The following is a 72,089-nucleotide window of genomic DNA, read 5'->3' on the forward strand; positions in this document are numbered from 1 at the left end:
TCACTGTAACCTTGCTAACCCTAGCAAATAAATTCAGCATGCCCCTCAACTTGGCCACCACAGCCGGTAAATCTAGCACTGCAAACAAAGCGTGCGCCGAAAACAAAACCTCCTGACAAACAGCAGACTCACCTGGACCTACAAACAAAAAAACTTATCCAAATAATGTGCCACACCACTGTGGCCCATCCCAGCAATGATACACCAGTGAAGGAATGAACTAAAACACTCAAAAAAGGCACATGACAGGTAAGCATTTATACACATTAAACCAGTCATCCAACTTAAAACCCATACACTGAAAAGAATTGGTGTAGGGGGAGGAGACGGAAAGCCGATTCCACATCTAGCTTTGCCAGCAATGTGCCAGACCATATTCTTGCACTAAAGCCAAACCCATTCAAACATCACCATCAATCACGTCATTGATGGAGAACCCAGGAGAGTTGACACAATGTGCCTGGATCAGTGCCATAACTAGACATTTTAGTGCCCTGGGCGAGACAGGGCACCGGCGCCCCCCATCTAAGTGAGAGTGTCAATAGTCGAGTGGGTGTGGTCAACCTACAGTGGGGGCGTGGCTAGCGCTTTACAAGTTCTAAACCGCACTGAAACCCCTCCCTCCCCACAGAGCTGGATTAAGGCTTCGGGGGGCCCGGGGCACTTAAGACAGGGGGGCCCCTAAGATCTAAAATTAAGGGCAAAATTAAGGGCATAGTGACACATCCTGCATTACATCACCTACAGCCCACAGTATGACACTTACAGCTCTCCCAGAGGGCTCGCTTAGGTTGTCTGCATTAGAAAAATCATTGCTTCCACAAACTAAAATACTATACATTAAAACAATCATCAAAACACCACATTAAAATGGGTATTGACACCACACATTAAAACTAGCAATGATATCACACATTAAAAATACCATTGATAATGTACACTAAAACTAGCAATGATACCGCACGCTAAAACTAGCAATGATACCGCACTTTAAAAATAAAATTTATAATGCACATTAAAACTAGCAATTATACCGCAAATTAAAATACCATTGATAATGCATCACTGGGCATGGCCAGGCCACCCTTCTACAGACAAAAAAACTGCATTGTTGTGTACACCATTGAACGGTCACCAAAAATTGGGATTGTCCCACTAGAATCACAACATTTTACAGACTTTGCTGCTCTCTCCTACCTGTTCTTCTCACTTTCACCACCTGTGCTGCACGTTGCGGCTTGTCTGGATCCTGGAATGTTAGGGGCCCTATTTGGAAAAAAAAATGGGTACATTTAGAAAATTACAGCCACCCCCGGCGTTAAATCAGTACCACCCATGATTAATAATTAGGCCTTCCTCCAGCCCCAGCATTAAAATAATAGTATTCACATTTAATAAATAAACCTATTTCCCTCCCTACAAACAGCCCCAGCAATAAATTAATTGTATTTATATTTCAGAAATATACCTATTTCCCACAACCGTCACTGCCATTAAATAATTCATAGGCACATTTAATAAAGGGACCTCCTTCTCCCCAAACCACCCCATCTTAAATTAATTGTCCCCACTATTGTGTCTCCCCCCCCTTTTTCCTCATGCTGTGTCTCTCACCCTTTTTTCCTATACTGTGCCTTTCTCCCCCCTTTTTTTCTCATGCTGTGCCTCTCCCCCTTTTTCCCCCATAGTGTGCCTCTCCTCTCCCCCTTTTTCCTCCATAGTGTGCCTCTCTTCCCCCCCTTTTTCATCCATAATGTGCCTTTCTTCTCCCCCTTTTTCTTCCATACTGTGCCTCTTCTCCCCCTTTTTCCACCATACTGTGCCTCTTCTCCCCCTTTTTCCACCATACTGTGCCTCTTCTCCTCCTTTTTCCACCATACTGTGCCTCTTCTCCCCCTTTTTCCTCCATACTGTGCCTCTTCTCCCCCTTTTTCCTCCATACTGTGCCTCTTCTCCCCCTTTTTCCTCCATACTGTGCCTCTCTTCTCCCCCTTTTTCCTCCATAGTGTGCCTCTCTTCTCCCCCTTTTTCCTCCATAGTGCCTATTCTCCCCCTTTTTCCTCCATACTGTGCCTATTCTCCCCCTTTTTCCTCCATACTGTGCCTCTCTTCTCCCCCTTTTTCCTCCATACTGTGCCTCTCTTCTATACTTTTTTCCTCCATACTGTGCCTCTCTTCTCCCCCTTTTTCCTCCCTACTGTGCCTCTTCTCCCCCTTTTACCTCCATACTGTGCCTCTCTTCTCCCCCTTTTTCCTCCATACTGTGCCTCTCTTCTTTCCTTTTTCCTCCATACTGTGCCTCTCTTCTTTCCTTTTACCTCCATACTGTGCCTCTCTTCTCCCCCTTTTACCTCCATACTGTGCCTCTCTCTTTCCCCTTTTACCTCCATACTGTGCCTCTCTTCTTCCCCTTTTACCTCCATACTGTGCCTCTCTTCTCCCCCTTTTTCCTCCATACTGTGCCTCTCTTCTTTCCTTTTTCCTCCATAGTGCCTTTCTGCGTTTTTCCCTTTTTTTTACTTAACTTTCTGTTAGCTTCATTCTTCTCCTCTCTTCTGTCTTCTTTTTTCTTACCTGGTCCTCTCCGCGCTGCTCCTCACTGAAGGACAGGCGTGACTTGATGATGTCACGCCTGTCATTCAGTATCAACAGTGCAGAGAGGAGGGAGGAGGAGGGACGCCAGCGCCGCGGTGAGGTGAGTAGTGTATCTTTTTTTTTTTTTTTATTACCCGGCTCCCCACACCAACGAAGGGAGCCCCGCACCCCCCCCTCCCGCCGGCGCCGCCACCGCCGCCGCTGGCGCCATTAAAAAAAAAAAGAGTTAAAAAAAAATCAGTAGAAGTTATGGGGCCCTCGGAGAGAGGGGGGCACGGTGCACGTGCCCCCTCCCTTAATCCGGCTATGCCTCCCCATTCTTCACGGTCTTGCTTTGTAAGGATCTTTATGTAATAAGCCTCCATAGAATCAAAGTACAGGGTGATTCAAAAGTCGCAGTACACCCTTTTATTTCAAAAACTCTACAGGAAATTGGGAAACCTGAATACTCCAGTAAGGTATGGGTGACGTGGTCTATCTTTTACGGTATGTACCTGTTATGTGCGTATTGTTGCTAACCAATAACGATTGTCGAACCTCGAGTTGTGTTTCCAAAGCACAGAGATTTATTCGCAAATAATAGAATATATATATGCTCAAGCGAATAAATAGTAAATACAGCCGTTACTTATCGCAGGCGCTCTGGATCCAGTGCAGTCATTCAATCCTGAAGTCTGGGGACAAGATGTCTGCACTCTGGATCACAAGCTGCTGCTTATATACACAATCAAATACAGTAATACAATGAAGATGGTATAGCTTGCATCTATTGGTCCGGGTCTCAGGAATGTCCAAGGGGTCGTCAATCATTGGCTGGTTCATCCTAAGGAATCCAAAGGAGGGGGTCATCTCTGCAGGGGGTATGCTCTGCTCTTCCCGCCAGGATTCCTTAGTCTTAAGTAGTTCATAATTCCCTATCATTCATAACTTGCGTATGCACTCTGCGATTCCCTCGCAGAGTGAACCAAACAGTAGGATATGTAACAAGGTTCATTATGATACCACTCATGATGTTATTCCTTTAACCCGTTCCGTGTATTTCACTAATATGCATGTAACTCTGATATAACATATAAATACTACTATATTTCGACATAACTGACTATGTGTTGCAACTACCATTAATGTGTACTATTTTATAAGTATGCGTGTTTGTGCGAATGTATGGTAAAAGACCAATTACTGTTGCTGCCACGTGTAGTGGATGCGTACGCCCTTTCACGCCGTAGCGTGCCCTTGTACGTCGATGCGTACCGTACGCATCTTTTCAGACAAAGACAACCAAGTTTGCTAGACTTTAATTGAAATGACTTTATCCAATTTGCTGACTTCGACAGCTCCACCCTTTGATAGTGTAATAAACTATCACCCAATCGCCGTTTCAAGTTCAGGATTATACAATACTTCTTCACAGACCATGATCTCGGTATCTGGTACCACCCTTTCAGTCTCTTTCTCAGTGTTACTCCTATGAGACCGTTTTCCACACTTCAACACAGTAGGAACACATTTGACAACTAAACCAATTGCTAAGATGACGCCCAGTATAAGGAGAAGGAGCTTACCTACACTCGCAATCATTTCCTGTACCCACTCCCCCAGACCGGAGAACCATTTTGCTGGGTTCAACCATGAGAACCAACCCGCCACCTTTTCCCCGACCTCATATAACAAAGAATTATGGCTCGTTCGAAATTCCCATTTCAGCTGCAAAATTTCATCCAGCTTCCGGTCTATAACCTCTTTAGGGTCATCAGTATTATTAGTAATGTACGTGCAACATTTGACACCGAACTGGGTGGCCAGTGTCACACAGTACCCACCAGTAATAGAGGTGAGATAATTTAGTACCAGTCTATGTTGCACCAACTCCTTCTTGTACGCTTGTAGCTCCCTTCCAGTATACCTGAAAGTGTCATCATACATCTCGGTGATATTATCTATTAATTTAGCTAGGTCTTGGATATATTTAAAGTTTAATGTTCCCCGAGCGGTCCTGGTGACATCTAGAGCAACCATAACTTGGAAACCAGCAGTTTCACTAATCAATTTTGTAGCTATGGGTTCCTCACCAGGAATCATATTTCTCTTGCCACGGTGTTCATACTGTGTGTGTATGTATGGTGGTGATGTAGTCTTGTGAATATCTACCATTTCTTCATGAGTAATAGTCATGATTTCAGGAACCAGTTTAGCTAGGAAACACAAGCCCTTGGAACTCGGAGTCACCCAGGAATAAGCTTTTCTTCCACAAACAAAATACACATCCTCAGGGAGAACATAAGGAACAGTATGCCCATGAATTATATCACACAGAGTTTTGATAAAACTACCCATGCCTAGTGTCTCCATCTGCTCTAGACACGTGTCGGCATTAATGACATTTTTACATTTATCTGTAGAGACTTTTCCAATGGATACCTTCTTATGTTTGGTTATACTCCCTAATTTGTGACCTCCATCAACATTCCTGCCTAGTAGTGACCTTGTCAGTCTCCCTCTAAAATCAGTGTGGCGAGCCATTGTCTGATCTGATAGGTCAGCCTCCCAATTCTCCAGGCGCTTTGCATGAGATATGTTTAGGCACAGCAAAGATCTGCCTATGGAGTATTGTCGAAGCGTCAGACTAGGGGACCTAGTATTATTGTACCTCCCTTCTATGGGCCTCCCCCCCCTTAATTCGAGTACTTCGGATATGTTTAGAGGGAATGGCACTAGTCCTATGTTATGCTGCCCTTGAGGCACGTGAGAGCACACCCAACACTCGGTTTGGTTTAGCACCTTACCCACCAGGGAGTGATAATCCTCCAAAGGATGCCCGCCTATATTCAGAGTACTGGGGGACTGGCATCGTTGGATGCATCTCTCTTCAACTAGGGAGTCACAGAACTTGCAGATACAATATTCATCAGACAATAGCCCCTCACACTGCCTCCGAGTTCCTGAGCTAGCAGACCTTTTCATAACCCCTGGACCAAGTTTGATAATGGGCTGTTCAGAGTATCCTATTAACTTTTCTTCGACCTCCATTTCATCCGTATCACTCCCAGAACTCTCCTCCGTCCTCCATCCTCCTTCACAAAAATAGAATGTCCTAGAAAAAGTAAAAACAAGGAAAATCCTGGAACAAAAGAAAAACAAAAACCGCCACTCCATCGCTGGAAAGATAGTTCTGAGGCAACATCTCTGGTTCCGGTGTCTCAACTGCAGGCTTTAGGTCTCCCGGAACAGGCTCACAAGCCTGGTCTGAGTTTTGTCTTGCGCTTTCTCCGGATTATGGACTCTCCTGCAGTGGGTGGAATGGACCCAAGTGTCTCTCTCTGCAACCTTCAGTGATGTAGTAATGGTCAGCAGCACTTGGTACGGGCCTTCCCAACGGTCTGTTAAACAACCTGAACGTAAGAAATTGCGGATCATAACATAGTCTCCAGGTTCAACATCATGACAGTTCGTCTCTGGCATACCAGGTGACAGCATTTTTAGTTTTTGTTGTTGTTGTTTCAGCTGTCTACTCATTCTTATAAGATATTGTACAGTCACTTCATTATTACACTTTAAGTCGTCTTGTGGACTCACGATCAAATGAGGTTGTCGTCCGAACAGTATCTCAAAGGGGGACAGATTAAGAGGAGGTCTAGGAGTGGTTCGAATGCTATGGAGGACCAACGGCAAAGCCTCAGGCCATGCCAACCCAGTTTCAGCCATTATCTTACCCAGTTTGTTCTTTATAGTACCGTTTACTCTCTCCACCTTACCACTGGCTTGTGGTCGGTAAGGGGTGTGAAGTCTGCTACTGATTTCCATGAGTTTACACATATTTTGGAAGACATCACCAGTAAAATGGGTACCCCTATCACTTTCAATGATTCTAGGGATACCGAACCTACACACAAAGTCTTGTACAATTTTCTTTGCAGTCAACACAGCAGTATTAGTGGCTGCTGGATATGCTTCTACCCAACCGGAAAACACATCAATACACACTAACACATACTTTAGATTCCTGCACGGTGGTAATTGGATATAGTCAATTTGTATTACCTGAAAAGGTCCGTCTGTAGGAGGGATGTGGGATGGCTCAGTTGGAATAGTTTTCCCAACATTTTTCCTCAAACAAGTAAGACATGACATTGCTTTCTTACCAGCTTGAGAGGAAAATCCGGGAGCACACCAGTATACTCTCACCAGTTTGCACATACCTTCTTTACCCAGGTGAGTCAGGCCATGTGCTGCTTCAGCCAGGCTTGGATAGTATGTTCGGGGAGCTACAGGCTTACCTTGTCCATCCCTCCAGAGTCCTGAGGACTCTTGACCACATCCCTTCGCCTTCCAGACCGCCTTTTCCTGCAGGAAACACAAATCTTGCATTTCAATTAATTTCTGCGTGTCTAATGTCTGAAAAACCATCATAGTCTCTGTCGATACAGTCATAGGTTGCCCTGCTGCCCATTTAGCAGCTTCGTCTGCCCTGTTGTTGCCCAATGACACTGGGTCTTCTTCAAAGGTATGGGCTTTGCACTTTATGACGGCTACTGTTCTGGGTAACTGTATCGCTGTCAGAAGTCCTTTTATGTGTTGTGAGTGTGCCACTGGTGTACCTGCTGCTGTCGTAAAGTTTCTAAGACGCCAAAGGGCCCCAAAATCGTGCACTACCCCGAAGGCGTACCTAGAGTCAGTATATATATTGGCTGATTTACCCTCTGCCAATTCACACGCTCTCCTTAGTGCTACTAGTTCCGCCACCTGGGCTGAGTGAGGTGGACCAAGGGGTTCAGCTTCTACCACATCCTGGTCGTCTACAACAGCGTAACCAGTACATAGCTCTCCTGTCTCTGTCTGTCTATGGCAACTTCCGTCTGTATAAAACATAAAATCTACATTTTCTAAGGGGGTGTCACGTATGTCGGGCCTTGCAGTAAAGGTCTGATTCAGGTGTTCCATGCAATCATGCGTGTCAGTATTCTTGCCTAACTCATCATCAACCAGGGTCTCCTCACCTCCCATACTTTGTGTCTCTTGAGACACATACGGAAGGTATGTAGCTGGATTTAAGGTGCTACATCGTTTGATGGTGATGTTTGAGGGTGCCATCAGGGCTAGTTCCCACTTTGTAAATCTAGCTGAAGAAACATGCCTGGTTTGGGCTGAATTTAACAGAGCTGATACAGCATGGGGTGTATAGATGGTTGAATTATGTCCTAATACTACATCCTCGCTCTTACTTACTAGAAGGGCCGTTGCTGCTACACTTCTGAGACATGTTGGGAGTGATCTTGCCACATTGTCTAATTGTGCACTGTAGTATGCTACTGGTCTGCTAGCGTCACCATGTTTCTGTGCGAGGACACCTGCTGCACAGCCATCAGCTTCTGTACAAAATAGCCCAAAAGGCTTTTAATAATCAGGTATTCCCAATGCAGGTGCTCTAGTCAGACTATCTTTAAGATTAAAGAACGCTTGCTCTGACTCTTCTGTGTGTACAACACGTTCTGGTTTTGAGGAAGAGACTAGCTCCTGCAATGGTAATGCCAGAATAGAAAAACCTGGGATCCAGGACCTACAGTATCCACACATCCCCAAGAAAGTACGAATCTGCTTCTGGCTCTGCGGCAGGGTCATGTGTTGTATGGCCTCAATTCTGTCGGTTGTCAGGTGTCTTAGCCCCTTAGTGAGGCAGTGTCCTAAGTATTTGACCTTAGTCTGACATGGCTGTAATTTATCCTTTGCCACCTTGTGCCCTGTTTGTGAAAGATGAAGCAACAACAATTTAGTATCATGTAAACACGACATAAAAGAATCAGAGCACAACAACAAATCGTCCACATATTGAATTAGAACAGACCCATTGTGGGGTTGAAAGGATTGCAAACAGTCATGTAAGGCTTGGGAGAAAATACTGGGGCTGTCAATGAACCCCTGGGGTAGTCTGGTCCATGTGTATTGCACTCCCCTGTAGGAGAATGCAAAAAGGTATTGGCAGTCAGGGTGAAGAGGGACTGAAAAGAAAGCAGAACATAGATCAATGACAGTAAAATGACTGGCAGACGGTGGAATCTGCATGAGGATGACAGCTGGATTCGGCACTACGGGGAATTGGCTCTCAACAACTTTGTTAATTCCCCTTAAGTCCTGGACTAATCTATAGCCCCTCCCCACACTCTTCTTCACAGGGAAAATGGGACTATTTGCTGTACTGGCTGTACGAATTAAAATCCCTTGTTGTAACAGCCTCTCAATAACAGGATATACCCCTAGTTCCACCTCCGGTTTTAATGGATACTGTGGGATTTTTGGAGCTATCCTACCACTTTTTAGATTGACCATGACAGGGGCTACGTTTGCCATCAGTCCAGTGTCCTGTCCATCTCTGGTCCATAGGGAACCTGGTATTTCCAGCAACATCCCCTTTACTTGAGATGGACTTTGTTCTATAACAGGAACGTGTAACATTAACTTTTGAGGGGCTTCCAATATATCCTGTACCTCATGTGCGACCTTCTCCGGTATATCTAAGAACACACCATCAGAAGTACAGTATATGACACATCCCATTTTACATAACAAGTCTCTCCCTAGCAAGTTAGTAGGAGCCGCTGCAGCCAAGAGAAACGAATGCTTAGTATGCAGAGGCCCGATAGTAACTTCGGCGGGTTTAGTTAGAGGATAATGTAACACTTTTCCCGTTACCCCCATAGCTGGAATGGTTTTACTGGTCACCTGTAGATTGAAAGGAGAGGTTATCACAGATCGGGCCGCCCCTGTATCTACAAGAAAAGTTTGTTTCCTACCAGCTATGTCAACTATCATTGTTGGTTCTTCACTCTGACTCTCAGTTAACCTCACTGGCTGTAGACTACAGGTATGACCTGACCCCTAGCGCTGACTATTGATTTCCCGAGCAGCATTTGATGTGAGTCTTCTAGTCTATGTGAATCCCTCATTGGAGGATATCTATGTGACCCACCTCTAGGGTTGTATCTGTCCTTTTAACAATCCCTCCTAACGTGTCCTTCTTCATTACAGTTGAAACATCTGATCAATCTATGTTTCTTATTATGTGGGTTGTATGCTGGTGGTCGTGTATGCACCCTTTCTAGAGCCTGTATACTTACCGTCATTAATCTATCACTTTTCTCCTCCCTTTTTCTAAAAAGGTTTTTGTCGTGTTCCTCAGCAACTTCTCTAAGAGAATCTACCGTGCTGCCTCTCCAACCAGGGGTTGAGGTTTGTACTCTTGTTTTTAGATTTTCTCTAAGGCCATCCATCAGTACCCCTACAGCTACCTCTCTGTGATGTGGGTCCTCACTTATGTTGGATATCCCAGTAAATCGTGTTATCGCTGCTATAGCTCTAGTGAAGTAATCTGCTGCTGTTTCACTATCCTTTTGTTTAATGGTGAAAATCTTACTTCAATTTACTACTACTGGAAAATAGATGGCTAAGTGTTTGACAATTTGTTCTATATTCTTTTGGTTAATCTCATCAGTCAAGGTGTCATCTTCCTTCAACAAACAATCTTCAATGAATTTTTGTATGTTAGTATTGGGAGGAAGACACGCCCTCAACACTACACGCCAATCCTTATTGGTTGGTTCGTGGGCATTTCCTAAGTCTTTAACAAATTTCTGAGCCAACACTTAGCCAACTCTTTTCTAGGATCTGGGAATTCAGTCATAATGGAACGTAATTCTGATCTAGTCCAGGGACAATGCATTGTAACATTTCTTAAAGGAACTACACCATCCTTATCCGGTTTCCCATTGGGAACTGATTTTGTGCGGACCGGGAACGCACCCTCTGGTGCACTGACTTCAGGGGACACTACAGGATTTGCTGGTTCTAGATTTAGAACGCTTTCACTCCTAGTGATCACGCTACTCTCACCTATCTCAGCCATTTTCTCGTACTTGCGCTGAGCCTCTAGTACACTAACAGCATGGGCAATGACACTGAACACAGTGGGTTCATCTTCACTTTCAGATACACTTGATTTAAACTGGCTTAAAACAGGATACAACTTAGCAATTTTTCTATTTTCAGTTTTAACAACGGCTGTACTTACCCCTCCCGCCACATAAGGTGGTGGGGGCGCGCTTGCGCTGAGTTCGCCACGCTTCGCAACGGTTACATCCGCCTTGCGCGCGCTTTTCGTCACGCCTACTTCCGGTTTGCATTCGCTGCTCTGCCACGTGTTACCTTCCATTTGCCACAATTTTAAACAATCATTATGTTTATTCCTCACTTTCGTTGAGGTAATCAACCATACTTTATCTTTTACAGTATTTAGTACCTCTGCATTAAAACTTCCTATTGTTGGGAAAGGCCTATCACAAGCTTTGGTCATCTCGACCCACGTGTCACAATACACAGTTGCGTATGCACCATATTTCTTACACATGAGAAACCTCGCTGAACCAATAGGGCCTTCCTTAGGCAGTACACTGACCATCTCTAGCGTATGCTTAGCACCCATGTTGAACAATATACCAACTCTTTTGCTACAATCACACCTAGAGATCTCTAATGCTCGGTGAACGTATTTCCTTTAGCCGCGTTCACTCGCTTTTCTCGCACCCGGCGAGGATCCCTAATACAGAAATATCACTGTGGGCCCCAAGGGCTATCAGCTCCTCAATACCCTGGCATAACCACAAAATCTGCTGAGTTCATTATAACTGGGAGAACAAAGTCAATACAATCAACCAGCCTTTCCAATATAATTCCTCCTGGCTGCTTCACCAATTCGCACTCAAGATGCAGTTAGATCGCACTGCCTACCAATACTAATTATTAGCAAACCTTGCGATCTATTGGTAGCGCTTTGCGAAAACTCGGTTTTCGCATTCGGTATACCTGCCCTGTATACCGTCCTTCAGTTGGGCAATCCGCCTCGTCAGACAGCAACTGAGCACAATGAATAATGAACAGTGTATCTACGTTACAACATCACACACTATACACCTTTTCTGCGCAGAAAATCAAAAGTTCCCAACAATAGTAATAATGTCTCAGAGGCTTTCACAAGTAATTATACTATGCATGTATAATAACTATCAAAACGATTGTTTAACCACGTGGCAAGTCTACCGGAAGTTCGCGTACGCACAGCAGGAAATACACATACGCTAAGCAATGCAATACAGTTAAAACGCACAATGACAGAAAAAAGAAACAGTTTTCTCTTTTGTCCCTAGGTTCTAGTTAGCGTGCCCTAGATAATGCAAAACGGACATTCGGTTTCACAACACAGAGTAAAATTCAGGTTTTGAACACCATGCGTTCTTACCCGTTTATGACGCGTCTCCACCCTTTGTTGAGGAACCGAAATCCGTTGGTCTTGCGTATCATCGGCAACGAAACCTCCAAAGCTCACGAGCCCCTAAATTGTTATGTGCGTATTGTCGCTAACCAATAACGATTGTCGAACCTCGAGTTGTGTTTCCAAAGCACAGAGATTTATTCGCAAATAATAGAATATATATATGCTCAAGCGAATAAATAGTAAATACAGCCGTTACTTATCGCAGGCGCTCTGGATCCAGTGCAGTCATTCAATCCTGAAGTCTGGGGACAAGATGTCTGCACTCTGGATCACAAGCTGCTGCTTATATACACAATCAAATACAGTAATACAATGAAGATGGTATAGCTTGCATCTATTGGTCCGGGTCTCAGGAATGTCCAAGGGGTCGTCAATCATTGGCTGGTTCATCCTAAGGAATCCAAAGGAGGGGGTCATCTCTGCAGGGGGTATGCTCTGCTCTTCCCGCCAGGATTCCTTAGTCTTAAGTAGTTCATAATTCCCTATCATTCATAACTTGCGTATGCACTCTGCGATTCCCTCGCAGAGTGAACCAAACAGTAGGATATGTAACAAGGTTCATTATGATACCACTCATGATGTTATTCCTTTAACCCGTTCCGTGTATTTCACTAATATGCATGTAACTCTGATATAACATATAAATACTACTATATTTCGACATAACTGACTATGTGTTGCAAGGACATTCCGGGAGAATAGGCAACTATGCGTTAAAGAAAAGCAGCTAATGAATCTCTAGAGACTGAAGTGTCTTTTACATTTCTGTCTCCATTACTGAAGTCATGTTGTCTTACCTGTCGGTCTTTGAATAAATCTTGGTCTCCATGAAAATGGCCACCTCCATAGGCATCAATACATGGACATAGGACACAATTTCTGAACTGTGTCATCATGCCACAGATGGTGAAGCCAACCACGTCTTGTACTGGCTCAGCATCAGGGAGAATGCCAGACACTTCAGGGAGTGAGGGAGATCACCCCTATTTCAGGGAGTCTCCCTGACAGTCAGGGAGAGTTGTCAGGTATGAGTTACGGCTCTGGCCTGGATTGACAGGGGAGAACTATAAAAAGTTAGACACAAGGGGTAGGGAGGTGTGTGATGACAACATTTCTGTGGATTGGAACACAGGAGTCATCAATCACTGTCCCTCATCAGCCTCTATACTCCTTACGTTTCTGCTGTCTCCTGCAGTGCTCCAATAAACCAAATGCAAAAATATAATAAAGCATCACAATTAACAGTGCACAGTATATTGTGCTTGAAGGAACCACTCATTTTTGAAGATATTAGAATGTAAGCTCTTACAAACAATGTCATCCCAAGATTCTGTCCGCTCCTCCTTGTCTATCTTGTGTCATGTTTTATGTACATACTGTCCTCTCTACTGACCAGCTCTGCAGGGTATTGTGACACCCTACAAATAAATGTTAAGTGAATTAGAAACATACATGTAAATATTTAATGTTAGGCTTTATTGGGTTACTGAAATAATTGTATCTGCAAGTATAGTTAAGTAGTTGAAGAAGAACTACCAGAATGTAATTTACTCATACTTGCCAACTCTCCCGGAATGTCTGGGAGACTCACGCATTTCGCGTGAGTCTCACGGACTCCTGGGAGAGTGTGGCAATCTCCCGGATTCCTAGTAAAGTGAGCAGAATTAGGTCCAAAACGCTGCGAGACCGGGAATCGCGGCGTTCATTGTAAAATGATGCATTTTGCATCATTACGTCATGGGGCGGGGCCAAAATGACGCTATTTTCAGAGCCCCGTCCGCTGCACGCCCACCTTCCCCGGCAGGCTCCTGGATCATACTTGCCATAAGTTGGCAAGTATGAATTTACTTCATGTGATGTGAAAATGAGTAAATCAAGATCTTATTCTTTTTATATGAAAACTACCTCATTTTGATTATAGGTATTGCTGTGATATGCTGACCCTGATGTTTTCTATACCAATATCTCATAAATACAGAGACAGAGATGCCTGTATTGTTTATGTGCAGATCCACATATTGAGCAGAGAGAATCTTTGTAACAGAACAAAACACTAAAGTACACCTACACACAAGCAAAGGAAAAATTAAGTGTTATTTTTAATTGAGCCTTCTTCATACAGAAATCTACATATTTAACCCATTAATTCCTTTTCCTCTCATACTAGGTTAATACCTGAGTTTTTCAGTCTTCTAATAAAGCTGCAGTAGACAGAGGGGGCACTATACACCTTTTGTTGTGGCAGCCAGTCACTTCTTATTATGCCCAACTTGCTCATCCATAGTACGTTAAATGACTTATAGAGAATTTGGACCATGTAGTTTGATCACTTTAACCAGTAACAAAATAACCCCCCCACAAACAATTTTTTGTTATATTCTTCTTAGTCCACAACTAGTTATACATTGGTATATTTCAGGATTGTGTATGTTAGCACTGGCTGGCATTAAATAAGAACATCGCTCAAAAGCTTAATTATAAAAATGAATTATTATTGTTAGTCCAACAGGAAAAGTAATAAACAAAAATGATCAATTGCTCACTATTCCTATTTTTCTTCCATATATTTAATATTCTGAATTTTTCCATTTTATTTTAGAGCACATTTTATAAGAAAACAAACAAACACACAGCAGGCAGCTACACATACTTATAATTCAGTGGCAGAGAGAAAAGACTTAGGGGTATATTTAATATGCAGCGGTTCTGTAGAACCATTGATTCCCGGCGCTTTGAAGTCATTTTTTAAAATGGCTTTGTCTTTAATAAAAAGTGCCATTTTAATATATGACTTCAAAGCATAGTAAATATACCCCCAAGTAGGGTATAAATAAAAATGTTTATTTTTGCCATTACTGGCCAGTCACAGGTCATAGAAGCTGTTGCAGATCAGGTCCCATATAGAAAAGCAGTAGACTGCTGTTACATGGAGATATTCCCTTCTGGTCATCCAATTTATAAGACTCTTAAATTTCTCAGGTGGCTAATCTATATCTGTTATAAGAGCATTTTTATACTTACCGTTAAATCGATTTCTCCAAATCCATCTGGGGTACACTACTAAATTGGGTTGTGGTGAGGGTGCAGGAAATGGGCACTTAAGGGTTAACTTTTTTGAACCTGAAGCAATTTCCCTCTCCCAACCCGTGTTCCTCAGTTCACAACTTGCAAAGCCCCCCCCCCCCCCCCCCCAAAAAAAACAAAAACAAACAGGGTTATACAAGAAAAATAACCAAAACACAGAATCCAAACCACACAGAACGGAACACTGAGTGTAGAGGTTGGGAGTGTACATAAAAATGCCATTTTCAAGGAACGGAACTTTGTTCCATTATAAATATCTATGAGGAAAAAAATGTTAATAACATTAAAACCTCACCTACACTCATTTGAAAACTAATAAAAAATAATAAAATCTAACACTAAACAGCAGGTACTGCTAAGCAGTACCAAACGCAGCCCAACTCCTTGGGCACTTAGACATAACTGAGGTGGATGGGATTGCAGAGGGGAGGAGTCAGCAGCAAGTTTAGTTCTTAACTGTTTAAGTGCCAACTCCGATGCCCTCAGACAACCCCAAGGTAGCAGTGTCCCCCAGAATGGATGATGGAGAAAATTATTTTCTCAATCATCCAATCTGGGGGACACTGCCACATTGGGGACATTCTAAAGCTGCCCCTAAAAGAGGGTACACTCAGACACAGCTGAACACAAAACTCACCATCCAAAGCTAGCATCTATGGACACAAACACATGAAACAGGTAAAATCTGGTGAATGTGTGGACAGAGGACCAGGTGGCTGCCCAAATCCGTGTGATGTGACGCCCAAGAAATACCATGTCACAGATCATAAAGACTCCATCTTGAACCCATCCCCCAAAGTATTTAAAGATTTTAGGTTCAAGAATCAAAATATTGTATTCGGTTTTCACGCAGTAAACAGGGTTAAGTAAAAACCTAAGCCTATTTGCTCTTTCGAGAAAATCACTTCTGAGGAAACTAGGGACCGAATGATCAACCTTTTTGTCCCATCTCTCAGGAAAGTTGGAGAAAAAACAACTGGGCAAAGACCCACCCACACATCCAAAGTGAATCTGATCCACTGGTCCCGAAAGAGCAAGAGGCTGGCTCCTATTACTGACATAACTGGATAGAGATGCAACACATCATGTGGTCTGTTTATCAGATGGCTTGGGGATAGATGCTTGTCTGACCAAGCCCATTTGTTCCTTTGGTGGGCCAGTCCTTTTCCCGTATTGGTGGACCTTGAGAAGCATCCTCTCATTTTCCCTGAAAAACAAAAAGACTGAAATATCTGGCCATTGGTTTTTGGAGCATTCATCGGAAGGAAAGGGCTTGTCGCCAGTAGCCTGAGTATGGATTTTGTCCAATTCCAGACCAAAGAGAACATCCCCCTCAAAAGGCAGAGACAACAGCTTTGCCAAACATTGTGACAATTGTGGAAAGGAAAAGAAATGAAGTGCTTCTTTTTCCTTTTGAATAAATATCAGGAATGACCGCTTCTTCAGTGTACTATATTTTAAGGGCTTGTTGAACAGCAAGCAGTAATTTATTGAGGCACCATCTATTAGAGGATGCCTTCTACCAGTCAGGTCCTAAAAATCAAAGTCTCCTGGAATCTAACCTTCCTCCTGTGAGGAACATTCAGATACAGAGTACTCGCAGGAATGAAGCGGGTCAGATCTGGGGCGTTTGCAAGGCTTCTGAACTGAAGAAAAATTTCAGCAATTTCTCCAGTGACGAAGACACCCACGCCTTAAGCACAAGGTTGAGGTCCAATCGGACCACTGGATTGACGCAAGTAGGCTAGATCTGAGGCAAGGAAGCCAGCTTCCTTTGGAAGAACACGGACAAGGCGGACACCTGGACCTTTAAGTTACGTAATCTAAGGCTCTGATCCAACTCTCACCGTAAGGAGGATATAAGACAAGACAGTCGAAACACTGACGTAGTGAACAGTTTCTGCTCACACTAGACAATATAAGCCTTCCAGATTCTATGGTAGTTCCAGAGGACTGTCTTCCGGGCCCTCAGCATGGCCACGCTATCTGAGAGGCCCTTAACTTTTAGGATAGCGGCTTCAATAACTACCCTGTTAAGCCAGTCATGGTTAATGTTGATGCAGGAATGGGCCTTAAGTGAGAAGGCCTGGATGCAATGGAATTCTCCAAGGAGGAGCTGCCAGCTTACTGATCAGGTTGGGGTGCCAAGACCTCCTGGGCCAGTATGGGGCAACTAGGAATGTGTGTATCTATTCTCTTTTGAGACATTTTAAGATCCTCTGAAGCATGACCGCTGGAGGGAAGAGGTGGACTAGTGGGAAAACCAAAAGAACCAACATGGCATTTCTGTACCTGGCCCTGTAGTCCTCCACCTTGTGGTTAAGATTAGAAGGCATCAGGTCGAGGTCAAGCAGTTCCTACTGATCCACAAGTTGTTGGCAAACTTCCAGGTGAAGTGACCACTCTACTGGATGAACACACTAACAGCTGAGATAGTCCACCTCCCAGTTGGCAATACTGGGAATGAACACAGGCATGATGACCTGAAGATTTCTTTTGGCCCTTCACATGGTGCACCCTTATGGTCTATGGGCTCTTGGAGCCTCCTTGATGGTTCAGACACGCCACTATGGGGGTGTTGTCTGATTGCATGTTTACAGTATGTCATAGAAGAATGGGCTGGGCCTTGGCCAGTGCTTTCAGTTTAAATACAATGATCAGTTTAAGTAGGATGATGTAAGTGGGACCTGTTCCACTTTGAAAGGAGTTAGTTCTGGAACTCCATCGAGTGAAACTGGGCGAATTTGACAGCCCTGAAGGAGGCGACTATTTTGCCCAGGACTTTCTTGCAGAAGTGGCCAGACACTCTCTTCTTGTCCTAAAGAGAGACCATCTTGTCCTCCAGCAGAAAAACCCATTGAAGGAGGATGTTGAAGGGGAAGCCCAAGAAAAAAAAATCCTTAAACAGTTTCAGGTGGGCTTTTAGGTCAATATCCACCCGTGAGGCTCCAGGGTCCTGGTTGCCTCTGTTACATGACAGAGGAGTAACTCTGGGGACACTGTCTTTATCAAAAGTTCCTCCATGTATTGGATCACAGTTATCCCCTTTGTTTCATAGCAAGGCTACTGTGACAACCATGACATTGGTAAACACCCTCGGGCCAATGAACAATCCTAAAGGATGCGCCCTGAACTGGAATTGCTAGCACTGCATTGCAAACCAAAAAAGAAAATGGTGTCCCTACTTGTTAGGTATGTGTAGGTAGATGTCCATGGACATCTGCTTCATTCTGCTGATTACAGACCTCAGCTAATCCATCTTGAAATTGTTCACCCATTGATTGACTAAGTTTTAGAGTTAGTACAGAGAATGGACGGGTCTTTCAGACCAAGAAAAGATTGAATTAAAAATCCCTTCCTCTTTCTTTTTCCAGCACTGGAGAAATAACCCTGGTAGACCAGAGACTCTGAATGGCCTCCTTGAGAGGTATTCTTTGGGCCCCTGGCTACTTCCCTCTGTGCAGGTTTTCCCAGGGTCCCGAAGGTTGGGCCCTAGAAAAAGTTTGGCTTCTGGAGTTTCCTGGGGAGCAATAGGACCCCTATATTTAAGAGCATTGATGAGAGGAAGAAGCTCTTCCAGATGTGGCATCAGAGATGAGCATGTCCAGCTCCGGGCCAAACAAAAACCACTCCAGAATAGGATTCCAGAGTCTTTTGGATTTGGCGTCTGCCCTCCAAGCTTTCAACCAGAGAGCACAGAGGGCCACCACCACTGAGGACCTGGCTAGCAGACCGGTATCAATGGTGGCCTAATCATGATACTCATTAGCATCCCGGATGGGGTCCAAGAGTAAAAGTAACTCGAAACTGGGTCTACCTGATTGTAGAGTTTTAGTCCCACGTTCCAAGGCATTGCAGACCCAGGCTGAGGCCAGAGTGAATCTGAGCACAGTCACTTCCATTTTACTGTTTGTACCATCCTTCAGGGTAGCTGCTCCCAGGACTGGGATTGTGGTGGATTTAGCCAGGTGTGTGATGATACTGGGGCTTAGTATATTGCTCTGTATTGCACAGCTGGCATACCTGGTACCCATCAAAGGTTCAAAACCACCCAGGCAAGTATCCAAAATCTAAATAGGTTTATTTAACAAAATGGTAGCACCAAACCACAATGATATTTAAATAATAACTTGCAACACATAACACTATAGTCTGGCACAGACAACATACAGAGTATAATGAAAACACCTCACCAGTATTCTAGCCTTTTTTAGGGGGTGCTGCCTATCCAAATTTCTCCTGGGACACAGACTCTCTTTCTTTTGAGGATACCAATAAGTCAGCGATCCTTGGTTACAGTCACTCCTCTTTTGGCAGACACACAGCTCCCCAAGACCTGGAGAGGTAGATCAGGATAAAGGCAGTACTCCAGGGACAGATTGTCCCTTCCCTGTCACCTGGCAGAGAGCTAGATCTCAACGTCAGCCTGACTTTAGCTATCACTGGGTAGTGGATGCTGTGAGGAGTTGTCTTTTAAAGGCAGAAATGACCTTCTCAGGAGTTTCAGAACCTGCCCGATTGGTCCTTTTCTTTGTTTACCTTTTCACAGATAGCAGATGATTTGCTCTGGATACAATTAGGGACAGGTATTGTTCTATGGCTATAAAGCAGAGTTTATTTAACCAGGAAAGATCACAATCCAGAGACATTACATTTAAATACACAATGCAGTCCTCTATAATTAAACAAAGAGCTCTATCTGTGGGCCTTTTCCCTATCTTAACACATAAGCCCCCCTGGTGTGATGCACAATCATACAGGTATGGTGGACAATAATCCTTTTTGCCTAGGCTGAAACATTGTCTGCATCTATACACAAAATAAGAAAGCCATGCTGCCCGACATATTACCAATTAAAAATACAATACATACAAGTTTAAATATGCTTGACAAATATGGGGAACCAAAAGGCTAGAAAAAGTATATGTTTTTATAGTCCTCACTTTGTGTGAAACGAGGTGCACACTGGTTTAAGGTGATATTAATATCTCATTTCATTGCAAGGTGCACTACAGGAGCGTTGATCGTGGGTGGAGATTCCCACTTTTGTGTAACCACATTAGGCAAAATGTACATAGACTAAAGACTGCGAGATACCTGAAAACCATCGGTGAGGGTGCCCCCAAGCTCTGCAGAAAAGATCCTCCAACAGAGGAGAAGATGGGAAAGGAATAGCCATTTTCTTCTGGCGTTTGAAGATGGATGTGGCTTGAACCACAGATTCATCGCTGTCTTGGATGTTCAGGATCTGTCGGACCGCTCTGAACAGGGCCTCGACTCCCTGTTAAGCAGAAGAATCAACCTTCACAATGAGGGTGACTCTGGAGACATCCAAGGCAGAATCAGCCCTGGAACATAAGGCCGCAGGTAGCGGACGACTCCGGGAACTCACAGTGAATGTATAATTCATATTGCCACTTTGGAGCACGCGTTCCAAAGGTAACACCACTGAACTGACCGCAGCACAGTAGTGGACTTTTGAAGGAGGTTGGGTAAGGCAGAGTTCCTGAGAAATGGAAGCAAAGAGGGAGGGGGATGGGGGGGACTTCTGGGTCTGACTGTAAGACTGTAAGTTATAGGCTCCATAGAGGATGTAACAATCTGGCCCCTGCATTAACCAAACAAAAGAGCTTTCCAGGTAAAAACACTTGGTATATAGAGGGTAAACTTGCCAAAACCCCGTCTGTACCACAATACTTTGTTGGAGCCAGGAGTCTAATATTTGGTTTCTGCAGCTGGAACATGAAAGGATAATACTGTGAGATAGTTTACTGCAGTTGTGTGACATCACAGTGTCTTCACTCTACCAGATGCTCAGTTTATATAAGCCAGAATGGACTTCTGCAAATTTTAAGCTTCAAGGAGAGAAAAACTCAAGGTAAAAAAAACTGACATCAGAGCTCCATAGAGGTGGTGCTTACTTGAAGAGTATGGCTTGTGCCATTTTGACCACTTCACACTAGACAACTTTATTTCAAATTTGACGATTTCAGATTATGTTAAACGTATATGAATTGAAGTGGGACCTGGGTAACTGGACAACATTACTGCTTCTTCTTTCTCTAGTTTTTGTGTGACATAAAAACGTTAAGAGGCAGATGATTCAACATATTTTGATGAGGTTCAATTACTGGCTAAAATACCCTGGGCCTGATTCATTAGCGATCAGGTCTGCCGCTTTTTGCGGATCTTACGAAAATCTTCTCTGTGCATGCCCAGAAAAGGGAGATACGAAGAAAATTCCATTGCGTATGCTAAGAATTTCTTAAGTTAAGATGAAAAACCATCGTAAATGCACTTAAGAAGTTTTCTGACCACTTAAGAAAAAAGGGTTGGGAATGGGAGGGGAATGGGCGGAGATCCGAAAGAAGTTATGAAGAGTAGGCGTTATTTGTACTGACTTAAGAAGAGTAGGCGTTACTTCTGGATCTGTCGGATAGTTAAGAAAAAAATCTGTGAGTTTTATCTTAATTACTTGCTGAAACTTAAGGAAGCTCAGGGTCATGTTTAAATCCAAAGTAGCTACAGCAGCAGCGCTGAGTAACAACAATAAACTGTTCTAAAAGCATCGTTCGTTTAAAACACTCACTACTAAATATGTACAACATACATCTTAATACACTTCACCTGACATTTTTTTCTTTTTCTTTAAATTCATTTAGATTTATATCAAACATTAAACATTGTGTTTAAATTTTTTAAAAGCAATCTTTTTTTTTATTTCAACCACCATTGTAATAAATCGCATTGTAAAGTGGCTGATGCGTCAACAGTTAGTTGCTGATATTTGTTAAAAACAGGTAACAATACGCTATTAATAATGTAAAAGCATAACAGCTTACTTTTAGAAAATTGAACGGTTAATGTTTGTGGACTTAAACCAAGCGGACGCTTACATAAGGAACACATGGAAATCCACACAAACATTGAGAGGATATATAAACTCCAGAGAGATAAAGGTGTTCGTGAGGATTCAAACTCAGGTTTCCACTGTTGAAAGGTGGATTTTCTAACCACTACGCCAAACGTGGAAGTGGAAACAATATGTGCATGAAATAGACTTAGGGGCGCACGCAGGATTTTTAAGGGGGGAAACAAAAAATATAGAGAGAGAGCTGCTGCACATGCGCAGCAGCTCCATTTCGGCGGCACTGTATTGTATAGCAGCCGCGGCTTACTACAATACAGTACCACCGCAGACGCTTTTTCGACAGCGCCGTGGCTGCTGTACAGTACAGTGCCGCTATGTAGGGGCACTGTTTAGCCCCTGTTCTTCGTGGAGGGGAGGGGAACAAGAAACCCCCCCTGTGTGCGCCCCTGAGACTAGAAGGAAAAGCTGAGCATCAACTTCTCTCATAACAAGCTTTTTTTCCTTTTTTATTTTTTATTAATGTCAATAATTATACCTTGCAATATTATAGACAGAAATCCTTGGTACACGCACAGTTTAAATTTTTGGATATGGAAATTCAGTCATGTATACTGCTAATAATAATAATAATAATAATAATTGGACTTCAAATTGATTGTCTTTTTTCTTATTTTTGGACACTTAGGTTTTTTTACCTTTTATCTGGGGATATTTCCTATGTCTTTGCAATCACGTTATTTTGAACAGCTGCTTCTCTGTGTTGTAGTTGCACACAATTTTCAACATGCCATTTAGCCATATTCCACAAAATGTAGCAGGAATCAAACTCATGAACCCACTGATGAAAAGTTGATTTTCTAACTACTACGGCAACATGCAAGTGGAAACAGCATGTGCATGAAACAGACTAGAAGGAAAAGCTGAGCATCAACGTCTCCCATAACAAACAGTTATACTTTATTAAGTTTAATTAATGTAACAATCAATCAATTATATTATTATTATTATTATTATCAATTCTACAATGAAATATTGGAGCCCTCAATCCTTGGTACATGCACAATTTAAATTTTTGGATAGGGAATTTCTAACACAACACATGCATTACTGCCAACAGGAAGGTTTAAGGATAAACATTAAAGAATTACACACACACATTCTCTTTTTCTCCATCACGAAAAATTGCGTACTGTTCTTTCAGTGACGCATATGGTGAAATACAAAGTTTGTACAGGTACGTTCTTCATTTAGGATGCGAACCTAGTACCCTACTGTTGCCAGATGGAATAGCTAACCACCACACTAACATCCAGACTAAAGAGTACATATGTTATATAGATTACACTGAAACAATAGATCATGCAACATATCTGCAATTGAGAAACCTGATTCATTCCACAGAAGGAACACCTAAGTATATTAGCAAAAGATGTAATCAAACTAACCACATACACTTACATCATTTTTTGTAATCCAATGCAAAAATATGCATGGGGGATTTTTATGCCAAAACAGTCACCCGCTCTCTCTAAACGCACCTGTGTCTGCCGTCATCTGAGCAGCGTCAGCGTATGCACCTGCAGATACTTCTTTAATTATGCTTCCCTTTAAAACAGCATTAGCTGCACTTGTTTTTTGTTGGGAGTTCAGTTGTTTTGGTGAGTAAAACAGATGAAGAAGTGCTGCTTAGAGGTATTTGGAACAGTATCTTTCACAAATCAAAGTATGTTTTATGAGCTAAAATAGCATTGTGATGCGTTTTATTGTTAAATAAACCAATCCTAATTTATTTTTTTAAGCTTCTCTACTTTTCAAAGTAAGGGGTTTACATTTGCTTTTTTAAATCGGATTTTGGATGGTAGGAGTAAAGTATTGAAAATTATTTAGAATTGACGACCTTCTTGCACTTTGTGTCTTGTCACTTTGACTAGGGACTGCATCTTGACAGAATTATGTATAGTTTGCTTTAATTTGTGAGTCCTTTTCTTGTTTCTCTTTCTTACCTGCCCCCCCTCCCTAACAGATTATCTGATACAAAGTTTCGGAAAATATTTTGGGTTTGCCCAAGATGCCTTTTGTGTTTTAGTGTGTGGTAAGTATCCGGTGCCACCCACTCTTATGTCTGTTGTGTTTCTCTTTCGGTCTCTTTATGGTGAGGTGGTCTCTGATGTGGTGTCTTTGCTCTTTCACTATGGCTTTAGTATTGACGCAAGTTTTGTTTTTATTTTTATTTCAATAATTCCTGACTGTACTTGCAAAAACAAAGATTGAAGATGAATCACAATTTTGTTGTAAGTATAAGTTTTATATTTGGAGTCTACAGTGAAAATGCAAAGCTGTAAAGGCCTCTACTAATGTTTTTGTTTGTTTGTAAACTCAGTCTTTTGTCACACATACAGGCGATTCTGCAGTTGGATGAGAATCTGGTTCTCGAGGAGGCTGGTCTTCCACACTGTCCAACCCAGCAACCTGTACAATATCGTCGTCCTAGGCCACGTATCAGCCTCTTTGGGATGTCAGATGCTGAGGTTATCCGTCGCTATCGGCTTACTCCTCATTTCATATTGGACACCCTGCACATTGTGCAGTGACCTTGAGCCAATGCACTACATCCCGACAGCAGTGCCGCCTTTGACCAAACTGTTGGCGGTACTGCACTTCTTTGCGTCTGGTTCCTTCCAGACCACAGTGCGGGTCGCAGCAGGTATGTCCCAGGCCACCTTCAGTCGTGTGCTGAAGGTTGTTCTCCGGGCATTCCTGTCACGGGCTCTCTGTTTATACATCTGTCACTCGATGAGGAGTCCCTTGTGCGAATTAAGCAGCAGTTTGCCACCATAGCTGGCTTTCCGCACGTCATAGGGGCAGTAGATGGGATGTATGTGGCCTTGGTCCCGTCGAGTAGGGAGGATGCTTCTCTGTATTTGAACAGGAAGCATTTCCACTCGATAAATGTCCAGGCTATATGTGACCCATCTCTCCAGATTCATGCCCTTGTTGCCAAATGGGGTGGGAGTACCCATGACTCCTTCGCGTTTATGCAATCGGGGATGTGGCACAGATTGCAAGAGAGTCAAGGGGGCGCAAGGCCACATGGAGAAGCGTGGCTTCTTGGTAATTAGAATAATGTATTTACTCAATTTATTGCTAATCTTTTTTCAACAATCATCAACTTCAAAGTTACTGTACTCTGAATGTGATCTTTGTCCTCATATGTTATGTTTCCACATTGTGTCATATAGTGCATGTGTCCTTTCTTTATAGTTGTTACAAAACTGTGGATTTGTTTAATTGTCCACGTTTCTAAATGCTCCTGGTAATGTAGCCAGATTTCATAAACAGACAGAACATCTAAGGTTACATGATATTTTGAAAGTGGCAATTTTGCTACACATGTTAGTAAACTCTACAAAGCTATATGCCTAAGTCAAGTTGGTTTGAAATGTGTCTTTTCTAATTGTTACATTATATTTTGTTAGCTTAAATTGTTAAAAAGGTGGTTAGTTTAAAAGTATTCACTACATGTAAGATAGATATTGCTCATGCCATCCCTCCGAACTAACTTTAGAAGACACATTGTAAAAAGCCTTCAGCCTCCTATGGTTTGTGTTTTCCCAAATGTGTTTAGTTTACAATGTATTGTTTATTTAAGGTAATATTCCTCACTTAGCTGTCAATTTGCCTTTGCTATAATGTACAAGAAACAATTTTCTATGGTAGCATTTTGAGGGTGGTCATTTGTTTGCCGAAGGGGCCACAGCACTTGCCTTTTGAGTTGCAGGAGGTGGCCATGGTGTCGTAGCCAGTTGAACAATGTAAGTATCTATAGTGTTCTCATAAATGACATGTAATATTATTTTAAAGTGTGGGTGTTGCATACAATGGTGATTTGTGTGTCTGCCTAGGCAACGTTATTCAATCCACATTCTTAATAGCTGATGGTACTTTCTAGACAAAATCACCACAAACCACACTCCTAAACCAAGATATAGCTGAAACCCACAAGCCACTATTCCAGAGAGTACTGTGTTGAGCCTTACAAGACCCTTTGCATGTTAGGTTACAGTGGCCACCTTTATATGCACAAAGGCATAAACTAAGTACATGCAGTAAAGTTAGATGTGAGCTAATATTGTTATAGTAATTGTTTCTTTTCCCTTCAACAGTCGAAGATGACATGCATTTTACAGCTATGCATTTCGTGTCTTATCACACGTTAAAGTATTTATCCAATGCTACAACCCTGCCTATGTGTTTCTTCACTTGGCCCTAATTGTTTGCTTCTCATCCATGGAACTTTATGTCAAAGTCTTATTTTCTATGTATTGTGCTGAAAATATGTAATAATGTCTGTTAATAATAAATATGACCCTGCAATAGTGTCAGCAATCAGTCCCAAAGAACTATCTGCTGCTTACTACACTGTTCTTCTTCTTCACATACATGCCATTTACTCCATTGTCCTTTGGGGCCCATTAGGTACATGTATACATATATTATCTATTGTAGCCATCTTTGCTTATTTTGACATTAGCCACATACAGCCCTTCCCCTTAACTCACTCTATTTTGTGGGTTAGAACTTTGTAATATTAGGTATATTTGTGTGGTTAGTATGTATGCACTCTTTTCTTGATCCATGTGTTAGGATTTTGTATTTTGCAAGTTCAACATGGTATATGAACTTAATCCTATATATTTTTCAATAACCTCTGTAAATGTTGTCAAAGTAGGGTCCTTAAATGTTAGATTTGTTGCCCACCACACTTCCTAGGCTAGGACATGTTCAAATCACAATGCCAATCACCACTTTGCTCTGAATCGTGGCCACAGACAAATGCAAAGCACAAAGTCCACACAATCAAATCCAATGCCTTGGTGTTATACGCAAGTCCAGCATCTATTGGAGTTCTTATTCACATTACCTTTAAATCCGGTTTTGACCAGTAGTCAAACAATGACACTATCCACCCTTTTCAGATTTGACCTGCTTCCTAATGAATTTTTGAACTGCTACACATCAACTATATTGTTTTTTGCCTACTCCATTCCAGCCACACACATATACACACTTCTAAGCAAACTAAATTGTGGGTGAAGACACAGATTGTGATCTTACACACACCAGTCATATATGTAACTTGTTGTTGCCAGATAAAATCTGGGGGACACGAGACGTTTGACTTGGTTGAATCTTGTTATGTTGTTATGTTCATCAACATGAAATCACAACAAAGCTGCACTTTGTCACTTACACTTAGCTATGTGACCCTGGATGTTTAATGCCCATTATTGTGTGGGCTGCTTGAATAGTTTTTTTAATTTGCAAAAACTTTTTGGGCTGATGATGGTTAATGATGTAACCGGACAGAATATATAGTGTGAACGTGTTCACAGTATCACATGACAGGGTTTTTGGACAAGCAGTGTTGATGTAAACTCAAATGTTCATAAAGGATCTGGGTGTCAGAAGTTAACATTGATTTTCAATAGCATTCACATTGCGAATGGTTCTGAAAAGAAACAAACATTAGACTTAAGCCAGAATCAGGATGGGAATATCTGCAAGTAGGATCTGTAAGTGTGTGTAATTAATAGGTTGGGCCACTTTTTACCATAGTAAGACCAATGCCTGCTTCAACATGTGTCTAAATGTAATGTATCACAAGTACTTGCAAAGTGTTAGACATAATAGCACTATGAGGCAACAATTTCATCCTCCTTACACAGCGGACATCCTCCAGAATGACAAGCAAGCAGTTAGTAATGACCACTGGCACACATTCCCTAAGGATATGTCAAACCCCACCCCCAACATAGGGGTTTCCACCCAGGTGCATTTACAATTATCTCCATTCACTAAGCAGAGTTTTTTTGTGCCCAAGTAGCTACTAGGCGGGGAGTATGCCATGGCTGCATGGCCATCCTGTGACCTAGAGGGACTGTGTTATAAAGGAAAGGAAAGCACTACTAATCTGACTAATGTTAACTGTGCGCAACCATGTCACAAAGCGATGGACACCAAAAGCAGGAAATATCAAAAGATATGCAATATGAAATATCACAAATATGCAAATACAAGATCGCATTGTCCACCCAAAGCAATCAACACAAAGTTAGACTCGAACAAGCCCTAACCCTATTCCAAATCTTCCACCCATTCCATAAGGATTTTTCGAATATATGTTAATAGAAGTTAACTCAAGGACAAAACTGTCCCAATACTGTTTAAGATGTACTTTTTATCCCCATGCCCCCCTAGAGTGTTTGCCCTAGCACACATTCACACTGGGAATTCAGTAGGTGTGTTTTCATTCCCATAGCAAGTCTGTGCTCAGCACCACATTGTGGTTGGATATGACCCTTAAGATTGGTCATATATGAGACGGTGTAACATTATCTATTACACTGTAGGTGATGTATTCATGTTAGTCTGAGGCTTCCTATTGTTCACTTATGGCAAGTAAGTGTATGTGTATTCTCGATCTGTAGAAACATACATCAATAATTCTATTATCAGGTTTCACAGATTTTTGATTAACATTACCTATCTTTGTTTACATAAACAACAGGAGATCTAGCTAGGGATAGTGACCTGTCCTCTGTTTAAATCTAGTCAGGCAAGTGTTCTGTTTCAAACACAATGAACTGAATAGCTAACATTACATTATGCTGTAACAATTTATATAGATTGTGTATATTTAGCCCTGCTATTAACATTATAATTAGTAACACATTACAGGCTAACAAAGACATTTTGGAATATTGTGCTTTTAGATGCATCACTAGGCAAACTAGACAATGTTTAGTAGTGTATTTGCAAGCACAACAGGGTGGTTTTCTGTGCCTGATGTAATCTTAATTATGAAATGTGTATTGTTTTACTATGCCTTAATATCCTGAGACACAGCAGACAGTCAACAAACCTCTACAGCCTGAGGATCTTCTCAGAAATATCTGGCTGCTGTAGGAGGTAATGGTTCCGGCCAGCTGACGGAGGATGGAGATTGGAAGAAGGACTGCGACAACCCTTGTTCCTATTCCTTTGGCTAAAGTAACCCCAGGTCTGGTGAATCTGTGTGCTTGCCAAAAGCAAGGTGACAGTGAAGCCGGACCAGTGCCCTGCTGGCAGGCACTAGGGCTTCGCACTACCAGGAAACAGTAAGCCTTTAGTTGGATTTTCAAAGCTGCCCATAATAGGACCAGCATTGTATTTTATGTACGACTCTCGTGTCCATTGTGCATACCTGTAATTGGTATTCCTGAACCATATGTTGTTTTTGTGCAGTATGACAGTTTAACCACAATCCACTAAATGTCTCAGGCCTTCACACCACACAATTTACAATTAAAGCACATTACAAGGCCACCTTTTTAGGCTAAACTGCCTAATGGCTTTTGATTCCAAGTACTAAATTAGGGACATTAGGGCTGAAAATAAACATGTACATGCAACACAGAGCCCAGGACAATGTAACCTTTGCTTGCACTACATCTAATTAGTACACACTTTTCTGGACCACGCAATAAGGGACAAACAGCTCTAAATGGTTTTAGATTTGTCAGAAATGCATCAGCTAAGCATCCATGATACTCACTTTTAAATGTTGTAGTGTACTCTGACGTTACAAACAATTTGAGTGTCCTAAAGTATGCTTCTTTCTTCTTTTTTTCCCCATGGGAAGGGGGGGGTCTGTCTTGTTTGTTGGTGGGGGGAGCTGGACAGTTAATGAAAAAAATAAAAGAAATACATACTCAAGTGAACGTGGTGCCGGCGTCCATCCTCTCTGCTCCCTACACACTGACTGTCGGGCGTGACTTCATCAAGTCACGCCCGACAGTCAGTGAGGAGCGCCACAGAGAGGACCAAGCAAGAAGAAAGAAGAGAAGAAAAGAAAAGAAAAGAAAGAAAAGAAAGAAGCTAACAAAAGGTAAGTAAAGAAACGGAGAGGTAAGGGGAGGAAAGCAGAAAGGGACAGTGCTATCAAGAAGGGGGGAGAGAGGCACAGAGTGAAAAAGAAGGGGAGAGAGAGGCACAGAGTAAAAAAAGAAGGGGGAGAGAGGCACAGAGTGAAAAAGAAGGGGGGAGAGAGGCACAGAGTGAAAAAGAAGGGGAGAAGAGAGGCACAGAGTGAAAAATAAGGGGGTGGGAAGCAGCATGTAGGGTGTAGTGTGAGCATAAGGGGGCACAGTGTAATTGTGATGAAGGGGCACAGTAATGTGTGTGTGTGATGGCACAGGGGCTTGTTGCAATGTAGTGTGTGTGAGGTAGGTGGTGGCTAATTAATGGGTGCTATTTTGTTTGTAGGGTGATGGTGAGGCAATTTAATAGTGGGGACTTAATTTAAGATGGGGTGGTTTGGGGGCTATTGAATGTGGGGGTGAGTTTGGGGAGAACGAGGTCTATTTATTAAATTTGACTATGAATTATTTAATGGCAGTGATGGTTGCGGGAAATAGGTATTGCTGGGGCTGTTTGCAGGAAAGGAAATAGGTTTATTTATTAAATGTGAATACTATTGTTTTAATGTTGGGGCTGGAGGAAGGCCTAATTATTAATCGTGGGTGCTATTGATCTAACGCTGGGGCTGGCTGTAATTTTCTAAATGTAGCCATTTTTTTTCCAAATAGGTCCTCCAACATTCCAGGATACAGACAAGCTGCAACTAAACAAACCAGCAGCCACAGGTGGTGAAAGTGAGAAGAACAGGTAGGAGAGAGCAGCAGGAGTGTGTGAAATGTTGTGACAATGCCAATTTTTGGTGAGTGTTGTGCCCAATGTAAGGTGCAGGGCAAGACTGAACTCTTTCTGTACACACTGCATTCTTTCTATACTACACTGTGGTGCTAGATGTCCTGACAGTCAGGAATGCTTGGACATATGTGTAACGCTCCAGTGAATTCAGAGCCTAGTGATTTTGATGTGTTAGCCACGCCCCAATAGCGCATTTGCCACGCCCCCAAATGCATGACCACACCCCCGAAAAATTTTGCACCGCCGTGAGGCTGCGCAATTTTTTTTAGCATACTCGACTATAAGGGGGCACCATGAATTTGTTGTACCGGGGCCCTGAATTCCTCTTGGCAGCCCTGGTCACAAATATAAATAGCATAAAGTCCCTGCCACCAAACATTCGGTAATGAGCAGGAGTGAAGGAAGAGCACAGGTGCGTTTAAATCCAGATTTTATTGCTAGGCCAGGTGTACATGAGTCATCCTCATTGCAAAGCACGGAGTACTCCTCTCATCGCTCCATTCTCCCCCCTAGGATTGCTAGGAATGACAGTCAGAGTGACGTGAGCTCGCCCATACGTGCTCAGAGAACCAATTGCAGAACAGAGTACTGGTTTGTGAGTGTGAGAAGTAAAAGATGAGGGCGAGCACTTTTTCCAGACGAGAGTTCAGGGTACTGACCAAGGGCATGGACAGCATGCCCTCTGGTCGGTACGTGAACAACGAGTTAAAGTTGCGAGCAGAGCATACCAGAGGGTGCACCACCATATCTGGATGCGATTTATTAAAGTAATTTTATCGTTTTCCAATAAGCATTGTCTAATCGATTTGTGTGGTTCTGAAGCACAAGCAATTTATTTAGCAAAAAGCAAGAAAAGGTTTAGCAGTTCCATAAAATACAGTACAATATAGCCGATACATGATACATATTAAAGATGTTACATTAAAGCAGGAAAGTTTAAAAACCACTGAATACATTACATCTTCTTTATAGGGTTCACTCAGGTTCAATGAATACAGCCATGCCGTCACATTTCCAGTTTCCAGAAGAAAGAGAGAGGACAAAAGCCAGCATGCTTGTATATACTTGTCCAGCTAACACTTAGTAAGGTCTTCATTGGTCCTGGCTTAATGGCATTGCAGTTTCTTGCAAGTTATAGGTCAGTTCATTTGATCCTTACAAAGGGTGAGGGGAACATCCCCCACCCTATTGTTCCCATGATTTGACTCTGAATGACCAGTTCAAACGGACCCACACAAAAGTATTTTTTTAGCATTAATCTCATATTGCTGGTATCTTGCGATCGCTAGATGCGATCGCTATTCCGTCCACACCGGGTTAATGCTGGTGAAATAAGCTTTAATATGAGACCAAACTCTTCATCTTTTAAAACACCTGAACCATAAAAACCTTTACTACAGTATTATATATGAATAAATATACAATCTAATACATTTTACTAATAAATGAATGTGGACTGGAACCTTAATAAATATGAAATATATAAATAACTAAATGAGAGAGTGTGAGTGTGTGTAGGCGTATTTTACCACGTGATCGCACCATGCCACGTGTTGCGTGGCATACTGATCGCAATTGCACGGTAAAACAATATTAACCAATATATTTTCGTTCATTCAATTATACGACTTCGACAGATTCCACAACCGCCGCTCTGTTGTACAGCTACAACGTAGGTGGAGCGACCTGCGGTGCCGCCAGCCCCAGCTCTTAGATGAACTGAGGGAGAAGATTGTAAGATGCGAGTTCTCTATTAATCGTATAAGCTACAGTAATAGTTGCTTACAGTTTGTTGTAAAATTTAGCTAAGGAGGTGGGCGACACCAAATACGAATCTGTATCCATATTTCACATGTAAAATCACTATCTAATGCCACTTACTTAGACCGCAGGAGCATGATTTTATGGTGCTACATTTAATTTTCTTAATGATTGAGGCCCAAACTCCAGACAAATACACCGTGTTTGGGATTCAAACTCATGTCCCCAGTGCTGTGAGACAGAAGCGCTACCCACTAAGGCAACTTGCTGACATTACCTTCCAGACATTTATAATATTACACTGGCAGATGTGTTATATTGCAAAAAGAATTGAACGCCATCTTTGTAAACAATGTCAACGATCATAGTTGCCTTTAGATGATTTTCACATATTATCAGGCCAAACACAAATACCTACTATATTATAAGTCCTTAATCAGTCATTAATTATCTGGCTGTTTAAATTCTGATGTGCCCCCAAAAAATGACTATTGAACAATTACTGAGTAAAACGGAGACAGTACATCTCCGTCCTAAGCCTAAAGCAAACATTGTTACAGGACATGTGAAAGTAGTGTGTGTCTGTCCTGTTTCTCTCCTTTTGGTAAAGATTATCTTTATCTGTGTTGCAAAATAAATAAATTATTCACAATGTCAGATCACATTATTATATGACTACATCTATATAATTGTTAACCAGGTTGATTTTTGAACAATACACTTATATGTTATATTTATTCTAACAGACTGTAGACGTCGTGAAAGATGTGAGGCGGAGAAAGATGTGGAGGATGAGGACGTGGCGGAGGCCGAGGAGGGGACGAAGGTGGTGGTGGAGGCAGAGGAGGAGAAGATCGCGGAAGCGGTGGAGGAAGGAAGAGGTGGTAAAATACGGTAAAATACGCACGCACACACACGCATTACCACATTTAGTTATTTATATAATTCATATTCATATTGGTTTCGTCACACTGTAATTTATGAGCAGATAATATTTGGTTTATTAGTAGTATATATATATATATATATATATATATATATATATATATATATATATATATATAATGATTATACGTACACATAAGTGATATATATGGTTCAGGTTGTGGGAAAGGTGGCATGTCTGGTATCGTACTGAAACCCTATTCATCAGCAGCTGTCCGGTGCAGTCGGCGAAGAGATCGCACATTGCATACTTTAGTTATTGATATTAGGGAATAATCCTTTGTATGATGCTGGCTATGAAAGGAGCAGACCCCCTGGAGAGACGACCCTTACCTTTGGATTCCTTAGATTGAGTCAACCTATGATCTGTTTACCCTGGACCCACCCAACGTCTGGACCTATAGAAACAATCTACGTCATCTCTATTGTTCAAGTGTAACACTGTACTGTATATAATCATCGCTGCACACCCCCTGGTTCTCAGTCAACTCTGACACAGTATTCTAACAGATATACTGTTCACTGGGTCCCGTGGGTGCGCAGCGAGCGCATGCGATAGCATTGGTATGTACTTATCTTTTGGTATTGGCTGTACTGTACTTTATCATAATATAATAATGTATTGAATTGTTGACTATTTACATCTGCTAAAATAAATCACTTTGTGCTTTGGAAACACATACAATTGATTGGGCAATGCTTATTTTAAAACGATAGAATTACTTTAATAACAGTGACATCAGTCTCCATAAACCCAGGCCATCCATTGCTAAACTCCATTATAGGTGATTTCACAAGGAAGGACCATCACACAGTGCAGCCACCCAACCAAACAGCAGTGTACAAATTAGAAGTGTCAGTACAAAGCCTGAGTAGAACAGCAAATCACTCATTTGGAATTGGTCAGTAGAGCAGTGATTCTGTATTTTACCTGAGAAGAAAACAAAACATGTATAAATGTTGGAAAAAAAGTTCATGTAAGACACACTGGCTTTTTCTAAAGAACACAACTTGTTAATGACATTTTTCTAACGAACAAATCCCATAAGTTTGGATTTGATGAGAATATGAAAAAAATGTAATAGGAATGTAAGCGAATTGAACAGTTTTACAATGTAGAAGTAGCAGTATGGCATATCACTGTACACACCCCCACTTTCACCACTGACTTTATCTAGCCATCTAGCCCATTCTGAAGATTAACAACAGCGACTACAGCAAATTGAAAAAACAGGATGGCATCTTCACAGATAAATACCAACTATTTCAGTAGATATTTTCCCCCTATTCTTATAGGGCAAAACATGGATTCTACTCACATCATTTGAAGGTTGAAGAGGTGTGAAAGCTGGAAGCACTGTGTAGAGACTGACTGATTTACCAAATTGAGAGCTGGGTTGAGGCCGAGAGAGAAGTGGGTCATTAATTATTTTACAAAACAAAGATTCCATTATAACCATATGTATGTTCTTTAATGTTACCTGAGAGGGTGGGGTTGAGGGAAGCAAGTGGAATAGCTCCATTCAGCTGTAGAGCAGCAAGAGGGACCTGTAGCCCTGTACCTGATAAAAATGATAAAATGAATATATTTTCAGTAGTCTGCAGTCAATATTAATGGACAGCAAGGATATGCAATTCTGGGATTTCTTGTGATGGAATAAAAAAAAAAGTGTCAATGAAACGATTGGTTCTATAAAACTATATTAATTTAGCACTGTCAATAAACACAACTGCACTGAAAACAGCTGTCATGGAAGTATAAGTATCTATCCTAACCATGGTATTTTGCCCACCAGGGTGTCTATGGATGATAAAGAAGAACATCTTAACAGGAATAAAAATAAATCATCTGAATCATTGGAACGATTTTCAAGAAACGGATGATATATTGGATATAAGAACACAGTACATTTTTACTGCCCTGTACAGCAGATTGCTCATCAAAAAAGCATTTAAAAATGCATAAATCCCCACCCTAATAAAAAAGTATCAACCATGAGATTGTTTTCATGTACTTTTTATATTTCTCCTTACACACATGCTAGCAGGCCCTCAAGGTAGTGTCATATTGGCATATTTCAAAACACAGTTTTTTGTTTTTTTTTAACTCAAAAGGTTTTTATTGGATTTTTTAGAAGAGCATATTACAAACATAGCAGTGGTTGCAGAGTACATACAGCAGATCAGTTATATTGAACAATCCACACTGCTTAGATAAACAATCAAACAAGTAAATAAAAATAAGAAAAAACATTGGTACAGACAACAACACATCTTATGACCCAGTGTACATAAGCCGAAGACGGCAAAGAGAACAGACAAGAAAAACAGATGGATAGAGGGTGGGAGGGGGGGACAAGACAAGACAAGAGACTATCCGGTTATAGAAAGTGTACCAGTAGGTCTAGCCCAAGTACCCAGCTTAACTCAAAAACCGTTCCACAGTACTCACGGATCAAAAATTGTGCTGTGATTCGTAAAGTACTCTTACCATATAAACCACTTAACAAGCAGGGCAAAACACAGTTTTTAATCTACAAATAAGATAATGACACATTACAAATCAATGGGCAACACTTGTGACCTGTCATATGACAGCACCTCTAATGTAAAACCACTGCATAGGAAATGGTTCTTGATATTTGATATTCATATTGTGAAAGAATACATTGTATTTCATCTAGTCAATTGCAACAAATACATTATGGCTATCTGCAGTGAGCAGTACGATATATGTTGTACTGCAAAGTATTTAGAATTCCTAACTCAAAAAAACAAAACAGGAATATCAATCTTAAACAAAATGACACACTTAAAAGGGGCCTTTCACTGGAAACACCACCTGTATTAAACACCCTCCCCAAAAATAGCACTTGGTCCTAGCTATCAAACAGAGTAAAGTGTGGGGTGCAAAAGGAGGGGCTCCCACCAAAGAACTATTATTGGTAACAAAGAGGATTTCATACAGGGGTTATTTAAAGAGGAAAGCCCCTTTAAGCACCATACTTTGAACACTTGAGAAAAATCTGATTGCACACTTACCCTCTGCCAATTTGGCCATAAGCTGCAACCGCCCTGTTGCCTCTAGATCTAACCCACTTCGCTCAAGCTCATCGACGTCCAGGAACGAGACCTCAGCATTGCCATCAGCGCGTTCTGTCACGTGACCGACTTTCATGGGTCGGCCTGCAAGTTCAAATCCATTTAACTGATCCAGAGCCCGGCGAGCACATTCTGCATCTGAAAACTGACAGAAGGCGGCATAATCAATTCAATCAATTAATTAATAATTATTTTGATAACAAGAATCTCTCTCCTAGTACATTGGGAGCACAGAACCATAGTTAAAAGCTTATCTAGTCAGGTTTGGTAGACTGAATTGGAATATCTCCCAGTTATGGTCTGCCCCAATTTAACACTGGACTGCTTTCCCATCCATTGGTCGGATGACATACTCTTCTTCAGTCAGCCAATGCCTTGCACTTGATTCGTTGTTCTTAATCGAAGTACAAACCGGCTAGGTAATGTCATGCCTGGGGGTATGGTGTGCAGAAGAAATATGCTTCTTCTTAGTTTCCAGCCTCCTGGAAACCATGTCTAATCGCACTCTATGTTCTCCAATGAAGTGAAATTAAAAAAATTATTTAATAGCAAAAACTACAATCCAGTTGTTTAACATAGGGTTGTAGAACCGAGGACAAACAATATTTTAAAAGCTTGGTGTTCCCATTCTGTGAGCTTGTGTGGCTCAGCTAAGCTGTCAGTTTCACTACTCCATAACGGCATTTGCAGTTGACTGGAGCAGCTCTAGCTGGGCAGAAATTTGACAAAAGGACTTGTTGGAAAGGTGGCATCCTATGACAGTGCCACGTGAAAAGTCACTGAGCTCTTCAGTACAACCCAATCTACTGCTAATGTTTGCATGGATGTGTGCTTGATTTTATGCATGTTAGCAATAGGTGTGTTTGGCCACTTCAGCCACACTAATTAGAAGGGGTGTTCACATACACAACATGGCCAAAAGTATCATTAAATCGGTTGACAGAACATAGAATCAAAGAACTAGTCAGTGAAATCTGTAATGCAGGCAAACAGGGAACACACTATATCAATAGAAATTACTTGCATGAATGGAATTTTTTAAATAAATGACGATTTAGCACTAATCAATGGCAGGTGAAAATGGTAATGGAGTAAGCACTCTCTGGTTACATGAATCCATGTGGTTACTTCGGTCAAAAGGTGTTTGGAGACATTCAGCAAGTGGTAAAACTTTGAGATTGCCAAGTTGCATATATATAAAATATGATAGGCAAAAGAAAAATGGAAAGAGGCTCAACACCGCTTGTGTCCAACACACTACACCACACTATCTCCTAATGGAATTATATTTGGACTGCAAACAGTGAAGACTGGTGTACTAATGTAAAATATATCTGCTTGGGCTCAAACTGATGTTTTAGATTAATATCAACAGTGTCACTATTCATATCTTTCAACCTGAGACTCTAGGCACTTCAATCTTTGCCTGCGGATAACTCCCCTGAACCAAGACATTCCTTATCTTTGAGGAACTGGTATTAATATATTTTAAGATGATTTATTTTTGTGTGAAGGCTTGGCAGCGAGTTATGTGGCCTACAACGCTACAAGACAGGACATGCCCTTTCTATAATTAACAATTCTTACCGTTATGAACCCATAGCCCTTGGACCGCCCTGTGTCAGGTTCTCTCAGGAGCTGAATGTTCTCAATCTACAAGGCAACAATAACGGAGATAAATAAACAAAAATAGATTCCAAATATCCCGTTAAGTAGTCAAAGCAAATGGGCAAACTAACTTTCCCAAAAGGCTCAAAGATTCCCTTCAGCATGTCCTCTGTGATGTTGAAGTGTAGAGATCCCACATAGAGACGCATGGGTCCAAAATTTCCTCTCTGAACATTATTAGCCATAGCAGCCAGGCGATTTTTCTCAGCCTACAACAATAAAACATAGTAAAACTTCCTAAACCATCAAATACTCCACATAAAAGTAGAATCACCCCCCCCCCCAAAAAAAAAAAAAAAAAAACCCCAAAAACAAACAAAATCGCCACTGTCCAATGTGGACAAGTGTTATTTCTAGACTTGCCAAAGATTTCCAAATATATATTTGCAAGGGTTGAACGCAAAAACAAATTCAATATTAAAATGCATTCAGCCAGACATTCATTCTCCTCTCTATAAAATGGTATACACATAAAAAAAATATAAGTCCCTTGAGTATAGATTCTGCTTTTTACTCTTTGAAATTAAGGCAGTCTTAATTTCAAGAGCACCTGGGAAGTTAGAAAGACCTCCTCCAATGCACTAAATGCACACATATTTTAATGAAATACATATAGTTACACACACCTACAAAAAATAGATTTATATAATAGATGTAAAAGATTTTTACTATTTCATAGTGTCAGCACATACCAACAAAGTTGCCTCCAAATGGAGTCATCTACCTCAAATATGGGTACACCACATGAGTCGGTCAATTATGGGGTACAGGATTTAAGCTTCAACCTTGCAGGGGGAATGCCAGGATTGGACAAGTTGAGGGGCTCAAAAGAAACCCTGTATTTAAAATATCTAGGGGTCAGGTTATCATTATATTGAGGTTGCCACTAATGCACTCCATTAGTCCATTTTGCATAACAAAATGGTTAGTCCATATCAAAAAGACCTACTTACCTGTGAAGCCTGCACAATGATGGGTACACCCAATAATCTTTGTCCAGTTAGACCAATGGCCAGAGGCACTGACTGAATGTCAAGAAATTCTACATAAGCAATGCCTTTTGATCTGCGAGAGTTTCTGTCTGAAATGATCTTTACATCTCGCACCTAAAAAATATGTAATCATTTACCAAAAGAACAAGAGACAGCACAAATCACAAAGTTAAGGATGCTTGTCTCACTTTGCCAACGGATGAGAAAAAATCCTCTAAATCATGTGGACGAATGCGTGCAGCCAGCTGCATGCAGAACACTGTTCGTGCATCACGTTCCACTGCAGTGAGAGCGCTTTCAGGTTGTCTAAGAGAGGAGTACATAAAAGGCATGCATAAGCTTGGTACTGGCCATCAACATGAAGCATTGTTGACTATATGTCAATCACACAAGTAAATACTCATGTTTGAAAGGAGGAGGAGTATCCATTCTAGACTTACATTGCCTATGTGCCTTGACTCTTCACCAGGGACCAATTAAATAGGCCTAAAACAAACACTCTTAATTCTCAATTTTAAACAGATAAACAAACTACTATTTTCAGAATGAAAATTTTATATATATATATATATATATATATATATATATATATATATATATATATATACTTTTAAGAAAAAATTGAAGACCACACTCTAACATTGGTGGACTTCATAATATAAAGAACAAATCACATGTTTATTTAATCAAAGTTTAAACATCTATGATGTGTGCGATCTAGGCAGAAATACATATGGTGGATGCAACAGGTTTTAACTGAGGGAGTTAAGAGACAGTATATTTGCGATGCCTTGCAAGCAGTTCTCACTGTCTCACAACAGTATAGAGCATAACGTATATATTTATTTTAGGTACAGCAGGCTATTCCTTTCTCAGCTTTCATAATGTGTGTTTAAAAAAAAATCCTAATAGCAAACCAGTTTTTTTTTTGTTAAAAAGGAGCAACAGGGCATTATGTGGAACATAAGTAAGGAAAACCATAAATACGGTAGGAGTTTTTTCTCTTTGTGCCGAGGACTGTGACTCCTACTGCGTGTGTAGCGGCGCCTGTTGGAAGGAAACATTTATTTACTTTTACAATATTTACTTTTGTCAAATTCTACAACAAAATAAAGGCTCACATGACAGATTATAATATAGCTCTTCATCATCAATGATGAATTTCATCCTTTACATGAGAGAAGAATTTTAACAGCTAGTGTATTCCATCTATACAAACTTACAACCGGCATTTTTCTATTAATTTATGTTTTAAATCTGTTGAAAAAGACTATATGGAATCTTAATAGCAAACAGATAATAGTCTGTTCCAAACATACAAGCAGCGGTGCATAAAATATATGCACTCATAGCACAGCTGTTTTCAGTGCTGGAAGATCATTTGTATGACATCTTGCACACAGGTGTCAAAATGAAGTGCATCAAAGCCTAGTCTGAGGCAAGGGCTCAACAAAAAATAAAAATGAAAATAAATGCAAACAATTAAACAAGTATACACGTTCTGACAAGTGCCAGCTTTGCATCAATTTCAGCATTGCTTGTAGCAGTCACAAGTCTTAATGTTCAGTATGATATATCAGAGTTCTACAGGAGCGCTCATTCATTACATTACACTATGCTGCAAAGAAGATTTTAAAACGCGTTGCTAATGCCAAAGACAAGGATGGAGTACGGGATTTTCTCTAATTTTTTAACTGGCAGTTTTTTCCTTCAAACCCCACATGTACGAGCCCCAACAGCCAGCATGCCAGTTACCGTTTAAATTCCATCTACAAGTGATCTGCTGGGATGCAGGAATGATCTAGATTGGGTCACCCCTTTGTTAGAAAAACCAGTGAAATCACATTAATATCACCAGGTTTCTATAGCGCCACCACACAGTTCAGTATTAGAGACATACCGCTCACATCAAGTGCTGATTTACTTTTCATTCTGCCGAAAGTTAGAAGAAAGCCTGATGGTAATTACATGAGCTATATAACTGTCATTCCTCATCAGTCACCTCTCTGGTAACACTAGTTACATTAAGATAAGGGCTCACAATCCTTACTGTATAGTACACTTATCGCATATGCATTATAAAACAAACAGAGGGACCCACATGCCAACATTTTAAGTGCACAAGCTTACCCTGGACTGCGATGTCTGGAGCGTTCTTCACGGCGTTGATCCCGACTTCTAGATCTATACCGTCTTCCTCTGCTGCGGCTCCTGTGTCGATGTTCTCTGCTTCTATGCCTATCTCTGCTGCTACGATGTCTGTGTCCATCTCTACTCCGGCTGAGAAAAAATATCACGACATTAGGCAAATGTACTAGTGTCCTACTGTAAATAGATTTTAAGATAATTTCTCTTTTAGGTAGAATATCAGAATAAGTTTAATTACATGAGGTAAAGTGGGTCCCCCATGCAGTAGCCAGAACACCCCTGCTGGTGGTTTGTTGTCAGTGAACAACACACTACTGATCTGCATAGAAGATGAGAATCCAGAAAGGGGTACCTCACTCTTCTTGCTGCTGCCAGAGCAGGGTTACTTATCAAACCTTTTAGAAAACCGTAAAGGTGTTTCCCATAGCAACCAATCAGATTATAGCTATCATTTTCTAGACTGTTCTTGGTCAGTGGTGGGCCACATGCAGCCCTCCGAGCCTTCACCTGCCTCCCTCAGCACCTTCCTGCTCAGATTTGTTTGTTATAGCTTGTAATACTTGCTTAAAAGGCCTGCTGACATTATTACTGATAAGTGTCTCTTTCTTTGATTAAATGTATTGTTTTACATTACTACAGAGATTAAGGGTAATGTGCAGCCCTTTTGAAGGCCCAAGGGCCACCAATGTGGCGCATGAAGACTATTAGATTCTAGTGATCATATATCTAGTACACAGATACGCATGATCTCCACCACTCTTCTTTTTTAAGGGTTTGCTAAATCTACCTCCCAGCCCCCACTCCTGTCCCACCAGACAGATAGCACCTTATCCACAACAAGCTGCCAATGGAAGTGAGCAGAAACCAACCTAACAGTGTTAGATGCACGCAAGACATAAAGACACCCAACTTACCTTGTGAACATACCAGTTGAGTAAACATTACCAATTGTATATAATTTCTGAAATACCTGATTGAAAAACTATAAAATGTTTGATTAAAGTTTTCATACTTGCCTTCTACGTTGATCTCCACTTTGTGTCCGACTCCTCTTTTTACTGGTAGAGAGAACAGACAAATAATTCCTGGCACTATAGGAACTACAATTGCAAGAGTAAAATAAAGCATGGTCCAAAGACAAATCAGAGTTATTTACAAACACTGCTTTAAAGTGCAAATCCAAAAACTAATTGCAGAGTGGCATGATTTTTATGGAAAATGTACACCCATTAGCAATGTTCATAAATAAACCTCATTCAATACAAAGACCTTAATATTTCTTATTGTTCACCTGCTGCCAGAATTTCCAGACAGATTGCTGCTGCTTTCCTGCTCCTCCTTTGTTTCCCGACTTGGAATTTCTTCCTGTTCAGTCCACCAAAAAGATGGCACACAGACACAAGAAGATCAGGAAGGTCCCAAGACAGAAATATATGAAAGATGGGGCAGGGTGGACAAACAGCAGAAAGACATAATTACACAGACACAAAAAAAAATCTTATTAGCTAGGTGTCAAAACAACAAATGCTATTCAGGACAGTGGAATTTTGGGATTGATCACAGCAGGGTGGAACACAGTTCCAAATCATAATACAAACTATTTCTTGGGATAAATGTAGTCTTATATGGAGGATGGACAAGACATCAGTACAGTGCACCTCTCATTATATACTTTACCTGATAAATAAATTAGTTATTATGGGTTATTTCTCAACTCTGCTTGTCCTGGAGCAAACAGAGGGCATAATGCTTTATGATTAATGGAAATTGCACACTGAGAGCAAAGTACAAAAGGTATCAATGTAAGCTCTAGAGACATGCTAGGGGGTATATTTACTAAACTGCGGATTTGAAAAGTGGAGATGTTGCCTATAGCAACCAATCAGATTCTAGCTGTCATTTTGTAGAATGTACTAAACAAATGATAACTGGAATCCGACTGTTTGCTATAGACAAAATTTCCACTTTTTCAAACCTGCAGGATTAGTAAATATACCCCTAGGACTTGACTGCACCTACTGTACATACATCCCATAATCTCCACACAGAAAATCACCCTTCACTGTAGGCTCAGAGTCTTGCAACACAGTAACAAAACAAACATGACTGGCCCAAACTGCAGCAAGTCTATATTCACACACACACACACACTCTGGATTACACCCACATTTTGGGGGTTCACAACATTATGTATTACTTGTAATAGACAACTATATTGTCCATGTTGTCCAAACCTGTTTGACATTACATATGAAAACTAATGCACTATTTTTGTTTTAGCATTTAACACTCTTGTGTACCATCATGCATTTCATCATAGAGATCAGTAATTCCTATTGCAAGAAGTACTTAAGCTATAAACAGTCAGAATGAAACAGTGCAGACGTAAATACAGGCATGGGTATGTACCCTAAAATGTGATAAGGCATGTGGAGGATTTAAGATATTGTGCAATATGTTAAATCTAACAATAGTTACAATGTGCCAACACTCTGCAAAGTAAGCACTGGGAGACCACTGGATCACTTACTTTTTTAGTAGGCTTTATATTCACATTTTATTCAACAAGGACTCTTAAAGAGCTATGGCTAATGCAGCAATGTCCGTAGTTCTGTGTAAATATTAACGACAGAAATGTTTATAATAGTTTTTATGCCCCCTCCTACTCCCAAAAAAACCTCTGGAAGCAGGCACTAAACCCCCTTCCCACACACAAATCTTTGCTTTGGTCCTGTGATAGTCTCGACGCCACACAATGTTCAAGCATGCAATGATTACTCCCATTTTAAAAAAACAGAATTCTGACCCTAACTCTCTTGTAAATTACCGCCCCATCTCCCAGCTCCCATGCCCCTCCAAGCTTCTCGAGAGAATTGCCTACACACGCCTCACACACTTTCTTACAGCTAACAACCTATTGGATCCTCTTCAGTCAGGCTTTCGCTCTCAACACTCCACAGAGACTGCGCTGACCAAAGTTGTCAATGATTTGATCACAGCAAAAAATAATAACCAATACTCTCTTCTAATTCTCCTGGATCTCTCTGCTGCATTTGACACTGTTGACCACTCTCTCCTCATACAAACACTGCAATCCTTAGGTTTTGAAGGCACTGTCCTATCCTGGTTCTCATCCTACCTATCTAATCGCTCTTTCAGTGTTAATTTCTCTGGATCCACCTCTGCTCCCCTTCTTTTATCAGTTGGAGTTCCACAAGGCTCAGTCCTAGGTCCTCTGCTATTCTCTATCTACACCACTTCTCTTGGAAAACTAATAAGCTCCTTTGGATTTCAGTATCATCTCTATGCGGATGATACACAAATTTATCTATCCTCTCCTGACCTTTCACCATCTGTGTTGTCTCGCGTTACTGACTGTCTTTCTGCCATTTTATCTTGGATGTCTTCTCGCCAACTCAAACTCAATCTTTCAAAAACTGAATTAATAATATTCCCACCCAAGAACAGAAGCTTCCTGCCTGACATTTCTATTTCTGTCGATAACATGACCATAAATCCCACCCCGCAAGCTCGTTGCCTAGGTGTAATCCCTGATTCACAACTGTCGTTTATTCCCCACATCAACTCTATATCTAAATCATGTTACATACACCTAAAGAGCATTTCCAGAATACGCACATATCTGACACAAGACACCGCAAAAACATTAATTCATGCACTCATCATCTCCCGCATCGACTATTGCAATTCCCTCCTTACTGGTCTTCCCAAAGTCAGACTTGAACCCCTAAAATCTATTTTGCACGCAGCGGCTAGACTGATTTTCCTTACAAACCGTTATTCCTCTGCTGAGCCACTCTGTCAGTCTCTACATTGGCTGCCTGTATTTCAACGAATCCAATATAAAATTCTTCTACTAACATACAAGGCCATCAACAAAATTGCACCGACATACATCTCCTCACTTGTCTCGAAATATCTCCCTACTCGACACCTCCGTTCTGCACAAGATCTACGTCTCTCCTCCACTCTCATCACATCCTCCCATTCTCGGTTACAGGATTTTTTCCGGGCTGCACCCACTTTGTGGAATTCCCTCCCACGCACAGTAAGACTTTCCTCTAGTCTTCAAACCTTCAAGCGTTCACTGAAAACCCACCTCTTCAGACAAGCTTATGATATTCCTCAACCATCATCTTAATTTCCCTAGATTACCCTATTGCCATCCTCTACACAGCTAACGCAAGACAACAACCTTCTGACCAACATTGCAACACACACAGCCCACTCAGTACTTTTACGTTTGCAGTCTGGCTGGTCCATTGTGCAATATGATGTAGCACATGCCCTTGTGTTTCTAACTCCCATTGTCCTATAGATTGTAAGCTTTCGAGCAGGGTTCTCTTACCTCTCTGTCTGTATGTATTACCCAGTATTGTCTTATTAATGTTTGTTCCCAATTGTAAAGCGCTACGGAATTTGCTGGCGCTATATAAATAAATGTTTGAAGATGATGATGATGATGAAGGCCCTTCCCCGTAAGAGCATGGCAAAAAGGACTAGGTTCTATGAAGAGAAAGGGAGGAGGTATTCAGTAAGTGACAGGGCCTCTTTAAATGACCAGTAAATTGTTTAAACATATTTTTTATTAAACTGTCATCACCATAAATACACCCCTGTCCACTCCGCCCATTGTGCTGGCATTCAATCACAATCAATAACCCCCCAATCTACTGCTGGGCAGGCAACAGTATGTGATGCTTGCCCTCCCTTTTTATTTTTATACCAAAAGGGATGAGGCAGAGTGTTCAGCGTGCAGCTGTCATTATACACTGCAGGACTCCGGAAGAGAACTTCTAAAATGTAACAGTTGTGATTTCGCTACCCACGTTGCTCACAGATTTCTATGGTCCAAATTGATCAGTTTGTAACTTGGGAGGCCAGTATGCAAATCTGATTGTGTGCTCTAGACTACAATACCTTTATTCTGTGCACCAGTTTTCAAAACTTCCCCATGATGTACGATAGTATAAGACTAGATGCAAAAGACTGCTTTCAAGGGGGACATCTTTAAATGTCTTAAACACACTATGAATGTACTAGTATTTGATGTATTTTACTCTAAGTTGAGAAGACCTCAATTTGCTTGCTTAAGAATTCATTTTTTGTGAGCTTTGATTCAATGCACTACTTAAGAGGAAAGACTAATAGATTTATAGGGCAAAATAACACCCAATGCAAGAAGGGAGATTAGCAGACTATGTTTTACATTTGTGTTAAAATGAGTTACATATTGACATTGGAGGACAGTGTGGTAATTTGCTTTGTAATATTATCAAATTTAAATATCAGAAAAAATAAATATATGAAATATATATCTCAATTGAAAGGCTTATCTCTCTCTCTTGGTTTTTATAGGGAGCTTCCAACATTGCTTCTATCACAATATCAAAGTCATCAGAAGCCATATCTGCACAATGTTCTGAATAAAATCAGAAAGGTACATTGCTCTTATGTACAGGATAGTCATAACATTTCAGGGCTAGATATTGGAACAATAAATAAAAGGTATATACATGGACGTTAAAACAAAATGTCCCAGAAGGAACACATGTTCTTTTGCATTCCATATTTCTACTAATATGCACAAAATAGTGCAATAACAGGAACACAGCACTAAAAACATTATTATTGCATTCCACAGGCATTTCCACGTCAAATTATTACTCATGTCTAGCAGGTGTAAAATATATGTATAAAAAATGGTGATGCCATAGACACTCCTCTGATATCAGCTCTGCACACTTATAAGTCCCCAAAAAGATGTGTGTTCCATTCCACAGACTCCAAAAAACATACATATACACACTAAGATTTTGACAGCGCACTAGTCCATATAAGACCTAAATGGCCTTAAATTGCAGTGCGCATGGGTCCGGTTTGGATGAACCGTAAATGTCGTTGGACAATGGCAACATCTGGCTGGTTATGCATGCACAGTCTGCCACTTGGAGCGAAAGGCAGGATCTTTCAGGATTGATCACACACTTGCATGTATGTGTTAATTATTTGGTTTTAAATATACATTAAGCTTGCACTAGCAAACACAAAACAAACATGAAACTAGTTCACATTACAAGATCTTTTTAGTTTTTGTTTTTTTTGTAAAAACAAATACTAACTACGGCGTTAGGCTATTTAAGGTATAAAAGGCTAGTCATGTAGACCTGTGATAGAATGCTAGCGCTACTTAACTTAAGACTAATTCAAGGGCTGTAATTTGTCAGGACCAACTAAGAGTTGGAAAGGTTCATGTAATTTTTGGGGGAATTTAAGAATCTGACAACTGATACTGGCATTTTAGCTGTTAAAGAGGAATGTTTTAAAAACAAACAGTTGTTAAATGACATGGGGGGGGGGATTAAAGTAATTTCCAAGTGTTGGCAGGGTCGGACTGGCCTCCCGGAAAGCCGGGCTATCCCCCGGTATGCCCCGACCCTGTAAACTCAGCCCCCTTTGTTGGTTGGGGGAGCAGGTTTTTTTGTAATAAAAACTTATATATATATATATATATATATATATATATATATATATATATATATAAGCAAAAACAGACATAGATCCACTGCACTTACTATGTACAGACTGGGGTGCGAGAAGGGGTTTCCCACATTGTATAGTCAAAAAAACAGGGATACTCTGCACTCTCCAAACACATAATTAATGCTGTACTGAATACTGTTCTATATTAAAAACAGGGAATGTTAGTTCCACATATTGCAATCTATGTTAAGCTGACCAACTGACGCCAAAGACTTCCCAATCTGGTCAGTCCTAACATGATCAAATGCTATGCTATTTATCTGGGCTTAAGGCTTACCTGCACACAGCTTTTAAAGGCAAGTCTTTCCCATGCACTAACAGCCATGGGAGCAATGTAAATCCCATCACTCTTGCACCCCATTCTTTACATTAATTAATTCCAACTTGTGTCAGGTGAGTCCCAGGTCTCCCATGGCTGCTAGTGCATGGGAAAGACTTGCCTTTAAAAGCTGTGTGCAGGTAAGCCTTAAGCCCAGATAAATAGCATAGCATTTGATCATGTTAGGACTGGCGCCCCTCCTCCCTCCACATTGAATGTCGGGCGTGACGTCATCGAGGTAACGCCCAACATTGAGTGAGGAGCGGCGCAGAGAGGACCCAGCACGGAAGAAAGAAGACAAGGAGAAGAAAAGAGATGAAAGAAGCCATTAGGAAGGTAAGAAGAAGGGAGGTGGTCGAGGCACAGAGAGATGAAGAAGAAGAGGGGGGGTTGAGGCACAGAGCGATGAAGAAGAATACAGGGTGGGTCGAGGCAGAGAGCAATGAAGAAGAAGAGGGGGGGAGTCGAGGCACAGAGCGATGAAGAATAAGAGGGGGGGTCAAGGCACAGAGCGATGAAGAAGAGGGGGGAGGGTCGAGGCACAGAGCGATGGAGAATAGGGGGGGTCGAGGCACAGAGCGATGAAGAAGAAGAGGGGGGGGTCGAGGCACAGAGCGATGAAGAAGAGCGGGGGAAGGCACAGAGTGATGAAGAAGAGGGGGGAAGGCACAGAGTGATGAAGAAGAGGGGGGAAGGCACAGAGTGATGAAGAAGAGGGGAGGAGCACAAGTATAAATCGTGGGTCCTATTGATTTAAAGCGTGGCCTCGTTGTATTTTTCTAAATGTACCCATTTTTTTTTTCAAAATAGGGCCCTCAACATTCCAGGATCCAGACAAGTTGCAACTAAAGAAACCAGCAGCCACATGTGGTGAAAGTGACAGGAACAGGTAGGACAGTCTGTCAAATGTTCTGATTCTAGTAGGACAATCCCGATTTTTGGTGACTGTTCCGCCCAATCTAAGGGGCATGTCAAGACTGTGTACTCTTTATATACACACTGCATTCTTTATATACTACACTATGGTGCTATCTGTCCTTTGTGGGCTGACCACTCCCCCTCTAGTGTCTGGTCTCGCCTCTATGATGGCTGGCCACACCCCTCTGGTGGGCTCCTAGCGTTGCAGTCCCCAGGTGGGCACTTCATGCCCCAGTCTGACACTGAGTGTTGACACATTAAAAACAGTCTCAAAGAAATTTTTTATTTATCCATGTTTTGAAAACATTAGATATTAAATAGGTTGACCAAGTTTCCTTTACAATCATCCTTCCAGTATTGCCACATAACTATTATCGATTTAGCAGTGTCAATTAATGCAGGTGAGAATCACAAAGGTTTATTGGCTATTTTTGGAATAAAAAGATGTTATGGGAAATAGACATGAACACACACACTAACAAAAATGTTCCTTGCGTATTTGTTTCACTATATTAAAATAATTTTCTGTAAAACCCACACTTGTAATTTAGATCTAGGGTACACATAAGCAGGATATGCCACAGATGAGATCATATACACGTTAAACTGCAGAGCTTCCCATGAATACTAACCAACAGTAAGATACCTTGATTCACTCACATTATTAGCACCATGGACAGCTCGCTAACGTAACACAGCATACACAATTGCAACTGTTAAATGATACCCATGCATAGCAATACGAAAATATGACTGTATAATAGATATCAGCCAATACACCAATAAATCGTGTTCACAACTGCTTCTGTGCCAACTGGCCATTACACAGCACATCTCCCTACTACACCCACCTGCTGCTGCCTCCACTACATAAACAAGCAACAAGACAGCGATTAGACCTTGTCTTCCCAAAGCTTTCCCCGCCGCGATAAAGCTATCCAGCCAATCAGATCCCCAAACGCCACACAAGTAGGCGGGCTAAGACAATACTGCCAATGAAAACGCAGCAGCCGCAGCGTACGGACAAATTGGAAAAAGGACTAAGCTGAGGCTTGAAGCGCTAAATGGTATAAGCCTGTAAATAGACGCAGAGCTATGATTGGCTGACTGATCATTGACGTCAGCTTCGGTGTCGTTGGTGCGAGGATGGTTGGGATGTCTATAGCAACATCGGCCTGGACTTCCACTTGTAAAGAAGCGAATAATTAGTTGTTAAAATTATGTGCTACAGTTATTGGACTTCGAGAAAATGGCCGCTTGTCCTAACAGACAATACATACCAGGGTTAGGTCTAGATTAGTAGTGTGCACATATCAGTGAGAGAACGTAAACTAGCTGGAGAACCGCCTTCAAAGGTGCTGCACAGACAAAGTAAGGAGCGTGGACTCGCTTCTCTTCCAGGTATGCAGTGTGAGCTCCGAGCACTGCGCACGGGAGGTAGCGGAAGTCAGCTACCCACTTTGGGATGCATACACACTACAGATGATTGCGCTGTGAAAAGAAATGCACCATGTGCGACTAAATTTATTCACATAACACAAGATAATCATGGATGAGAAAAGAAAATATTGTTGTGTCTCTCCCCTCCAGTGCATCAGCTGATTGGTTGCTGTAGGTTACAGCACAGTTGCACTATTTTATGCATTCCAATAATTTCTATGCAGAGATGGGCCTTCAGGGCACAGGAAACAGGAAAAATGAATGCTGATCCAGGTTCTGGAGTGAATATTTGTTGATCATAGCATTTGTTATTTTTTATTATTGTGAGACATTATTGAATTTATACATTTTGATCTATGTTAGTTGCATTTTTTTCTGATAAAGGTTGGTGATCATGCTCATCGCTGTATTATTTTTCTCTTGGGGAGTTTGCATATTCTTTATTGCAGCCGGAGTTGCCCTTCCTAGTACATTAAATTGAATGGTATTTGTTTATATTTACATTTATATATTGAGACTTACCGTGCCCCATTAGGTGTTTTTTGTTTTGTTTGGCTTCTGGTAATGCTGGTGTGCATTGTCTGTTCTGAGAAGCTTCTAGTGAACACAGGGCATGTTTTACAGACCCTGAAATATTATTCCTAATGTTACTTGTGTTACTTTGTGAATTATTAACTGTTCCATAGCAAAAGTTAAGCTACAAAGCTATTGCTTTAAATGCAAGAGCTCAGGGATGAATGTGGCACCATGGGTCTATCAGTTGGTTTTGGTTATTTGAATAATTGATGTTTTGCAAGTGTTACATTTCTTGGCATCACTGCTTTCACAGAGCATATATACAGGAGTTTTCCTTACATACAGTTTAACTAGGGGTGTGCATCGGGCACTTTTAGTGTTTTGGGTTCTGATTAGCTTGAGGTTTTGGGTTCTGATTTGTTTTGCCAAAACACCTGACGAAAGGTTTTGGTTCTGATTTAGGGTTTTGGGTTCTGATTTATTTTTAAAAAAAGCATAAAAAGCGCTAAAATACATTATTTTGGTTTTTTTACACTCCTACGCTATTATTAACCTCAATAACATTCAATAACAATCATTTCCACTAATTTCCAGTCTATTCTGAACACCTCACACCTCACAATATTCTTTTTAGTCCAAAACGTTGCACCGCGGTAGCTTTCTGGACTGCGTAGTGGAATGGCCCCGGTACCCAATTTGGTACCGGGGCCACAATAACTCCTCCAACTGGTCTCAATTCCACTGCACATATGGCTGCTCCTCCATCCTCTGCAGCATATAGAGGGTGGAGTTCTAGCGTGTCAATACCTCTTGTTTTCGATCATGACAGTGCATTTTAATTATTTTTGGATTTGCCCCCAACACTGAATGTAGTTAAATATTTGATACGCATCTATCTGGACTGCGTAGTGGAGTGGCCCCGGTACCCAATTTGGTACCGGGGCCACAATATATCACCCTCAACATGTCTGAATTCCACTGCACATATGGCGGACACCGGATGGACGTCTAAAACCAACATAGATGTTAAGACCGCAGTTCCTCTTTTTTGGGACTGCACAAACAATTAACGTAGTAATATAAATGGAAGTTACTATTTTTTTGAACTACAGAAAGAAAGAACGTAGTAATAAAAATGGCAGTTACTCTTTTTTGGAACTACAGAAAGAAAGAACGTAGTAATAAAAATGGCAGTTACTCTTTTTTGGAACTACAAAAACAAAGAACGTAGTAATATAAATGGAAGTTACTATTTTTTGGAACTACAAAAACAAAGAACGTAGTAATATAAATGGAAGTTCCTCTTTTTTGGAACTTAACAAGAATTATATAATTTTGTTTATTCAGAAATGATGAGTCTCTCTATTAAAGTGTAATGCCCCTTAAAACTCCTTTAAATAAAATAGTACGTATTCTAGGAGACCCTGTTTATATATTTAACTTGGTTCTGCAAAAATATGGATGATGATCACTGGACAGAGATCTGTAATAGAGCAGCGATTAAAGTGGCCTGATTAAAGGTCATGTAAGATCTTAAAGCACTCACAATTATATAGAGACTGTATTCTCATTAAAGACGCTGCCTAACGTGTCTAAAAGTTGGCACTTATATAGCGCTTGCTTCACTGGGTGATGTGAGCAAGTGGAGTGTGAATATGGAGAGACCCTATCTAAACATTAATATGATAGAACATATTGCAGCGCTGTATACGCTGTGTGTAGTTAAGTTAGGGATCTCAAATACCATGACACTCTGTTTAGACTAATCCCGGACAATGTAATATCACGGAAAGCCTATTTGCTTATCAAAGGCAATGCCTAGCTTCTGCTAAATCAGACAGAGTATGCAGCGCACGTCTAACACCAACATAGCTGTGCCGGTGACATGGCCTGCAGGAATATCTCTGATGGAGATAGAACTAGGCCCCAAAAAGCACATAATGCCAAAAAAAGAGTTGCAAGATGGAATTGTCCTTGGGCCCTCCCACCCACCCTGATGTTGCTGAAATAGGACATGCACACTTTAACAAACCAATTATTTCAGCGACAGGGCCTACCAAACAACTGTGGCTGAAATGATTGGTTTGTTTGGGCCCCCACACAAAAAAAGCTATTCATCTCTCCCTGTACAAACTAAACTGGCTCTACTGAGGCAAGATGTCGTCCTCATCCTCATCCTCTGATTCCTGGCCCCCTTCAGTGTGTACTTCCTCATCCTCACACATTATCAATTCGTCCCCGCTGGACTCCACAACCATAGGTCCCTCTGTATTATCTGGAGGGCAGTGCTGTACTTGATTGAGGAATTGATAATTAATTTTTATGAACATCATTTTTTCAACGTTGAGGAAGCAACCTCATTCGCCGCTCACTGACCAGGTTCCCCGCTGCACTAAAAACTCTTTCCGAGTACACACTGGAGGGGGGACAACTCAGGTAAAATAGAGCCAGTTTGTACAGGAGCTTCCAAACTGCCTTTTTTGCCTGCCAGTAACAATATGGAATGTCTGACATGTCTATTTGGATGGTGTCAGAAAAATAATCCTCCACCATTTTTTCTATTGTGACAGCATCCAATGCAGCGACAGTAGACATGTCTGCAATGGTTGGCAGGTCCTTTAGTCCGGACCAGATGTTGTCTGCATCCCCGCTAGTGGGTCTTTTAGGAAAACTGAGCTTTTTCCTCGCAGCCTTAGGTGTGGAAGAAAATGGAGGTGGAGCTGTTGGCATGTCACGGTCCTCTTCAGAGGACAATTTCCTGACCAGCAGGTCTTTGCACCTCTATAGACTTGTGTCCGCCGGAAATAGAGACACAACATACGCTTTAAACCGAGGATCGAGCACGGTGCCCAGAATGTATTCCTCTGACTTTAAAAGAGTGACCACCCTCGGATCCTGGCAAAGCGTACGAAGGGCTTCATCCACAAGAGCTACATGCTTGGTGGAATCGCAATGGTTCACCAGCTCCTCCCTCACTTTCTCTTGTAATATAGATTGCAGTACCTATTCTCTGGAACTGCTTAAAGAATTAACGTAGTAAATGTAATATAGATTGCAGTACCTATTCTCTTGCGCTGCTTAAAAATTTAACGTATTAAATGTAATATAGATTGCAGTACCTATTCTCTGGAACTGCTTAAACAATGAACATAGTAAATGTAATATAGATTGCAGTACCTATTCTTTAGAACTGCTTAAATTTTTTTTTTATTATTAATTTTGTATAATTTTTAAAATACATTTTTTTTTAGTTATTTTTAAGAGATTTTAATAATTATAACATTTGTATGGACTTAGCACAACAAAGCACAGGACTAAAGCACCACTGGACTCAGCAGGACAGACACTGGCCAAAGCACCACTGGACTCAGCAGGACAGAGCACAGGACAAAAGCACCACTGGACTCAGCAGGACAGAGCACAGGACAAAAGCACCACTGGACTCAGCAGGACAGAGCACAGGACAAAAGCACCACTGGACTCAGCAAGGGCAGAGCACTGGACACAGGCATAAAGCACCACTGGACTCAGCAGGACAGAGCACAGGCATAAAGCACCACTGGACTCAGCAAGGACAGAGCACTGATCACGCAGGAGCACCACTACCCTACACACCCTCCCTCTTCCCTGATGTCAGGCGAAATGAAGATGGCGGCCGCAAGGTGAGTATTTATGACATCCGAGTACCGCAAGATCCGACGCAAGACTTGGATGTCATAGCCTCGTTTCGGATTCCTTTGGCGGCTGGAAGTACCCGAACAGTGCTCGGATCCCGTCGGATCCGCACTGTTCGGGTGGGCTCGGATTAGCGGAATCCGAGCCAGCTCATCCTTAAATTTAACGGCTTAAAATTGGATACTAAAATGAAGCTAACCATAAGTTTGGCCCGTTTAAAATCCACCTCCAGATCACATTAAACAGATTTGTTTTGTAATGATTACATTAACAAACCTCAGTAAAGTCACTCCCAAAAAACATTTGCGTATGATGATGTGAAGCAGAAGCAAAATGTGATTTTATAGTTTTTTTTTCAACTAGAAAAATCCTGGTCTCCTATTATTTCTCCATTGGCCGTCAGTCAAACCTGTATTTAACAGAAGTGTATGTCTCGAGTACTGTTCCATGCAGGTTACACTGGATCAGTATTTGCAGCCAAAGGTTAACAGAGCCAGATCTTCCTTCCAGCCTCATAGGCTTCCCTAAATATTGGTTAACTCTTTGGGTTGGGTATGAATTTCTGGTAGTGGCTATACCGACACTTATCCTCTCCAAACCAAAATGGTGACAGGGTAAAGGTAGACGCATCCATGCTGTCTACAAGCTGAAATTGTAGACATTGTGTTTATCAACATTCACAATGTCTGCATTAAACAGCTATAACACATAAATTAAAAACATTAATGAAGCGTAAACCCCCTCCCTCCCAAAACACACAAAAATTTTCGCTGGCAGTTGAAAACTAAGCATGCCCCCTCCCCCCACTTCTCAATAAGATTAACCCTAGTGCAGGTACTAGCAGAATTGAGGGGACAAAAAGCATGGAATACTTTTGCCTCAGTTGCTTGGTGGCAGCAGGGTGGGGCCCAAATCACACCCTAAAAAGCCAAAGGGCATCCGCACTCGGTAAGTCCCTAAGTTAGGGGTGCTTGATTCTTTGTGGATTTTCAATTTGGTTAGTAATGTCCAGTCTCTTCAGTACTCTTTTACACTGTGGAAGGGAACAAGGGTAGCAAGCTATAACAGCATAAAGTTTTTGGAGCCGTCCATAACAGATCATTGTGTATTGGACATTCTAAAAATGGGTACAAAATAGTTTGATCAGTATCCAAGGGGTAATTTTGTCTAGTACAGGACTCTGTCAGCTCCAATAGGATTGGAAACTTTGCAAACAGTCTGCAATGTTTACGAGAGGTTCATTGAATTTAACGTTTTCCTGCAGATCATGAAGGCACAGGTTTCTATTCCAGACTCTTATTTATCAGAAAGTCACCAGGAGCTTTTCACGCAACTCTAGACTGGAAGTGACTGGACACATTTGTCCATACCAGGCATTTTTGAATGGAGTCTGTGAATTCAATCCTTGCATCTGTTAGCAAAGGAGATTCATGTCCATAGACCTTCAGAAAGCTGGTGTCAATCATGCGTCAGCCAACCATGACTCTGCCTGTATCCACATGCTTATATCTATAAGCAGTTCAAAGCAGCTAGTTTTAATGGCATGGTGATTGAGCAGAAACTGCTCAGGCAGAAGAAAGTCTCAGAGCAAGTAATTAACACACTGTTACAGGCAAGAAAGAAGAATTTTTCAATCTATTACAAAATCAAAGATATTTTTGCCTGGTGTGACTAAATTCAAGCTAACCATAGCAACTATTGCACAGGTCCTTGATTTCCTTCAAGACAGACTTAGCACAGGTTTTACTTTATCTATACTCAACTGTCTGCTTTGAGTGTGTTCTTAGATATCAAGTTAGTGTTAGATTTAATGATAGACTTTTCAAGCAGTAAGGAGTATCAGTTCTTCAGCGCCTAGCCTTTGTGCCACTATGGGACCTCAATTTAGTTATAAGCATGTTGAACCACTGTAAGAAGTTTCTTTAAGATGGATGACACTAAAAGTAGTGTTCTTAGTGGCAATTACTTCTGCTTGCAGAGTTGGAAAATTAAAAGCACTGTGGCACCAAGAACCCTTTTTGAATGTCTATGTAGATAAGGTAGAGCCAATCCAGCATTTCTACCTAAAGTACTACCTCCTTTTCACATTAATTAGGAGGTTGGACTGCCAAATAAGTGAAAGAGAATGCATGTATCACGTAGGTATGGAGGGACTCATCTCCCTCTTATACCACATTTTATTCCCTATCGAGCAGCCTTTAGCACTAATCAAAGTAGCTTGGGAAGCTGACAGAGGGAGGTCTTTAGATAGGAGGGATCATTGGTCATCAGAGTATTGCTAAAACCTTTATAAATCCCTCTACTAAAGATATTACTTCTAAAATCTACACTCAATGGTATATTGCCCCTTCACAAAATATTCCCCACAACTACTGATCTATGCTGGAGACAATGGGTGGAGCATAGGATCCCTTTTCATATTTGGTGGGAATGCCCCCACATCTCCAACTTTCTGGAAGTTGTGGAGTTGATAGAACAAATCATAGTCTCCTGTGTAGCTCCAGTTCCACTTTTCATGTTACAATGCTGGTACAAGATATCTCACGTATTTGGTACATAGACTCCATGGAGCAGTTCACAATTGTATTCATTGTTTCCGCAAAATATGCGATCTCTGGTACTCTTTTCACAAATCCACCATGCCAGTGTCCCTTTAATTATCTGTACTTCTCTTAATGGTGTGTAACATTTCAGTAGTTTTCATTTGTTGATAATACCAGTTAGGATTTTTCAGTGTTACTTTGTCAGAGGCCTGGAGCAATGTCAAGCTATGCACATCATGTCCACCTTTTTGGACCCCCACAGGTCAAGGATAGTAATTTGTTTCTTAGAGTACTTTATGTAAAACAGAGTTGTTTTCATTTTACTATAGATATGACATGAATGATGGGAAAGGTTTGTTTGGTTGCAGTGATAGATATATCATTGCAACCAAACAAACTTGCACATATTCATGCTCAGCAATATGTATTTTAGGTTTAGTGGACCTTTAAGCAGATATATTAAGCTCACTCCAAGTTTAAGGCCATAGAAAATATAGTCTACAACCAGATGTAATGGGGTAAGTTTGATGTATTTTCAACCTTTTTTTCCCATAGATTGTAAGCTTGCGAGCAGGGCCTTCTCACCTCTTTGTCTGTTTTACCCAGTTTGTTTATTATGATTGTCCCCAATTGTAAAGCACTACAGAATATGTTGGCGCTATATAAATAAATGATGACCTATGTCACTTCCCTGTCCTCCAAACATATTGGGGCGATAAGAGGATTTTTGTATTTAAATTAAATCAATTTATCCAATTCCTTAAGAGTGGACACTGGTCCACCAGCTCCTTGCTAATTCCCAGCAGCCAAAGATGTAGAGTCACATTTCCCCTTCCCTCTAGGTTGGCATCTGTAGTCACACTGGTCCAGTTGCAGATGTTGAACAGACAACCCCTGTTGACATAGGAGAGACCGGACCTGGCCTCTTTGGCTAGGATATCTTGCCCGATACCCAGACTGCAAACCATTCCTATTTGCCCCACATAGTGTACAGCATAAGGGCAAAGGATTGCTAGGAAGTAGAAAGGAACTATATATTTGACCTAGGAGTGTTTACAGGAGGGGAAAAAAAAAAACAATTCTTCTGCCCTGTAGCCAAACTGAAGTTTTTACCTCATTCCTGAACAAAAATGACTTTTCTTTAATATAGAACAGACAAGAGTCTGGGACAGTAAAGGCTTCCCAGGATTAAACCAAATGGCTTTCGTAGCAGCAACAGCCAAGCCTTAAATTCTGAATAGTGTCTGGCCAGGATTTAGAGCGCCCCTCAACCCAATACTCAGGTGCTTCTCTAATATGGTCGGTCAAGGGTAACATCTCAAACTTGTGCCTACCCAATTGTAAACTTTCCACAATTTGGACGGACCATTTCTTGACTACCTTGTTCACACATGCAGTTGCTAAAAGGGGTCTGCAAAGAATAAAATTACGCTAGTCCATGAACAGACCTCTCCAAACTACTCGCTCAAAGAGGTTGAACCTGCAGCATCTGTCACAGGTCTAGGTAAGAGACGCCAGAAAACCTAGTGAGCTGAACAGAAGGGTTTCCATTTGCCTCCTTAGGACAGGCAGCAAGCAGTTAGCTCTGCAATGGATTAAGCCAGCAACATCATGACTGATTCTACCATTTAAGCTACTCCTCCCGGCCAGATGTGCACAGGTTACAATCATCTGCTTCGCAAGCTGCACCTCAGGCATCTGGTTTCTGATATCAATTTGGCAATTTCGCATCACGTTTGGAATAGTAAAATATATAACAGATTTTTCCCTTACCAGATTTTGCCTTGGAAAAATGATCCAGATCTGACAAGAAATGGGACTGCTGTAGTAAACAGACTTATACAGAGAAAACTAGGCAATGAACCTATGTAACGCTCAAACAGAATGATCATAGCATAATACAGCAAACGATAATCACATTTGCTCATCCAAATTCACAGTCTAACAAGCATAAACAGGTGAATGTACACAGCACTATTACAGTAAAGATACTCAGCACATTGCCCAATTTTCCACAGAAATAACATAGAACTCAAGAGCCTTTTTGTGGTGCTTGAAAAGCTGCCTGATAGATTCTTGTTGGCTTTGCTATGAGGTAAAACCCACCAAGGAGGAGGTGCCACAAGCTAGGGTATTAACATTGTCATTCCAGACTGTAATCCCCCAGAAATCCATACCTACAATCTGGCTCCTTCCAAAACTAAACCATGCTAAATAAATCACTTGATTAGAGTGGGCCATGATGATGCTGGAGAAAGGTGAATTAATATGAAGCGTGAGAGGGAACATAGAAAAATAATTGAGCGGGGTAAGGGGGACAGAGCAGTGAGATGAAGATGATTAAGGAAGGGATAGAGAAGGGTTATGTTACAGATTGAAGGAGGTAAAATGTCTGAAAGAGGAGTGAGCTGTGTATGACATTAGTGGGCTTGGTGTATGGTCCTCTATTAGAGGATGTCATAAAAATGGTGGGCTGGCTTCTAAATTCTTACAATTTTGTCAAGTCAGATGTATAGCATATGTAATCTGTAACTTAATTTCAAAACATGATTGACCACTAAACTGAAATCTTACATTTTAGATCACCAACACTTCTGGCAAAGCCAAATTATGACTGCACCATAACCTGTGGACAATACTTATTCTTATGACAAGTCATCTACAAGCTGATGTACGATTCCACCTACCCCAATACACTTCTCACTAGTCATTCATGACACCCACCCATCTGTAAAGAGCTGCATCAATGTTTAGCACCATATAAAACCGCTAATGAGCAACACTTCGCTCTACGCCAAGGAAACCATGCTACTGCAACCAAGAAAATAAGACATTTCTAAAGATCTGGTACTTATGGTTAGATTATAATTTTGTACAGCTATGATCCAATAGGTATGTGAACCCTCATTACTGGTGATATTTTAATTGGCTAATGATAAAACAAAGCCCATTTAGCAGATATAACACTACACATATACACAGAAGTTGCCAGAAACTGAAGGAGATTGATATTTTCATTAGTAAAATAACTAAAGCCTTCAACAGTTTCATCTTTATTGTTTCTACAGTCACATAGTAAAAAAAAAGCTAAGCGTGACCCATGTGTTGCTGGTCTTCTAAATTCCCCCATCTCCTACAGTATACTGAGCACATCTCTCCATGACATGCTTCGTATCAGACAGTCTGCTTCCCGCAAGTATTCTCCAAAGTAGAAGCCTTGCGCTCTTGTACGTTACAGGCCGATTGTGTAGGAGCGACCAGTGGGATTGTGAATTGCAGAGCAGATGGGAGACGTCACAGCCCACTCATACCAGACTTTTTTGCCATTGTTACAGCGCCAGAACCGTACACATACTGTGTCACCCTCCCGCAGAGGAATGGGTTGCTGTAGAATAGAAGACAGCATTAGTAAATTACTAGACTCAACAAATTAAATAAACTACATCGCTGCTTAACATAATACATCTCTGATCTTCATATACACATCCAGTAAATCAATGGGATAACCATAACTGTCCAGAAAGGAGCGCTAACCCTCAAGTGTAGAACAATGGAAAGCACATCACATGGATTAGAAAATCATGAGTGGTTCTGTAAATAAATCTTAAATAAGCAAATCAATGCAGTGGTTTAATGTATACAAGAGGCCCATCTTCTGAACTAGGATAGATTTTATTTAAATTCCACACTTTTTTTTTTTTTTTACAGTTCACAAAAAAAGAAAATACTACAGAACATCAACTTCCCTGAAACAAGCTTTTTTTCTGGTAGAATTTCATCCCAGCTTCTTGGCACTTTCCATAACAACTTACCTTGATTGGAAAGAGAATGGGAAACCAAGAAAACATCCCTGGAGAATGTGTTTCAGGACAGATACCTGCAACGGAAGGCAATAATGCAATGTAAAAGAAAGGTCAGACAATTTTAGAGCTCAAAGAGAATGTATAAATGGGAGGGGGGAGTGGATTCATTATACAGTAGATGGTCATGTTTTCAAGATTTAATACTAACTTAGAGTAACATCTTTATAGAGCACTGTTTGGAAGTATCCTGCAAACCCATGCAGCACTGTATTCAGCTTTATGCAGTATTTCAGGCAACAGGAACGATTATTATCAATCACAGCATCTGGAAAGATAATACACATTAGGCAAGTCCATGCGATATTGATAAAACCTGATGAAAAAAGGTTCCTTCACAAGCTGAAGGCTCCATAGCTCCATTATGCCTTTATCTCACACTGTAAAACACAATCACAGGCATTGCAAACACATAAATTAGAGACCTTAGTCCTTGAAAGTCTGAGTAAAACTTCCCTGTACATCCACATTAAATAAACTCTTTCCCTCTGCTACACAAGCAGCATGTTAGTACAAACAAGAACTCAGGACAGTGGCCTCACTACACAAGCTTGCATACTGCCTTCAGTGGTTCAACCTGCTGGCAAGACACTATATCAACTCCTGATCTCCCTGAACCATATATACGTTTCAGGGAAGTGTCCTATAATTTTTCTGCTCCTATTGGTTGCTCTACTTAGGGATATTTTCTATGGTTCAGCGCCAATTTTCTAGCTTCCCATTGGTAGTACAAACATGGTATTCAGATCCCAGTACTTTTTATTGGGGTCTTTTTTGGGTGTGGGATGTATGACTTCTAGGAGTCAGTGCCTAAAATGATGGGTACCAAGGCTCCCCACTTAAATTATAGTTTAGTCTGAATGAAACATCAGGCTAAATTACCTGTGGGACAATCTCTCTCCTACCTGAATGCCCAAACAGCACCCTTCCAGATGTCCTCGACTCAAGGTCATGCTATATCATCTCTGTACTTATCTTTAGCTGGTACCATACAACTTAAATCTATATTTCGGAAACAGTCAAATAATTGCAGACTGCGCAAGGTCTCATTCCTTAAGTTGAGGTGGAGCTGCCCCATAACTGAACCTGATAGTCTACACAGCCTAATGCCCAAAATGATTTCTTCTGAACCCACTACTTACTCCCCCCTATATCTATAAATACACAAAGATATTTATCTGGACTAATAGTGTGTTCATGCCACAAGCCATATGCCCAGCTTCCAGTTTTAGCTTTATTTTTTAAACAAGAGTTACAGTCAACAGTAAATTAAGGAATTAACAAAGGAAAGCATTTAACACTTATAAAACGTGCATTGTTTCTGTAGTTTTTCAATTGCAGGTTTTTATACATGTCCTTAATCCAGACATTCACCTCCCTCACCTTTATTTGGATGTTGGAAAGTAAAACAGGGTAAGGGGTCCGAGAGTTGGTGGAAGTTGTGCAGCCTAACAACATAGGGCATCTCAAACTGAGCCTGTAACATGGGAGATAAGATATAATTAATGGAAATAGATGGCAAGCAGTTACATTTTATAATTATATATACAGTAATACATGAAACATGTCAAGAGCATTTACAGTCTGCTAGTATACTACATTTTAGTTTTGTATATGCCCATTTAACATTCCTCAGCATGGAGGTGGGGGTGGGTATAATGAAATATTATCAAGTTAAACAACATCATATAATAGACGTGGAAGTAGGTGGAGGAGAGCTGATGGGATATAAGGAACTAAACTGAAGTCTATACACATACATTTATATATGGGCTTAAACAAAAAAGAACTTGGGCTGGGGGGAGGGGGAAAAAAAATAAATAATCACACAACAAAAACCCTGAAATGTTTATAGAGGTGTCTAACATTTCTTGGACGTAACAGAAGTATCCAGAAACGAATACTACATCAAAGAAGCACATCATAAAATAGAAATTAGAAAAAAGCAGAAAAATACAGTACAATTTAAATATTTTACATTTAAAAAGTCATCCACTCACCTCTGGATCTCTGTCCTTTTCTCTGCATGCTCTCACCTCATTGTAAAGTTTGGAGGAAGAGATTGGGGCCAAGTAAGAGGTGTACTCCCCTGGAATACTGACTCCACCCTCTGTCAAAATAAGAGCATGAGAGAAACAGGAGGTTGGGAGAAAAAAAAGAAAGGGATAAAAGAAAACTATAAAAAAATAGTAGGTATTGAAGGGCGCATTTACTATTACATTTAGGTGTAAGATTTGCTCTGAAACACAAACAGAGCTCTGATGTGTGCATAGTGTAAAATGTCAAAAACCTTTAAGAAAGTGCTGGGCTCCATCCAGACATTCAGGGGACAGTTCATTGTCTCCAAAAGACCCCAATAGCTCACTGACAATGATGTCGGCTTTCTCCGGTGGGTTCCATTCTCTCATGTCACTGGACACAACAGTCACTTGACTACCCCATTCTTCATAGCGCCACCCCTCCAACCTGGAGAGATGTGCAGTTAGAAGGAAGAACTGACAGAAAACCCCCTAATAATGCTGAAAGACTAAAAGCATTTCTCACTGTCACTCACGTGATTACAGCATTAGGGTTTTTCTCCACTGCGTACACTTTAATCATACGATCCGCTTGCTTAGCAGCTCTAAGTGATGCATTCACAAGAGGACCCCGACCTGCTCCAAGAACCATCAGGACCCTATGGAGAAATACCAGGGCATGGAGTAGAAGTAACAATTTTGTCATGCGTCATAAAACAAGCCAAAAACACTCATGTGAACAGTTATATTCTGCAGTTTGAGAGGAATACTATAGAGCACACTGAAAGACAACACTTGTTTCACCAAGATCATTGGTATCAGATTAGCTTCCTAAAGGATGGACTCCTCTCTAGTTCATGGTATTGATTGATTCTTACCGGTAATGATCTGTACATAGTTTACAGTCAGTGAATACTACACAGGGGCTTAAAAATAAACTTAGACCTACTGTATTTTAGTGTCTTTTTCTTCCTCTGGAACTCTGTCCAGCAAACATTTATACACAGCCTGAAATGGAAGAGAAAAAAAAAAGTACTTTTTAAGCTGCATATTTTTCAGAGTTTGATTCTGTGGGGGCAGTTCCAAGGGCAGTGAAGTCAGCGTGCACCTATAATGTGGCAGACACAAGTACACAAAGCATTGTGGGTCTGCACTTTCTACAGATATATATATACACCTTCTTGACTGTATTGTTAAAGACTTGGTTTACATATTACATTGTAAGTTTGCTCAGGCCATAAAAACCCCACGATACATACATGTAAATGCCAAGTAATACAGTCTTGGCAACATTTAAACTAGTTCTGTCCTGTGAATTTAGGATAATCAGGAGTTTAAAGTCTGGAAAAAATTATATTGGGCATTAAATAAAACTTTGGGTCGAATCTTTAACCCAAGGCTGCACTACGCTGGACCTGTAGTGCTGGTAACAAGCCATTTATGTGGACATTCCTAGATTGTGACAGCAGTCTCAAACTAAAATTAAATTTTACTGAGTCAACCACATTCAACAAATATAATCGCGTGGTGCAGTTTCAACTTAATCTTCAGGGATAGACAGCAGATGAACGTCTACTGAACTAGGCAGCACTAACTAGAGCATTACCACACACACACATAGCCATCAATGTTACCTGCTGGTACTGGGAATATTTCACTGGATCTTTCTCAAATACTTCATAGGTTTGAGATTCCAAGTTATCCATCAGAGGCTGTGAAGAAAAGTATCAGTAAGACAAATAATGAACTGCCAGAAACATGTTCTGCAGCAGTTTAAAAAACAAACCAACCTTTAACCCCCCCCACCCACCCAAAAAAAACCAAAACTAAAAACCACCAAAACCTACACACCCCTGAAGAATCCCCCTCCTCCTGCCGAAGTCACTCAATTATATATTGCCCACTAGTATAACGCGGCCAACAGACGAATGTCCGAGATGTTCTGCAGTGTGTTAATGTAACGGGTTTAACTACATTTGATTGCACCGAAACATTTACCTGGAGCGGAGACTGTAAATAATCCTCATACCCTTTGGCAAACATCTCATACGCATTTGGCGAAGGGCGGTTTTGACTTAAATACTCTAGATACTGCAAGTAGGAACAGAAATCTTTCTCGGAGTGGTGATGTGACCCTGAAATCACAAACTGCACCTCCAGCTTGGAGGGGGGAAAAACAAAACAAAATGTAAGCTAGTACTGATGGAGCATATTTCCTCTAGGTCTACTTATAGCCACCTCAGGGTTTACCTTAAATAATCGGAAGATGAGGCGCTGGTGTACTTTGGACAGTACAGGGAATCCTTTTTTATTTGTGAGAAATATGTTGGTTGGCAGAATTGCTGCCTTGATGGGTTCCCCCAGCCACCGATCAATTATATCATCACTAGGAAGGTCAGCACCCACTTCAATTGCTGGCAGGAAATAATCAGGAATAATGGTTACTTACATATTTAATTTAAATGGGGGCCAAAAGTAAACAACTATACACCTATAGGTTTGGTAGCTCACCCAAAGCAACCCGCTTGTTGTAATCACACAGGGTCCTGAAGTTATGCCACCTAGGGAAATAATTATATATATAATTATATATCAGCACTGCTCATCTGGGATGCATCACCAATTTCCATTCCCTGCTTCTCACCATAGCCAAGTCCTTTCTTCACCACCATTATCTCTCTCGTCACATTGTGGCGCAGGCTCATTTTCTATGAGGTCATCTCGAAGGTCATTCGGAGCCATTAACGGTACTCTCATCCAGAACTAAAAAAGCAGGAAGTTACAAGTTATTTCAGCTCCATCAGTAAAGGACCAATAATGTGTAAATGGACATAGCAAGCCTACCATTGTGGAATGGTGACCATTGTGAATGTGACTGAGAAGAAGCCGAGCCAAGTTGCTGTTTTCATCCTGTGAAAGGGGGATCAGGAATGCAGGAAGCCCAAGATATGCAGAGAAATGTAACTCCTGCAGCAGAGCCTGAAATATAAAAAGGAACGGATTAGATGGGGAAAGATTTTGGCTTTAGAATCAGACGATGTATTAGATTTGTTTTAAATAGAATCAAGTGGCGCACTGAATATCTCTTTATATTATACAGTTCCAAGTCATCTGTACAAACAGAACACCCCTGCCACACTTCTGTGGAAAGCAGTCCCATAAATGATACAGAAAAAGAAATAATGCAGAAAATAGAGGATCTGTGATCACCTATCATAAAGGGCCCAGGAACTGAGTAGATGGGATCTTATATGGAAAAGTCAGTTCGTTTCCTAGTGCTCTACTCGCTAGAGGTGACAACATGCCATCTGTGTCACCATACTAATGACAATGTGACCATTATGCATCACTGTCTACGATACGTCTTAACCCGAATATGTGCAGAAAAGCATGAGGTATCTTGTTTTTTTAACATTCCTTCTACAAATACATTAAATCTGATTTCTAGACAAGCAGGAGATCCATGCACAAACTCCAATGGCCACATTTAAGAAACAATTCAGAAAAGCAAGTCGAACGGACGAGGAACCTTATTTCAAGTAATCGATGCATATAGAAACTAAACCAGCAGGGTGAAGATGAGGTCAGAACTAAGTGCTGAAGAGAAGACCATCAGCTTGTATTTATATTGCCATGCAGCTGGTACCATATAATATGGGAAATACCAAGCGCAGGCGTATCTTTTCCCTGGTTGTCGCAATATAATGTTATGTTGTCATAGCAGCTAACCATCAAGTCTATTTAAGGCTCATTTGGGTGTGGCTTACATGCCAGCCCTTACTAGATGTAAGCCTCTATATCTGGGAGGTAAGTGCATCCGATTTTAACTCCATTTTAATGGTGTTTTAAAGCATATAGGTCAGTGTAGGACCTGCACATAATGAGGTGCCCTTAACGCTGGGATGCAGGCTTAAATATTTTGATCAAAATATGAACCAATACCTCAGGTTTTCATTTTGCTAGATGCACACAGAAATGCCATGTTAAAGATAAGCACTGACAACAACTGTCTTTTTGTTTTGAAGACCATTAGCTTGTACCTCCTTTTCCTCCCAAAGCAAAACAGATACTAATCCAAAAGCCTCTTAATTTCTTATTGAGATACATTATCCAACTCCCCCCCCCCCCCCCCCCAAAAAAAAACACCTTACCGCTTCTGAAGTTTTGCGGATTGCCGTCACCTCTGAATCTGTTTTAATCCATTCAGACAGCTTCCCAACAATAAGCGTGTTCCAGTCTAAAAATAAATAAAAGGGTTGTCTGTTCTATTAAGGAACACTACTATAGGTCTAATGCTTTGCTACTAAGCTGCGTGTGCAGCTTTCCAACCAAAAGGGTAACACATTACTATTATTTTTAGTAAAGAAACAGTCACAAAATGACACCTTATCACCCACTCCAAAATGCCTCTTTCTTGCACCAAAATTCCAACACATGCCACTCAGATATACAAGTTGCTCAAAACCACCCAACCCCCCCACACACATAATATAGGTACCAAATTAGAGCCTAAAAATGAATTACCCTTTGCCCAGTGTGCAGAAGGAGGCTATACCACATGGTGCAGAATACACTACACTCCCTCCTCCGCTCTGCGACCTCACAGCATTGAAAGGTGGGACGTAATAGAGAAGCTAATGGCGGTCCTGTTGACCACCATTGTATTACATGAGACTTGCACCACTCCTAGAAGCAGAGATGGTTGATAGAAGATTTCCTCCAAAAGTGCTCTCGCACTGCTGAACGCCTCTTGAGGAAATCTCATTCCCTGGCTGACTTCCATCACTTTAAATTCATCCTCTCCTCTTTCTGCTCTGCCCTCTCCCTCGCTAAACAATCCTTCTTTAAGTCGCTCATTTCTTCTCAGTCCTCCAATCCCCGCCTCAATTTTCTCTTCCAAAATTGAGGCAATCAGACTGAACATCTCCTCCTCCCCTTCTTCCGCCACCCTCATCGCTTCACCTCCCTCCAACAACCAACTCTGGTGCTCCTTCTGCCCTACAACAGGTGAAGAAGTTCGCTCCCTTATTCTTTCCTCTCCACTCTCTACCTGCCCTCTCGATCCCATCCCCTCCCACCTCCTTCGTTCTCTCTCTCTCTCTCTCACTGCCTGCTCTTACCTCGCACACCTCTTCAACCCATTACTCTCCTCTGGTGTAGTCCCCTCCTCTTTTGAACACGCTCTTATCTCTCCTAGCCTCAAAAAACCCAATCTCGACCCCACCTCTCTTGCTAATTATCTCACTTCTCCCCTATGCCTCCAAATTACTTGAGCGGATTGTCCGCAGCTGCCTCACCAGGCACCTCTCAGACAATTCCCTCCTTGACCCAATCCGGCTACCGCCCCGTCCACTCCACCAAAACTGCCCTGGCCAAGGTTACTAATGATCTCCTATCAGCCAAATCCAAGGGTCACTACTTCTCACCCTCTTTCACCTCTCCACAGCCTTTGACACCGCGGACCACCCACTCATGCTGCAAACTCTTCTCTCTCTCAGCCTCTCTGGATCTGTCCACGCCTGGTTCACCTCATACCTTGCTAACCGATTATTCTCTGTATCCACGTCTGGTTCTTCCTCCTCCCCCTACCCTCTCCCTGTAGGAGTCCCACAGGGCTCTGTTCTCGGCCCCCTACTCTTTTCGCTCTATACTTCCTCCCTTGGTGCTCTCATCTCCTCCTTCGGTCTTCAGTATCATCTTTATGCTGATGACATTCAATTCTACATCTCTTCTCCTGATCTTTCTTCCACCCTCCTCTCTTGGGTATCAGACTGCCTCTCCGCCATCTCCTCCTGGATGTCCGCGCGTTCTCAAAATCAATATCTCTAAAACTGAACTCCCTGTCTTTCCTCCGCCTAGACCATGACCTCTCTATTGTTGTCAACAACACCACCATCTCCTCTGTCACCCAACTCCGCTGCCTAGGTGTCACCCTCGACTCCTCTCTCTTCTTTTGCCCCCCACATTCATTCCCTTGCCCAAGCCTGTCGCTTCCAACATCGCCCGCATCCGTCCCTTTCTCTCTCAGGATGCCACCAAAACTATCATTCACGCACTCATCTCCCGCCTCGATTATTGCAACCTCCTCCTCACTGGCCTCCTCCACTCCCATCTCTCCCCCCTCCGCTCTATACGCAATGCAGCCGCAAGACTCATCTTCCTCTCACGCCGCTCCTCCTCCCCTTCCCCTACAGAATCCTTTTCAAACTCCTCAGCACCACTTACAAGGCTCTCTCCCACTCTACTGCCCCTTATATCTCTAACCTCCTCTCCATTCACACTCCTGCCCTCTCCCTGCGCTTGGCCAATGATCGCTGCCTTTCCTCCACTCTTATCACCTCTTCCCACTCCAGAATCCAAGACTTTTCCCGTGCGGCCCCCCTTCACTGCAATGACCTCCCTCGTTCCATCTGTCTCTCTCCTACTCTGTGATCCTTCAAACGTGCACCGAAAACTCACCTCTTCTTCAAAGCCTACCAACCATCCACTTAACCCCCTCATCTCCTCCGCTCGTTCTCCCTTCTCTCCCCCTTGCCTCAACTGCTCCCCTTGTGCCTGTTCTGTTTACCCTTCCTTAGGATATAAGCTTGCATGAGCAGGGCCCTTTTCCCTCCTGCTCCGTCTTTATTGCATTAGCCTGCCTGGAGTCTCTGAAGTACTGGTATTTTTTGTTTATTGTTCTGTACTGTTTCACCCTGTATAGTCTACTGTTTGTACTGTGTACGGCGCTGCAGAAATCTTGTCGCGTCTAACAAATAAATGATGATAATAATAGTTGCGTCCATAAATACCTACCACGTCCAGAAAGTAGCAGGTCTGAGCGAGTCTGTGGTCCGGACCGTGACCTAGCTGGCTCCTGGTAAAACTCTCGTTTAAAGCGTGGGTGGAAGATTGGCATACACAGAAAGTCAAAGCTATAAGATGAGCACATGGAAAAACAAATTGTAAGCCAAAAACAAACAAGGGTTTAGTTAATAAAAAAAAACAAGGAAAAAAAACCAAAACACTAATTTGAAAGAGAACATGTACTAAAGATAACAAAAATAAGTAATTATGGCAAATATAATGGCAACTCCTGTACCAAGATGTATAATGTAAACAGGAAACAAGACAAATAATGGATTTTTTCCCCAAGGATGTTTTATATTTCTAAAACAATTGTTTTGAGCTCTACTTCACAACTGAAGAATCACACTACAAGTACAATAATAATAATGGGATGACAGAGTGTGTACGAATGCTGGATACGCCATCAAAAGTGCAGTATTGGACCACCACCACTTGTAGTTATGGAATTGTCCTTATAAGTGGATATATTTTTAATAGCTCAAAGCTCCATATATGAAATGACTAAAAATATGTATTTTGTACAAAACATGTAATTTTTTTTTTTATCAGAGCCTCTCTGTATTGGTTGTGACTAAAAGAATACAGCCATAACACTTAATGACAACACTAATATAGCACAGAAGCACTAATAGAAACACTGAATGTAAATATGGCAAACATACATTTAAATGATAGACATCTTATTACTGGTAAACATTAAATGGTAACAGCAAGGTGGGGGTCAACATATTTAAGTTGATGTCATCATTGAAATCAGTGGGGAAGAAAAAAAAAAGATAGATATTGCCATATATAATATTTTAGCTTATGACTGAAAGAAACAGAAATTTGTGTAATATCTTGTGAGAAAACATTAAGACCCATAATTTAGAAGGTGCTATTGGATTTTCTTCAAATGACTAAAACATTAACTGTAAAGATGATTTATCCACATCTTGGATTTACTTTATGAATAATGGGGTAAATCTGAAAGAAAGCAGACAAAACACTTCCATATGCCAGCGCATTTGACACCACACCAGTTCTATAGTAGCCTTTTATAACTATTTTTTGTTGTTGGAGAACATTGATACTTTTAAGTGCCCTTACCAAATGGCACTGCATTAAATGCTATTTACAAGGCATGTCAAATTTAATCGCATTTGACATACGGGTTCCTGCTATATTCCATTCCTATTTTCATATCATGACATTGCAGGTTGAGAACAGAGGGAAGTGGGGCAGGGCCATCTTTTCCATTGGGCACGATGGGCAGCTGCCCGGGGGCCCCACAGGCAAGGCTCCTAATGAGAATAAATAATCCTGCAAAAGGAAAAAAACCTGGAAAAAAAAAACCCTACAAGGGTCACTAAGCAAGTACATCCATCTATCTCTATATATCTATATCTGTATCTGTATACATCTAAATATCTAGGGGCCCCGGTGCACTGCTTTGCCTGGGAGCCCATAATGTTGTTAAGATGGCCCTGAGGTGGGCGGGGGGTTACTAATATTTGCAGAAAAAGTCTGAATATACACTGTATTATACATTTCCACAACTTCCCTCAAAAGTTAGGCTTAGTTATGGTTAGTGGATAGGCCCTGAGAGGTGGCTGATTATATTTGTGCATGCGCTTTATACAGCTGGAATTTTAGAGCATCAAAAGATGATCCTAACATTATGCATTGCTCTCTGTCCAAAAATCTACCTAAGGAGTAACATTCACAAAACCAACTGGACATACCTACGCAATGTAACCCCAATAGGCAGTGCAGGTTGAAAAAAATAAATAACTCCATTTAGCTTTATGCAAACATAGGAATGGGGAAACTAGTAATAGTAAAAACCATAACGTATTATTTAATTACAATGTAACCAGGTAACCAAAGGCTAATGTAATTACAATAGCATTGATTATCAAAATACCTTGAAGAACGACGAGCATAGTTAAGATCTGGAACATTACAATTGCCAAAATATATGCAGTAGTACTTGGAAATAATAAGTAAAAGAGCACCAAACACAGTTTTCTTTAAAAAATAATAGATGCAGAAAAGACTGGATGGGAGTTATGTTACTCTGCATTTACCCATTCCAGTTAATAAATGCTTATAAAGTAACGCACACAGCCGGCAACACTGTAAATACAGAGCACATATGACTAGAAT

At 41.2% G+C, this 72,089-nt stretch overlaps 2 protein-coding genes across 2 annotated transcripts in view; both read right to left on the minus strand.

The window, feature by feature from the left end:
- Nucleotides 1-34,644: 34,644 nt before the first annotated feature.
- Nucleotides 34,645-49,974, minus strand: RBM23 (RNA binding motif protein 23). Its single transcript, XM_075211339.1, has 13 exons — nt 49,892-49,974; nt 46,593-46,682; nt 42,531-42,600; nt 42,256-42,297; nt 41,222-41,371; nt 40,079-40,138; nt 39,280-39,397; nt 39,053-39,205; nt 38,171-38,308; nt 38,019-38,084; nt 36,372-36,576; nt 34,811-34,891; nt 34,645-34,721 (listed from the first exon to the last, which is right to left on the minus strand). The coding sequence occupies exons 2-13, from the start codon at nt 46,666-46,668 to the stop codon at nt 34,645-34,647; spliced, it is 1,236 nt and encodes a 411-aa protein (XP_075067440.1). The 5' UTR covers nt 46,669-46,682; nt 49,892-49,974.
- A 10,277-nt stretch (nt 49,975-60,251) lies between these two features.
- Nucleotides 60,252-72,089, minus strand: part of PRMT5 (protein arginine methyltransferase 5) — a 12,119-nt gene continuing 281 nt past the window's right edge. The window contains exons 2-17 of the mRNA XM_075211346.1: nt 69,888-70,006; nt 67,244-67,329; nt 65,937-66,071; nt 65,737-65,855; nt 65,604-65,653; nt 65,343-65,506; nt 65,091-65,252; nt 64,727-64,804; nt 64,042-64,100; nt 63,629-63,751; nt 63,365-63,540; nt 63,075-63,184; nt 62,458-62,551; nt 61,226-61,342; nt 61,027-61,091; nt 60,252-60,599 (exon numbers count right to left, since the gene is read on the minus strand). Of these exons, the coding sequence (XP_075067447.1) occupies nt 60,447-60,599; nt 61,027-61,091; nt 61,226-61,342; nt 62,458-62,551; nt 63,075-63,184; nt 63,365-63,540; nt 63,629-63,751; nt 64,042-64,100; nt 64,727-64,804; nt 65,091-65,252; nt 65,343-65,506; nt 65,604-65,653; nt 65,737-65,855; nt 65,937-66,071; nt 67,244-67,329; nt 69,888-70,006 (1,810 nt within the window). The 3' untranslated portion in view covers nt 60,252-60,446. The remainder of the gene's footprint in view (nt 60,600-61,026; nt 61,092-61,225; nt 61,343-62,457; nt 62,552-63,074; nt 63,185-63,364; nt 63,541-63,628; nt 63,752-64,041; nt 64,101-64,726; nt 64,805-65,090; nt 65,253-65,342; nt 65,507-65,603; nt 65,654-65,736; nt 65,856-65,936; nt 66,072-67,243; nt 67,330-69,887; nt 70,007-72,089) is intronic.

The sequence above is a fragment of the Mixophyes fleayi genome, chromosome 1, assembly GCF_038048845.1.
Source record: "Mixophyes fleayi isolate aMixFle1 chromosome 1, aMixFle1.hap1, whole genome shotgun sequence".
Taxonomy (NCBI): domain Eukaryota; kingdom Metazoa; phylum Chordata; class Amphibia; order Anura; family Limnodynastidae; genus Mixophyes; species Mixophyes fleayi.

Bases quoted from the DNA above. Each gene is read 5' to 3' on its own strand.
- RBM23 (XM_075211339.1), bottom strand. From the start codon at position 46,668: ATGGCTTCTGATGACTTTGATATTGTGATAGAAGCAATGTTGGAAGCT. The intron at 40,139-41,221 runs GTAAGCTTGTGC...TCCTTCCAACAG, and splicing joins TCCAGACATCGCAGTCCAGG to GCGCCGCTACACACGCAGTA. The intron at 34,892-36,371 runs GTAAGTGTGCAA...CATTTTTATCAG, and splicing joins TATGGCCAAATTGGCAGAGG to GTACAGGGCTACAGGTCCCT.